The 72,089-nt window shown below is 34.2% G+C and overlaps 6 protein-coding genes across 6 annotated transcripts; 1 reads left to right on the plus strand and 5 right to left on the minus strand.

Annotated features, from left to right (window-relative positions):
• The first annotated feature begins 27,185 nt into the window (after window positions 1-27,185).
• Window positions 27,186-31,523, plus strand: LOC107791000 (uncharacterized). Its single transcript, XM_016612978.2, has 8 exons — window positions 27,186-27,455; window positions 28,506-29,003; window positions 29,311-29,485; window positions 30,006-30,291; window positions 30,443-30,515; window positions 30,586-30,676; window positions 30,785-30,864; window positions 31,005-31,523. The coding sequence occupies exons 1-8, from the start codon at window positions 27,357-27,359 to the stop codon at window positions 31,242-31,244; spliced, it is 1,542 nt and encodes a 513-aa protein (XP_016468464.1). The 5' UTR covers window positions 27,186-27,356; the 3' UTR covers window positions 31,245-31,523.
• A 419-nt stretch (window positions 31,524-31,942) lies between these two features.
• Window positions 31,943-41,806, minus strand: LOC107790999 (uncharacterized). The gene is made up of 11 exons (XM_075222608.1): window positions 41,262-41,806; window positions 40,073-40,384; window positions 39,883-39,991; window positions 39,299-39,392; window positions 37,718-37,805; window positions 37,534-37,617; window positions 34,351-34,444; window positions 34,179-34,266; window positions 33,896-34,001; window positions 33,718-33,810; window positions 31,943-32,820 (listed from the first exon to the last, which is right to left on the minus strand). The coding sequence occupies exons 1-11, from the start codon at window positions 41,451-41,453 to the stop codon at window positions 32,428-32,430; spliced, it is 1,653 nt and encodes a 550-aa protein (XP_075078709.1). The 5' UTR covers window positions 41,454-41,806; the 3' UTR covers window positions 31,943-32,427.
• A 10,069-nt stretch (window positions 41,807-51,875) lies between these two features.
• On the minus strand, window positions 51,876-52,758 carry LOC107770483 (fasciclin-like arabinogalactan protein 11). The gene has a single exon (XM_016589798.2). It carries the CDS (start codon window positions 52,680-52,682, stop codon window positions 51,963-51,965), a length of 720 nt encoding a protein of 239 aa, XP_016445284.1. The 5' UTR covers window positions 52,683-52,758; the 3' UTR covers window positions 51,876-51,962.
• A 2,269-nt stretch (window positions 52,759-55,027) lies between these two features.
• LOC107770485 (fasciclin-like arabinogalactan protein 12) lies at window positions 55,028-56,039 on the minus strand. Its single transcript, XM_016589801.2, has one exon. The coding sequence runs from the start codon at window positions 55,975-55,977 to the stop codon at window positions 55,204-55,206; it is 774 nt and encodes a 257-aa protein (XP_016445287.1). The 5' UTR covers window positions 55,978-56,039; the 3' UTR covers window positions 55,028-55,203.
• A 1,082-nt stretch (window positions 56,040-57,121) lies between these two features.
• On the minus strand, window positions 57,122-60,733 carry LOC107770482 (serine carboxypeptidase-like 50). The gene is made up of 2 exons (XM_016589797.2): window positions 59,179-60,733; window positions 57,122-57,623 (listed from the first exon to the last, which is right to left on the minus strand). Exons 1-2 carry the CDS (start codon window positions 60,527-60,529, stop codon window positions 57,610-57,612), a joined length of 1,365 nt encoding a protein of 454 aa, XP_016445283.1. The 5' UTR covers window positions 60,530-60,733; the 3' UTR covers window positions 57,122-57,609.
• A 989-nt stretch (window positions 60,734-61,722) lies between these two features.
• On the minus strand, window positions 61,723-67,148 carry LOC107770481 (dnaJ protein P58IPK homolog). The gene is made up of 9 exons (XM_016589796.2): window positions 66,887-67,148; window positions 65,820-65,985; window positions 64,663-64,864; window positions 64,368-64,528; window positions 64,098-64,191; window positions 63,770-63,982; window positions 63,114-63,194; window positions 62,442-62,660; window positions 61,723-62,180 (listed from the first exon to the last, which is right to left on the minus strand). The coding sequence occupies exons 1-9, from the start codon at window positions 67,020-67,022 to the stop codon at window positions 62,007-62,009; spliced, it is 1,446 nt and encodes a 481-aa protein (XP_016445282.1). The 5' UTR covers window positions 67,023-67,148; the 3' UTR covers window positions 61,723-62,006.
• Between the last annotated feature and the right edge of the window lie 4,941 nt (window positions 67,149-72,089).

Consider the following 72,089-nt stretch of genomic DNA (forward strand, 5'->3'; position numbering starts at 1 on the left):
AGATGATTCGATCGAACCCTATGTAGATTGCCTAGGTATCATGCCCCTCATGAATCAGATCACACGTAGTTCTGGAAAAATGATGGACAAAATAAACTAAGAAACAAAAAATCTTTTTGGAATTTTTCATTTAATAATCTTTTTTGGTTTTTCAAATACAAAACAGGAAGCACTATAACAAAAGACTCAAAAATCTTAACTAGACCGACAGACTCGATACTACTGTACAAGATTAATAATTAAAAAACAACATAAAATAGACTAAAAAATAAAAAGTTTCCTCAAGCAACTCGTGCATGCAATGCCCTTGACTAGAATGGTCCTGGGGTATTTGTCACGGTCAAACTCTAGAAAATTAATCCATACCTGAATGAGAAAAATAAGATCAAATAGAGTTAGCGGCTCAAGACACTATGCGACGCCACAACACCTCCTATGGGACACATGCAAGACACGATTGAGCTATTTATGAAAATTAACTTATGTGGCCAAGAGTGGATAGAAGTGTAGACTCAACAAGATTGACCTCATAAACATGGAAAATGCCTTACTACGTCTTATATGGATTCAAATTCCCAATAATCACAGTCAAAAAAATTAATTTGCATAAATGACCCATTTTGCAAAAATGGCCTATGTGGCCGAAAGTGGCTAAAGATGCAAACTCAAAAAGGAAGGACCTTAAAGTAATATTACACCGAGTTGTGGACTCAAGATCCTAAGACATGAGTAATTGAACCACTTTTGCGAAAATAACCCAATTTTGCAAGAATGGCCGATGTGGCCAAAAGTGGCTAGACATGCAAGATTTGGCTAATACACCGCGAAGCAAATAACCTAAAACTTACTAGGAAAACCGGACCCTATGTGGGCTGCCTGCGTATCCCGCCCCGAAAGACGAGAATCAGGTATGCGTAGTTCGGGAAGATTGGATATGAGAGAAAGCTTAAAAAATGACACTAATTTGGAAAAAATATTTTTTTTTGTCTTTTTGACAAATGATGGAAAATGTAAAATCTTTTTGGATTTTGATTTTTTTATTTTTTGGAAAATGAGGGGAAAGTGCAAAATCTTTTTGGATTTTTCATTTTCGTTTTTTTAAAGGTTGTGAAAAAAATATAACTGGGCCCTACTTTCTTCATTTTTCACCCTTCTTTCCCAAGCATCGGTCCGCCAAATGATCTTTCTACCCTCGTAGATGCAACATTTATCACATAGGGATGATTGAATGTCTTTTTAGGCCACGGGCCCATTTTTGACAAAATTTGGAGAGGCTTCCTACAAAGGGACGCAGTTCCTAGGACCGAACCCTGCTAGGTCTAAATAACATTATGCAAATAAAAATGACCTAAAGGCTGACCTAAGTTTGGGGTCCACTAACAAGGCAATTCGGGGGAGCGTATGGTCGATGGTGGCTGCTTAAGCTTTCCACCCACTCCATACGTCCGACGCCCCCCTCCCTCTAAATTAAGGGTGACTCAACAAAGAGTTCGTGTACGCGACGCGTACTCCGAGACTTGTTGCAGAAAGAAGACCCATGGTTATGCAAATGATGACAGTTTATAAAGCAGTAACACATTAAGAAAAGCGATAAACAAATTACCAACAAAATAAGGAAATAAGACAAACAAAGCAAATAAAGAAAACAAACACCTCAACCGAATATCGTAAAAGCCAACAAGATCAACTACCAGCTCGAACCTGCAAGTCCCCAGCAGAGTCGCCAGAGATGTCACACCCTTTTTTCCACCAAACTTCACTAACTTTCTTAAAATAAATAAAAGAATTTTTGAAGCTCAAAAGGGTTTTTAATTAAAAAGTGACAAGTTGTGTTCAAAAGGAAATAACTCAGAGTCACCACCTAACTTTGATTTCGGTGTGTCAGGTCACCGTTTTTTTTAAAAAAAATAATTTTTCCTGTCAAACACTTTGGACTCCAAAACTAAGTCTACACCAGAGATTCGGGTAAGGGGGTTCATTTGACTCGAGGAGAAGGTGTTAGGCACTCCCTAAGTCCCGTAACTAGTACGGTTGCAAACTTGATCTAGTCGGCTTTTAAGAATATTCTAATTGAGGCAAAAACACATAAAACGAGATAAGCACACAAAGGCTCGAGGTTGTCCCCACCTAATAAAAGAAAATAAAAAAAAATAAAGTCCAAAATACTAATATATACTATATTTTTCCTCAAGGTTCGTCATGGCCTCCAAATACATGATACTACGGGGCATACCCCGGATAAAAATAAATACAAATTCTTCAGGGCATTCCCCCGATAAATTTAACTAAAGAAACGACCTCTCGCCTCGAAACTAACAAAAATCCTAAGGCTTGCCTACCCAAGCGTTGATGGCCTAATCCTTTGCTAGCGGCCAAAGGGAAAATTAAACAACAGAACTAAAAATATAACGCTAGTCCATTCCTTTAATATTATCCAGACCAACCATTTAATTCATTCATTAGCCTAACTTTCCTGACACATCTCACAGAGCTTTATTTTTTCCACGCAGCCTACCATCGTTCTAATTTTATATGCCAAACTTAATAAGTAACGACAGAAAAGTAGGTGGCAATCATCCGCTAACTTGCAATCAAATGAAATACTCAAATCCCGGCAATAACATACAATCAAAATAGACAATGCATGAAAATAAGCAGTAATGAATCAAAGTTATCCAAATACCGAACGACACAGGAAAAGCATAGAAAGAAAAATAAAAGTAAACCCAAATGGACTAACATCACATTACATATCACATAGTATCAAGACAATGAAGATTAAGGGAAGAAATGGACCTCCAGCAGAGAAATTTTCCTTCGAGCTTGAGGAATTTAAGAAATAGAAACTTGAATTACACAGTAAAATCCAACCATCAAAATCACGAATCGGAACCGCGAACTCGGCAACCACGAAAGGAAATTCCAAATCCGAACACCCACTTCAGCTCGATTCCATTTTTTGAAGATCAAATCAAAAAGGAGGAAATTCCGAAATATAATTTTCTTTTATAATTTTTAATAAAACATGAAGTCGAACAAAAATTGTAAAATGGAAAGAAGAAAACTCCTTGCTCTGCCATTCTCCCAAATTTCTGCTAAGGTTTTTGCTTATCGAAATTAGCTATTATGGATAAGGGAAGGAAGATGAAATTGAAGAAAAGAAGGCACCCATACTTTTCGTTCCTTCCCCTTCCCCTTTTCGTTCCTGTTTCGTCTTCGGTCGACCTCCCCGTTCTATGTCCGTGTGTGCGTGTGTATGGATCTCTTTGCATTTTTGTGTGTGTCTATTTTTCGATGGCTTTTGGTGGAAAAGATTTGGGGGTGCCGCTGGTCAGAGGGGTAAGGCAGACGACTATTGGGGAAGGTTGTGCGGCGGCGGCAGCTGGGATGATTCTCTAGGGTTCAGCCTAGGGTTTTTGTTGTTGTCTCCATGAAGAAGAGGCTAGGGCAACAACTGGTCTCTTTTCTAGGTCTAGGTTTTTTTTTTGTATATTATGCTAAATGGGGTATGGCTAACAAGATTTGGGCTTCAAAATTGGGCTCTAGTTTCCTACAAAAATTGGGCTAAGAAAGCTAAAAATTCAATTTGTTTTTAAGAAAATATGAATATTTATAAAAGATATAAAATTACTCTTACTAATTGATTTTAATAAACTATAATTAAAGTTGAAACTATTTTTGGTATTTTCAAGGATTATATTAGAATAAAAATAGGTTCAAAGTAACATATCCTTCTAAAAATATCTAATGCGTGAATTAAGTAGAGAAATATGGAACTATTTTAGTAATTTTCAATTTTTGTTCTTAAAATAAAGTATATTGTTAAAACTAGGTAAAATAGCAATATTAGGCCTAAACTAAATATCTAAAAGCTAAAAAGAGTAAAATCTCGGGGAGGGTCAAAAATTACATGTCTACAGCTGGTGATTGGGAGTGATCAGACTCTAAGACAGATAATCCTCTATTTGTGGCACAACTCTGTAGGTGGAGGGCATTCAGGGATAGATTACACATACAGACGAGTAGCTTCACTTTTCTACTGGAAGGGATTGAAATCAGATGTTGAGGAGTATGTTAAGAAGTGTGATGTTTGTCAGAAGAGTAAGTATGATCATTCTACTTACCCTGGGTTGTTGCAACCACTTCAAATTCCATATGTGGCTTAGAGTAGCATCAGTATGGACTTCATTGAAGGTTTGCTCAAATCCAAAGGCAAAGAGGTTATTTGGGTGGTTGTTGATAAGTTAACTAAGTATGCTCACTTCATAGCCATATCCCACCCATACTCTGCTTTGATATTGCTCACTTATTCATGTAATACATTTTTAAATTGCATGGCATGCCTGCAGATATTGTGAGTGATAGGGACCTTGTGTTCACTAGTAAACTATGGCAAGAGCTCTTTGTCATACATGGGGTTACCTTGAACATCTCTACTGCTTACCACCCTCAATCTGACGGCCAAATTGAGGTTATCAACAGGTATTTAGAGACCTATCTTAGGTGTTATTACACTGATTCTCCCAAGGAATGGGTACAATACTTAATCTTTGCTGAATGGTGGTACAACACCACCTTTCACACATCCATTCAGACCACTCCCTATGAAGCTTTGTATGGCCAACCTCCACCATTGTATCTACCTTATATGTCGGGGGATTCAGTTATGGAAGAAGTGGATAGGAGCTTAGTTACTAGAGAGCTGAAGCTTCAGCTGCTGAAATTTCATTTGGCTAGATCTCAACAAAGAATGGTGGAATAGGGCCAACAAACACAGGTTGGACAGGCAATTTCAAGTGGGAGATTGGGTCTACTTAAAGGTGCAACCCTATAGACAGTTAACTCTATCCACAAGGCACTTCACCAAACTCTCTTCCAAATACTATGGCCCATATCAGATTTTGGAAAGGGTTGGAACCGTGGCTTATAAACTTGCTTTACCCTCCCAGTTACTCCTACACCCAACATTTCATGTTTCACTCCTCAAGCCCTTCTATGAAGTACCAGCAATAGTGAATTATCCTCCCATTTTGGATTTGTCCAGCCCCTACTACCCTTACCCAACTAAGGTGTTAGGCAGAAGGATGATACATAAAGGGAATAAAGTAGTGGTCCAATTCTTAATTCAATGGGAGCAGCTGCCTGAAGACCAAGCAACCTGGGAAGATTCTAATGCCATCAAAGTCAGATTCCTTACCTTCATTCCTTGAGGTCAAGGAATTTTTTGAGGGGGGAGTACTGATATGACCTGAATGAGAGCTTGCACAGACGAGAGGAGTACCTTAGGCTTTAAGAGTAGTAATGGAATAAAAGTAGTTATGTTAGGTACTTAGTTTGAGAAGTTACAATTTGGTCCTTGCCTTATATTTCAATTAGGCCCATTAGTTATTTACTTTACAAATCAGCCCAACTATGAGAGTATATGTACGAAACAATGGCTGTATACTGGTTCTTATGATATGAAATACTATTAGCTCATCTTCTTAGATTTCAATTCTGCAATTTTCTTCTGTGTTTTCTTTCAAATCCACATCAGTTTTGGTATAATTGAATCTTTGAATTTTTCTATTTGCTCAACTACGTGTTTATTTTAGTAAACTGAAGAGCTCTCAATTAACAGTGCCTATTTATTATGTATTGCTTGAAAAAGAGTACATATTTAGGTGGTTGTGGAACGACGTCACTCCTAACATATATGAGAGATCAATACAGCGAGTTTAAAAGCGGGATTAGAGATAATGAAGCTTTGACGTGATAATAATGAGCAGTGAAAAAGTGTGAGTTAGCGTAGTACGAGAGAATATTACTAGTACATTATTGTAGTTGCTCGAGAGAGAATTACGATAAGTCGAGTGCTCATGATCAGTAGAGAATACTTAAGCGATATTAAAGAAACGTAGCGGGAAGGATTCCGACAAGGCCTCCTTAATCTTGTCTCCAATCTTAGCATCTTTAGTTATTAATTCACTCCTTTAATTTATTAGTTAATTAGTTAGACATAAGAATCTTTATATTTATAACTTAGGAATTATTCGAGCTTGTATTCTCAGTAATAGTGAACAGTTGTAGCTAAGTCGTGGTTCTCTGCGGGATTCGACTCCGGACTCTTAAACCGGATTATATTTACAGCGATCACTTATCAGTGGCAGAGCTTCTACTCGAGCATAATTTTAAACTATGGTCAAAATTTGAGGGGTAAATTTAAACCTTTTATCTTATTTATCCTTATTAATTTTCGCTAAAAACGTAATAATTTGATAAGTTGACTTTCATAACCGAAGCTAGTTAAGTTGGCAAGAATCATGCTTGACTTAAAATAGAGAATATGCAAACTGGCAAAAGTAATATAATACGTACGTTAAACGTTGTCCTGGCATAATGTAATATAAAAAAGTGAAGTGATATATACACAAATATATACAATTTCAGAGTCCACACTGTTAATGAAACGGATAATAACTGACTTTTTGATTCCCCAAGGGGTGATTTATAAGATGAAACTTTTAATTATAGATTTCAAATTCGAAATTTAAACGAAATATTTTTTGTAAGGAGCATTTTACTTTTTAATGAGCTTATTGGACATGAATTTGAATTAGTCAGATAAGTAAATTTTAGGTATCAATTGATTAAGTAAAAAAATAATAAAACAAAAAAAGGTGGCAACAGTGCCTCACTACTGCTTTCTGCTTTTTTGTTTTTTTCCCCTTGTTCTTTGTCGTTACGTCTGAGGATAATTGTTTTGCTCTAGCCAACTTGAAAGTCTTTTGTCCCCGAAAAATATTTATTAGGTGACAATTTTTGGAACGATTATATATGGACAACATTTCTTCTTAGACACATTCAAGAGAACTCACAAATGGTATTGTATACGGTTAAAACGGGCCCTACCCGATCCTATTATGTGATCGAGGTTAGGAAATTGCGTCGAGGGTCGGCCTCGCAACATACCAGACCCAGGTACGAGGTCAAGGCACCGAGTTCGAAGACTGAGGCACTTATCGAAGATCGAGGCCAATAGCGATCAAGACCAAAAGAGATAGACATCGAGCAAAGCATAATAACGGGAAGGCGAGATATCCGTGACTGGCCGAAAATCATGACATAAATCTCGGAACAAATCAAATCAAGGGTGGTTATTTAGTTAATCATGGGATTTACTTCCGTAATTAGAATTGTACCATAAATAGGATTTCTCTAATATATAAAAAGGGTCCTAATCATCTTGTAACCATCTTACATTCATGCATATCAAAGCAATACAATACTTTCTAGCTTATATTTGATCACACCCAACTCTAATCCTAAAAAGGATAAGCGGTCGCTGCAAATATAATCTGGTCTAAAAGTTTGGAGTCGAATCCCACAGAGAACTAAGGTTTCACTATAACTGTTCAATATCGCTAAGAAACACAAGTCCAAACAATTTTCTAATTATAAAGATTACAATGTTTATTTTTATCTAATTAACTAACAAATACTAGAAAGCAGTACAACTATCAATTAACAAGGATGAGGATTGAAGACAAGACTAAAGAGGTCTAGAGTTATGATTTTCCCAATTGTCAGAATCTTTCCCGTTGTGTCTTCTATAAATTCGCCTAAGTATTCTCTACCGATCATGAGTACTTTAGTTGTCGTAATTCTCTCTCGAGCAACTACCACAATTTACTAGATGTATTCTCTCGAACTACACTAGCTGCACTTAATTCACCGTTCACTACGATCGCACTAAAGTTCCGTTATCTCTAATCCCGCCTTTAAACCCCCCGTTATTGATCTCTCACATACGTTAGGAGTGATGTTGTTCAACAACTACCTACATATATACTCTCTCGAGTAGTAGTAGTACACACTAAATAGGAACAATCAATTGATGGCCATTCAATCAACAGCAACAAACACGCAGTTGAACAAGTAGAAAAATCCAATGGCTCAATTACATAAAAACATAACAAGAATTCATCCTCCAAAAGGTTCCATCAAAACCCTAGATAACAAATTATCTATTCATAATAGTATGCAAAAATACAATACTAGAATTCATAACCAATAATAGAAATAGGAAGAAGGAAGTGAGAAATTTGTAGAAGAATTCTCCGCCTTGCTCCTGGTGTGTTCTTGCCTCCTTAGATCGAATCCCCGGTCTTCTTAGTCTCCTTAGGTCTAAATTATGTCAAAATTATGTCAAAGGTCCCCAAGATACCATGTTTCCACGTATATATACCAAGTAGGGTCAGGCCCAAACAATTATACCTTTTCCTACGCGAAAAAGGACACTTTTCCAGGTCAGGACGTCCGCGGCCGCGGATTCAACCGCGGATGTAGCCTCGGATTTTACCCTTTTCACGCATTTTTCACCCTTTTGTGTTTGGAATTTGGAAAAATGTAAAATATGAAAGTTCTAGCCCTTTGAATTAGCTTTCCAACCACATATTGTGGAGATCAAATGGAGTTCTAATAGAAAAGTTATGTATATTTTACTAGGCAGTGCGCAATATGCCTACTCGATTCTTCGTTCATTCTTAACTATCATCCGTTGATCCCCGAACACGATACCGGCTTAATTCCTTGGGCTTTTAGTCAGACTTCAAAGCTCCAAATCACTTGAATTCATTCCATAACATCTACATAGCTCGAAATCACTCCTACAAGGCACAAAACACACAATTAATGCAAAACATTAGCAATTAAAGCTCAAACTCAATTAAAGTGCAGTAAATTAGAGTGTAATAAGTGATTAAAATACGTAATTATAGCCTATCATCAATATTCTTGTTCATCAGTTTGCTTCTTAACTATTTTGGGCACCGATCAGTTCGAGCCCACTTAAGCTCGAGAGTTTAATCACGTTTCAAGACTGATTTGCTTTATTTTATTATTAATCTTTATTGCTAATTTTTACGTTTATCAATTGGTATTAGGTAAAATCACGTGTCCCTAAAACCACATTATAAATTTAATTATTATCCAATTTTTAGGATAAATAGGCATTACTTGTAAGGATGTTTTTCTTTAGAAATATGTTAATGTGTGTGCATATATATATATAAAAGTTTCTGAAAATAAGTTTTTGTTTAATACACTTGAAAAAAATGTGATAATATACTCCTCTTTCATTGGAGAGTTCAAAGAGTTTTCTTAACCATAATTTTTCAAACACTTTTTAAATATTTTAACTTTTTAATTGTTATAACTTATAGTATTTTTATTTAACTTTTAAGTATTTAGATTTTGTTTAAAAATCTTAAAAATTCTTTCTAAATACACACTGAAAATTAAACAATTTGATACACGTGCACCAGTGTCACATAAGAGTTAGAGCCCGTTTGGATTATTATCTGCAAATAAAGTAGAACCTATAGAGTCAGATATTGCAAATATCTGATAAATTTGAAGTGTTGAACCTGGTTTTTTAAATAAGTATTTACGTATTTGGATAGACGTGCTGAACTGATAATAAGTAGTTTATGTGTTTGATAGAAAAATGCTGATAAGTTATTCTTTTAAAAAAATGACTAAAATATCCTTTAAAATTTTACAAAAAATTATAAATTAAAAAGTTTCTTAGTAAAGAAAAAGATAACAACGAATATGGAATGAAAACATAAGTCGTTAATTTTCAAAAACCTTTCGGAATTCCAAAGTCCATTTAAAGTTATGTGGAACTATTTCTATAATGGCTAGTTGGTTTAAGTAACTTTCATTACTGAGTCACCTCATTGACTTGATAGAAAAGGATTTTCAAAGGCAATAATTGGCACAAAAGAGTTGATACAGTATTAGTAAGTGAACAAAAAAAAAAGTAAGATTAAATAATAGGGAAAACACAATAAAACAAAATGTGGTTGAAATCTAGGTGCTATTATGACATCAGAAATTAAAAGATAAAGTTTCTTATAATCAAAGTAAGCGAAAAATTATGGGATGAATATTTCTCCCTTTTTTCTTTATTTTAGTCATTTTTTAAAAAAAGTATGAAGAATAAATTTTGTTATATTTTAAAGAAAAAAATAAGGTATGATGTAGAATTATTATATAAAAAGATAAAATATAATTATTTAATAATAAAAAAAGGCAAGATGATAGGAAAGAAATAATATAAGTTACACAACCACTCCAAATCGATCGTTACATAAAGTGACACTTCTTATTGTTACGTAATGATAAATTTAACAATACAATAAAATAAAATTTAAGTAACAATTAAAATAAATATTACTCCATATTTAATTACTTTGGGTTTTCGCTAACATTGCACCAACGAAAGAAATAAGGACTTTAAATTCGTCTTCAATTTAATTGCAAAATATCTAAAATATTTGCATGAATAAACACTTCATATCACACCTAATCAGAACCAACACTAATTTTTAACAAGAACTTGATATAGACCTATAACCTATTAGATATAATTAAGGCAGACGTTCCCATTAAGAAATTTTATTTATGTGATAAGACTTCCATATACATAAAAATTGTTATTAAGAGATGACTTATCGATTGAGACATAACATAACAACAAAATACTAGTATATTTTAGGTTCAAATTCAACTACTACAATTTTCAATGTTAGTCTATTCTGTTTTTTTAATGCTAGTCTATTCTATCTATAAATTTGCCCTGACATTTTTGTCTGACTTTTTAAAGGGTATTATCACTTTTAGGTCGCGCGAGAAACTATTTATATTTGGTAGCAGAAAAAGTATATAAAATTTGTATAATTTTGTATATAATATACAAAATGTATATATACACAAAAAATATATAAATTTTATATATTTTTACGATTATTATTTTCACAATAACTATATAAAATCATTTTTCATTATATATATATATATATATATATATATATATATATATATATATATATATAATTCAACACCATTATTTCAAAAAAAAAAAACATACTCCTACTGTTTCATTTTGTTCGGCACATATATTATTTGCAGAGTCAAAAATAGTTTCTTAAATATTTTTTTTAATATTTTAAATTGTTAACTACTTTAGCTTATAATACTTTTTATATAATTTTCAAACAAATTTATTTCTAAAAACTGACTTATACTATTTTTTATATGATTTTTAAATATGCAAATTTTATTTCTAAAAACTTAAAAAATTTATGTTCAAAATAACAACAACAACAAAAAAAAAATCCAGTTTGATTCCATGAACTGAGTCTAGGGAGGGTAGTGTGCACGCAGACCTTACACATACCTCATAGAGATAGAAAGGTTGTTCCCGATATATCCTCGGCTCAAGGAGCAGTGAAGATAAAACAACCAAGCAGCAAAGAATATTAGCAACAATGTAAAATGTTAACGGGCGGGAATGCCACAACATGCATAATAAAGAACCATAAATAAGAAATTACAAAAATAGTCCTAGTACTACTGAATGGCCTAGGAGGAACACACTACTATCTGTCAATTTACAACCCTAATCATCGACCTCCACACCTTTTATCGTGGGTCATATCTCGATAAGCTAAAGCAATAACATGTCATGTCTAACTATACTCAAATTTATAGTTAAAATTAAATATTTTGACCCTCGTATTTAAAACTACTAATTTCTGAACACGTGCGTTGCACGTGTAACCCTTATCAATTGTTACAAACTTTTGAAAATTGAAAATATCCAAAAATATCTAAATGATTTGTTAAAAGTTCTATAAAATGGATGTATATCAAATGTATTCACACACTTAATTTTTCTTTTTCCCACCGAAATTAATTTCGATATGTAATAATTATAGTGCCCTAAATCCTACCGAATGATAGCTGGTTTATAAGGGATTTGAATTATGTTCTTCTACGTGTCTTATATTCTTCTACTTATATATCGTTGAAACTTAGATTCAAATGATAACAATTGACTTATGAAATAATTTAACACTAACCGTGCATTGTAGGTACTATCGTTCACCCTCTTTACTTAGATTATTTGTTTCTATAATCTAAGATTTCTCTTTATGAAATAAGTTAATAACAATATATTTGATTTACGTAGTAGCCCTTTCACATAACCCATGACTTCTTAATGGTAAAAGTAAATAGAAGAGGGAGTAAAGAAGTTAAGTCTACTAATGGGCTTGGTAATTAGTCTAACACTTGAATAATACAGCAAAAGGAAAATAATAAACTTAACGTTATTTTTCACTGATAATCAATAAGGATAGTATAGTAGCCAAACTTTTCGTAACAAAAGATAGTCATTTTCATGATAAAGACTATGGAAATATTGTATAAAAAACATGAACAATCGTAAAATTTGTGTGAGACTCATAGAACTAATAGGAAAAGAAAATATTACCTCATTTGAAAACTATAGATTGGTATTATGTGTTATAGACAGTTAGCAGGTATGCCAAATGAAAAGAACAAATGGTTAATGACCATTTTTCCAATTGACAAATGGTGTCACATTAAGAAGAATTGCTTAATTGATTTCATTGTCCAATTTTGTAAAGTGAATGAAAGAAGGAGAGAAGGCTGAAATACATGAATCTATAATAATTGTTGGAAGCTCAAAGGAGTAAACATTAAATGAGCATTCTAAAGGTTGAAATAGTATGTACATTTGCAATAAAGTATGGAAGATGAAAGGAATACTTAGGAATTGGATAGGCTGCATTAAGTACAAATTTATTATTTATTGGAAGGTGACTGTCTTTACCTTTTTGTACAAGAATATTATTGAAGTAGTATTTATATAGTTAATGGGTAAAATAGTCCTTCAATTTTATGAACTTTTTGGTAATTCAACTTTGATATTTAGAGCTTCCTACTTTTAGTATAACTACTCTTTGAGTACGTAACCTGTCTCAATGAATTATATGCTTGTTATTGAGTTACAAAAATAAAATTTTACAAAAAAATAATTCTTGAGAATAATAATAGTTGATCTAATTTAGCCAATTACTCAAGAAAAAAAATATTCTACCTCATAGAGATTCTCAATCATGCATCTCAATTATTATATTCAACTTAATATTTCTCCCAGTTTTATAATTTTATTAAAATAATATACCATAGTTTACCTAATACTGAAAATAATAATCTTATACCTCTTTATTGTTTGATTTTGAGCTGTTTTCCTTTCGACTTTGGATTTTTAGCACCCAAAAAGTGTGTCTGTACAAACAATCTAGGCATGTATTCGGAGTTTCCATGGGGTTGGTAAGGCGAAATGAGGCTACCCTTTCGTCCATAGCTGTGCATTGGTCCTTTATGCCAGCTAGCATAATATAAAAAAAAAATTCTATGTATGCTAATAATCGCTTATAGCTTCTTACACATTAAACAAAATAAGTATAAAAATATACAAAATCGGCTTATGGAAGTAGAAGATAATAAAACTTATTGTATATATTCATATATGTATAAGGAATAACATAAATAAAAGAATACAATAGAATAATACTATATTCTTTATTTTATTTTTAACTGAATAGTAAATAGAATAGAAATTATAGACCTTTTTTCTAGAATTTAAATATATTATGAAAATAATTTCATATTTAACGTTATACTTTTTGTCACACCTCCTTTTTTCGCACCCGTGAGGGTGCGTGGGAGTTTTTCCAATTAAAGGACAATCGAGACGGGATTGGTTTATTTATTTCAGAGTCGCCACTTGGGAGATTTAGGGTGTCCCAAGTCACCAATTTTAATCCCGAATCGAGGAAAAGAATGACTCCATATTACAGTCTGCGTACCAGAAATCCGGATAAGGAATTCTGTTAACCCGGGAGAAGGTGTTAGGCATTCCCGAGTTCCGTGGTTCTAGCACGGTCGCTCAACTATTATATTCGGCTTGATTATCTGATTTTATACAAATATGAACTTATGTGCAAATTTTATATTTTAACCGCTTTATTATTATTGTTTTTAAAAGAAATATGAACATCGCTTAAAACACGTCTTTGGACTGCGTTACATGAAATGCACCCACAATCCGGAACACGTTTTATTTGATGTTTTGGGATTTAGATTCGGGTCGCATGAAATGCACACCCAGGCTTAAGAAAGTAAAATATTAAACACGCGCCTAAAGAGACTATCGCGTTATTATTTTGGGGAAGACCGTGAAATTCGCTAAACGGTCCTTCCGAATTCTAATTAAACCATACATTTTGTGAGGGCCCCGCAATCTATACGTTTTATTTGGCGAGGCTCGTCTCATTTTTATTTTTAAAGGATAAACCTACAATGACTATATTTTCTATTAAGTTCGTCTCTAAAATAAAAGAAAATCTCTTAATTATTTACATGCTGAAAAACGTAACTTATTAGTTATTAGTTTACGGCTAATGCGAATGGAAAATTGCGATCGAGTTTGTACAAAGAAAAACTGCTTTCATTTTATATTCTGTTATTCAATAATACTAGAACATGAGATTGACCATAATATCAAAACAGATTAATTATTCTCCGTAATTTAAACTAACATTATTAGATGAAGAAAGTATACATATGCAACCTCATTATTCATTAATCATTCAACTACATCTTTATACGAAGAAAGAAAAATTATATTCAACCACAAATCTAAACAGGAGGAATTCAACAGGAACAAAGCCTGATTAATATTTCATTTTTTGCTTCAAGCCGAGATTGTACAAATGTGTACCTGGAAACAGCAGTACAAGAACAAAAGAAGGAGAAGTCAGCAGCAGTAATAACACAGCAACAGCAGATTCAGCAACATCGCAAACCAGTACAGTAGGAATAGCAGAAAACCCAGGAGACTATAAACGACTCCAAGTATAGTGAAGAAGTAAAAGGTAGGAAGGTTCTGACTATTTCAGATCTTAAGCGAGGCAATGAAGCAGTAACTATTCTTTTTCAACTTCAAAACTCTCCAAAATGAATTCTGCCCCTGTATATTCAGTGTATCCAGAATGTATATCGGGTGTATACTTCTCACTCCGCCCCCTCTTTTTTTCTTCTCTCTATCTAGTTTTTCCTCTCTTTTTTCCCACCCTTCTTCCTAAATTTTCTCTTCTATTTATAGCAAAATTTTCGAAATTTTCAGATTTGTTTTTTATTATTTTATTATTTTTTAATTAAAAGAAATCCCACTTACAAATTGCTTTTATTTTTTTAGAAAAAGAAATCCCACCTTTATTTACTTTTATTTTTAAAATTCCAACTTTAATTACTTTATCTTATTTAAAATCCCACTTTTTATTTTTTTAAAAGAGAATCTCACTTTATTTAACTTTTCTTTAAAAAATAAACCACTATCTTTTCTTTTTCTTTTAAAAATGCTACTTTCAATTACTTTAAATTTTTTAAATTTTCAGATATCTTTATATTTATTTTTTAATTCCAACCTTCTTTTACTTTTAAATTTTTTAAAACTTTTTACTTTTTTTTTTAAATTTTCTACATTCTTTTACTTTTTTTATTTTTTTATTTTTTATTTTTTTAAAATCATTTCCGAAATTACTATATATATATACTATATATATATTTTTTTTTTAAATAAAAATAATAAATAAAATAAAATATTTTCGGATTTTTTTTATATATATAAAAAAACAAAAAATAAAACTATTAATAGTGATAATTCACTTTTTATTTTTATTTTTTTATTTTTTTGGTTTTGTTTTGTGTTGGACAAAAATGAAGAAGGGGTGTTGGGTTAATGGACTGGGTCGACCCAGTTCGAAATGGACTGGGTCGTAGGGAAGATTGGGCCATTTTTTGGGCCTATAGCTTGAAATTGAAGAAGAGGCCCAATTCCGACTTTCTTTATATTTTCGCTCTCTTTTCTTCTTTTATTTTTCTAAAACTAAATTATAAAAATACTTAAACTATTATTAAGAACTAAATTAAGTTATAAAGGCGCAAATTAACTCCCAATAACAATTAACGCACAATTAAGTATTAATTAAGCATAAAATTGTATATTTGGACATTAAATGCTAAAAATGCAAACGATGCCTATTTTTGTAATTTTTAATTTTTGTAAAACAATTTTAATTACTAACAATTGTAGAATTAAATCCTACATGCAAAATGCGACATATTTTTGTATTTTTTATTAATTTAGCGAATAAACACGCACAGACAAATACAAATAATTCTTCAAAATATCACAAAATATCACAAAATTGCACACCAAAGAAAAATCATTTTATTTTTGAATTTTTTGGGAGTAATTCTCATATAGGGCAAAAATCACGTGCTTACAGCTGCCCCTCTTTGCCCGGAGACACGAAGGGTTTTCGTGCAAAGATAAAGCGAGCGATTTTTGCCCATCCGAGTACTCCGTTGAAGCATTTTTTTGAAAAAGATTTGACCGAACCTTTGCTTCAAAGGTTTCCTACATATCCTGGGCTAAACAGGAATCAGGTCAATGTAGTTCGAGAAATTTTGGTAGCTGGGACTACCGTTGGACTGCAATGTTACTGTTGTTGCATGCTATTACTACTGCTTACCGATCTCCTTGTTACACCGTGCTTAAAAAAAACAAGAAGCTAGGCTAGAGTACAATTTGTTTTTGTTGCCTTGCTTCCTTGTCTGCTTGCTTCTCTTTCGGTGCTTTACTTCTTTTGACACATGTACTTGAGTTTGTACTGTGACCTCTTGTTGCAACCTTCTGTTTCCCGGTGCCGGGGAATTTTATTGTTTCCTGCTGGGGATTCCTATTGTAACCCTCTGTTTTATTGTCCTCTGACTTGATTTTGAAATGTATGCCTCTGTTATCTGGGCGGGCTCCCAATTTTAATACTTGAAAATTAAAGACTTGAAATGTATGCCTCTGTTATCTGGGCGGGCTCCCAAGTTCAATGCTTGAAAATTAAAGACTGAAATGTATGCCTCTGTTCTATGGGCGGGCTCCCAACTTCAACAACAACTTTAAAAATGAATGTCATTCCTCTCTTCAACCAATACATCGCCATTCTGTTCTTCAGGGGGGCTCCTGATTTCAACAACTTTAAAAAATAAAATCCTATTCGAGGGCGGATGAACCCGAAATATCCTATTCGAGGGCGGATGAACCCAAAATATCCTATTCGAGGGCGGATGAACCCAAATATCCTATTCGAGGGCGGATGAACCCAAAATATCCTATTCGAGGGTGGATGAACCCAAAATATCCTATTCGAGGGCGGATGAACCCAAATATCCTATTCGAGGGCGGATGAACCCAAATATCCTATTCGAGGGCGGATGAACCCAAATATCCTATTCGAGGGCGGATGAACCCAAAATATCCTATTCGAGGGTGGATGAACCCAAAATATCCTATTCGAGGGCGGATGAACCCAAATATCCTATTCGAGGGCGGATGAACCCAAATATCCTATTCGAGGGCGGATGAACCCAAAATAACCTATTCGAGGGCGGATGAACCCAAAATATCCTATTCGAGGGCGGATGAACCCAAAATATCCTATTCGAGGGCGGATGAACCCAAAATATCCTATTCGAGGGCGGATGAACCCAAAATATCCTATTCGAGGGCGGATGATCCCATTTTCAAAATCTTGGAATTGTCTTACCTCCGACTGTTTTTCTTCGAATCGTGTTGTCTTGCTATCTCTTAAAACTTGAATTGATTTCCTCGTTCTTCCGAGAAATTTTTCGACAATGGCAGAAAATCTTCTGCCCCAGTTTTGGTGCTTTTCCTTGTTCTCCAGGTGGACGCCTGACTTCTGATATTTCAACTGTTCTTCCTTGTTCTCTAGGTGGATGCCTGATTGCTGATACTTCAACTGTTCTTCCTTGTTCTCCAGGTGGACGCCTGACTGCTAATACTTCCATTTCTCTTCCTTGTTCTCCAGGTGGACGTCTGATTTCTTCTTCAATTTTTCATCCTCATTCTCCAGGTGGACGCCTGACTTCTTCTTCAATTTTTTATCCTCCGCTCTGCTTTGTTCTTGCTTGCTGGGGATAATACCACTGTGGGAGTCTCCTTTCTTCCCCTCCTTCAAATTCAATTTTTTTTTCAGAATTTATTTTCTCTCAACACTGCTGGGGATAAAAGTGTTATCTTCTTGGGATAACGTTGTTGAGGATAATGCTGCTGGGGAATTTTATCCCTTCAAATTGATGCATCATTCTTCTGGAAGCTGCTGGGGATGATAATGGTTTTTGCTCTTATGAGCACAAATGTCATCCCTTTGTTCTGTCTGCTGGGGAACAACTTCTTTTATTAAAACTTGTTATGCTGGGGATAAAACTGGTTCAAAGACCACTTCCCTTGAGACTGGTGCTATATTCATTTTACCCTGAATGGTTATCTGACTTCCAGAAAATTTTCCAAATGAAAGGAAAATTTTCTGCCCCAGTTTGACAGTCTCCCTTATGGCCTGCATTTCTGTCATCAATGCCACTTCCTTTACCTGTTTCAATTTAAACAAAATTTGTTAGTTTAAAACGCGGTGGTTGGTTGTGATACTCCCACTGGGATGGTTTTCCCTTTTCTCTTCCTTGCTCTGCGTTCCACAACTTGTTGGGGATGATATTATTTGCTGGGGATAATCCTTTTCTGCTGGGGATATCCCTCTTCTTTCGTGGCATGGCTCGGAAATTTGCATTTTCCCGACCTTTTAGTCTCGCATGAATTTCCCAAATCATGCTTATTGTTTTTCTTGTTTTGTCCATGGGCTCTGGTCTTGAGGTTTAATAACCTTTGATTTCGGCAAGGATATCCCTCTTGACACTCGTCAATTCTTTTGCTGGAGATATCTTTCTTGACACTGGCCTCGCGCTTGTTCCTTCCTGACTATATCACTTGGATGTATTAGTCAGATCTTATCTTGGAAAGCTGATGGCCTATTTTGAAATCATTTCCCACTGGTTCTGACCAAACAGACTCTACTGGGGAATTTTTCTATGAAAGGAAAAGATAAAAGGGAACAGAATAAAAGACAACGGAAAAAGATGACTCTTTAACAAAAGAAACTATAAATAAAACCCTATCAAACGCAGACACCGACTCTAATGGTCATGACATGCCTATGTGGCCTATCCTTCGTCAATCATCTTTCAAGATCTTCAATTGGCAATTCCCCATCTGATTCTTAATCTTATTCGACTTGTAGTGCCCGAAGGGTTTTCACTATCAAGCCTCTCTCATTTTGGGTTTTTCTCTCAACTTTCATCACCTTATGGTGCATGTGAAGGTTTTCACCGATAAGACTCTCTCATTTGTATCACTTTTCAGCTGGGGTTTTGGAGTGTTGCCGGTATGACTCTTTCTGTTGGAGATTAGAGTCCTTTCTGCTGTGGAACAAAATGTTATGCTCACCGGTGAGACTCTCATTTGTCTGACTTGAAATCTTTTGAAGACTGATCAGAAGGTCTTTCTTTGGACCGTAATGTGGGTTTTGGATAGGGCTAGAAAAAAAAGGTATTAAAGGCTCAAAAATGCATTAATTTTTGGGTTATTAGTTACAACCTTCGGAATTAGATTTATTTACAACAAATGCAACATTTGCCCCAGTTTCTTGCTTGGGGATATTTTAATTGATTGGTTTTTTTTTTCATTTTTTTCAAAACTATGACCGAGCCGTGAAGCGCCTACGTATCCTCTTTGAGGAATCAGGTCAAACGTAGTTCCCAATTCCTCTTTTTTCATTTGACTTTCTTTTGTTTTTGTTTTTTTTCATTTTTCTTTTTCTTTTTCGTTTTTTTTTTTGATTTTTCTTTACCTTCCAGGCTCGTATTTCCTAGTCGTTGCTATTGATTCCGAACGAGGGGTATGAAAGAAAATAAATAAGGCTCAAAAGGGGTAACGAAGGATAAAGTGTTTAGGTAGCAGAATAAAATGTCTTCGTCATTCCAGTCTTCAAAACATGCCAAGTGCAAACAACACAATTGAACAATAGATTTATAGTCTCTTCCGATGGTGCTGGACTTGACAATTATATTCAACATCTGTTTGTTCATTTGTCACTTCTAAAGCACCGTTGGGCGACACTCTCATTCTCATTATTATGAACGACCCTCATGCCAATTTAGGCGAATCTTTCTTTAACGGTTTTCTTTGTGTTTAACTTGCCCCAGTTCCACATGACTCGGGCTCCAAATAATCTCAAACCGTTCTTATTTCCTTTAAATGCTTTGATCACCTTCCCAGGGTTTTATGATTAACTTTTAAGACTAGGCCCAAACTGTGTGCGCATGTCATGTCACTGGAATCGGCGCTGAACAAAATGATAAAAGGACTAAACAAAAGATGACTGGAAACAATAAAAGACCGGCTTTTGTATTAGACTACCGGTGAAATGGTTTGAATAATAAAACAAACAAAACAACCAGAATAAAATCTTAACACAACCTTGACAAAACTTAAACAAATTGATATGACAAACTGGAAAGATAAGAAGGTTTGACACAAGACAATATTCGGATTACAATCCTAATAATCCGAACAACAGAAATGACAACAAAATAAGACACCACCCGCTTCTCTTTTGCTAACCAAGGAACGGAGCGACCTCCCACTTTATCAAAATTGGCATCTTTAGCCACTGAGCTTTGCATCAGTATTGTCTAGACCATTTCCAACTTCGATATCGTCAACCTTAGTCAACAAGTCCCAATAGGATTCGAGTGCTTCTGCTATCTGGCCTGATCCCCGCAAAGTGTGCTTCTGGGTCTTGTATTTCCGGCTTACCACAAACCAACCACCTTAACTTTCTTTGTGATTCAAAGCAGGTTAGAATGGACTCCGTCGGTCCCCATAATTAATAACATCTTTTTTTTCATTTTCTTTCTTTCTTTTTTTTTCGATTTTTTTTTTTCATTTCATTTTTTCTTTTTTTTTTCGATTTTTTTTCATTTTTTTTTGTTGTGGTCGAATCTTATGGAGATTGCCTACGTATCATGACCCCGCATGAATCAGACCTTGCGTAGTTCGGACCAATAAAAGATAAGCAATACTAATCATTTTTTTTTCAATTTTCATATTGGGTTTCAAAGGTTTAAAAATGACCTACAAACTAGAAAATCAAACGACCCACATATTATAATCAAAAGTTTTACAAACTCCAAAACAAACGGCCAGCTTCCTTTCTCCGTTTGACAAATGCAACCAAACGGTTATTTTTGCAAATGTGGCCCCGTCCAAATTTTGAGGCCGGAGAGGATTATTTTATGACACTTTACACACTTGTCCATTCTTTTACGAAAATAGCCTTTCGACAACTGAAAGATACTCTAAGGCTATTTCGGCAAGAACGGTTTAAGACACTGTCGAAGCTAGCTCGGCTTATTTTTGACTAAAAAAAAATTCACCTGACCGTTGACTCTTTGTGTGTTTTTTTTTAAATTACAATAAAAACCAGATATTGCAAACACGGCCTTTCAACGCCTCGGGGACGTAGATTTTTAAGGCTGCGTGGGTCAATCGGTCCAAATCTAAAACATGACCCAAAAGGTGGCTGTTTATGCAAAGTCAGCCTTCCGGCGTCCCTTTCGGGAACATTCGGCTATGTCTTGATAAAACAGCGTCACCCGACTTCTTTATGACAAAACTAAAATTTGACATATTTTTTTTGGCTATTTTGTTTTAGCAAAAAGTGGAGGCTGGACACTGCCCGACTTATTTATGAAAAAATTAAAATTTGGACATGTTTTTTATTTATTTATTTATTGGTTTTTGGCTTATTTTAGCAAAAAGGGGGTTGGACCCGATGAGGGTTGCCTACGTATCTCACATCCGGTGAGAATCAAACCCGCGTAGTTCGGGCCTCGTGAATAAGTAAATGAACTAATATTTTTTTTTATTGGAACTGTGAAAGAACTGCTCAAAGGAAGTATAAATATTTTTTTTTGATTGATTTCTTTTTGAAAGAAAAACTCGTAAAAATTCCTTTTCTTTTGATTTGAACTTTGAAAATTTCAAAAGTAAAAGGAAGTTTTTTTTTTCGAATTCCATTTGTCTTTTTTTTTATTCTAAAGAAAAAAATATTTTTGGAATTTTACTTTTGATAAAAGAAATGCTTCTAAAAAATATTTTTGAATTTTGAATTTTCTTTTCAATTTTGAAAGAGGAATCAAAATATTTTCGGATTTTTTTTTCCTAAAAGAAAACATTTTTATTATTTTTGTTTTATCAACAATGGAAAATAAAGATATTTATATTATTTTTTGCAAGACATATTTTTTTGGAATTTTATTTTGAATTTTCTTGGCAAGACAAATACTCTTTGCAACAAATAAAGATATATATATCTTTTGGAAATAAAAAAAACTTTTCGGATTTATATATATATATATATATATATTTGCGACAAATAATAAAGACCTTTTTTTTTTATTTTTTTATTTTTTTTTTGCATTTTCATAAGCAAATAAAATAAAAAAAACCATTTTTAAAAATAAGACTCTTTTTTTTTCATTTTCTATTTTTCTTTTGCTTTTAATAAAACAAACTAATAAAACATTTTTTTTTCATTTTCTCAAAATTTCGGCAGAGTTTTGACAGTTATTTGGGCATTGGTTTTTTTTTTTCCAAAAATAAACAGTCAATTCCCTAACCGCTATTTCTTTTTTCAATTTTAAAATATTATTCATGATATTCAAAAGTCAGTCAACACACAAATCCGGATCAAATAAATGCGCAAGTAGCAGCAAGTAAGATGCATCAGGATGGTCATTTTTTTTTGGTACACCTGTCCTAGACAGACCCAACCCCTGTGTTGAGTCTCCAAAGTCAAATGCACGTGATGCAAACAATCGCTCCTACTAGGGATCCGGCATGAAGCTGAGTTATTCTAAGTGAAAAAACCTGAGGCATATTGATCTAGCCCTGGCTTACCCAAACGGACAGTTTGAGCCGAAGCGGGGGCAACGTACCGGGAGCACGAAAGTCTACCCGGCCTAGTTACTTGTCCCAACTTCGTCTTATTTGGTATGACTTTAACAGAAAGGTGGGCCACGCGCACGTGTGCACCATAAATTTAGAAGACTCAGAAAGAAGGGGGTTTCGTAGCAGTTGTATATATTCATAATTCAAATAATATTAAAGCGGTAAAAGTGTCATTTAGCACATTGGGCATATATCATGTAAAAAAAAATCAGATAATAAATAAAGCCAACTATAACAATTATTTTAAGCTCGAATTCTTGAACCCTGAACCAGTGGTTCTGGGTTTCATCCCCAGCAGAGTCGCCAGAGCTGTCACACCTCCTTTTTTCGCACCCGCGAGGGTGCGTGGGAGTTTTTCCAATTAAAGGACAATCGAGACGGGATTGGTTTATTTATTTCAGAGTCGCCACTTGGGAGATTTAGGGTGTCCCAAGTCACCAATTTTAATCCCGAATCGAGGAAAAGAATAACTCCATATTACAGTCTGCGTACCAGAAATCCGGATAAGGAATTCTGTTAACCCGGGAGAAGGTGTTAGGCATTCCCGAGTTCCGTGGTTCTAGCACGGTCGCTCAACTATTATATTCGGCTTGATTATCTGATTTTATACAAATATGAACTTATGTGCAAATTTTATATTTTAACCGCTTTATTATTATTGTTTTTAAAAGAAATATGAACATCGCTTAAAACACGTCTTTGGACTGCGTTACATGAAATGCACCCACAATCCGGAACACGTTTTATTTGATGTTTTGGGATTTGGATTCGGGTCGCATGAAATGCACACCCAGGCTTAAGAAAGTAAAATATTAAACACGCGCCTAAAGAGACTATCGCGTTATTATTTTGGGGAAGACCGTGAAATTCGCTAAACGGTCCTTCCGAATTCTAATTAAACCATACATTTTGTGAGGGCCCCGCAATCTATACGTTTTATTTGGCGAGGCTCGTCTCATTTTTATTTTTAAAGGATAAACCTACAATGACTATATTTTCTATTAAGTTCGTCTCTAAAATAAAAGAAAATCTCTTAATTATTTACATGCTGAAAAACGTAACTTATTAGTTATTAGTTTACGGCTAATGCGAATGGAAAATTGCGATCGAGTTTGTACAAAGAAAAACTGCTTTCATTTTATATTCTGTTATTCAATAATACTAGAACATGAGATTGACCATAATATCAAAACAGATTAATTATTCTCCGTAATTTAAACTAACATTATTAGATGAAGAAAGTATACATATGCAACCTCATTATTCATTAATCATTCAACTACATCTTTATACGAAGAAAGAAAAATTATATTCAACCACAAATCTAAACAGGAGGAATTCAACAGGAACAAAGCCTGATTAATATTTCATTTTTTGCTTCAAGCCGAGATTGTACAAATGTGTACCTGGAAACAGCAGTACAAGAACAAAAGAAGGAGAAGTCAGCAGCAGTAATAACACAGCAACAGCAGATTCAGCAACATCGCAAACCAGTACAGTAGGAATAGCAGAAAACCCAGGAGACTATAAACGACTCCAAGTATAGTGAAGAAGTAAAAGGTAGGAAGGTTCTGACTATTTCAGATCTTAAGCGAGGCAATGAAGCAGTAACTATTCTTTTTCAACTTCAAAACTCTCCAAAATGAATTCTGCCCCTGTATATTCAGTGTATCCAGAATGTATATCGGGTGTATACTTCTCACTCCGCCCCCTCTTTTTTTCTTCTCTCTATCTAGTTTTTCCTCTCTTTTTTTCCCACCCTTCTTCCTAAATTTTCTCTTCTATTTATAGCAAAATTTTCGAAATTTTCAGATTTGTTTTTTATTATTTTATTATTTTTTAATTAAAAGAAATCCCACTTACAAATTGCTTTTATTTTTTTAGAAAAAGAAATCCCACCTTTATTTACTTTTATTTTTAAAATTCCAACTTTAATTACTTTATCTTATTTAAAATCCCACTTTTTATTTTTTTAAAAGAGAATCTCACTTTATTTAACTTTTCTTTAAAAAATAAACCACTATCTTTTCTTTTTCTTTTAAAAATGCTACTTTCAATTACTTTAAATTTTTTAAATTTTCAGATATCTTTATATTTATTTTTTAATTCCAACCTTCTTTTACTTTTAAATTTTTTAAAACTTTTTACTTTTTTTTTAAATTTTCTACATTCTTTTACTTTTTTTTATTTTTTTATTTTTTATTTTTTTAAAATCATTTCCGAAATTACTATATATATATATATATATATATTTTTAAAATAAAAATAATAAATAAAATAAAATATTTTCGGATTTTTTTTATATATATAAAAAAACAAAAAATAAAACTATTAATAGTGATAATTCACTTTTTATTTTTATTTTTTTATTTTTTTGGTTTTGTTTTGTGTTGGACAAAAATGAAGAAGGGGTGTTGGGTTAATGGACTGGGTCGACCCAGTTCGAAATGGACTGGGTCGTAGGGAAGATTGGGCCATTTTTTGGGCCTATAGCTTGAAATTGAAGAAGAGGCCCAATTCCGACTTTCTTTATATTTTCGCTCTCTTTTCTTCTTTTATTTTTCTAAAACTAAATTATAAAAATACTTAAACTATTATTAAGAACTAAATTAAGTTATAAAGGCGCAAATTAACTCCCAATAACAATTAACGCACAATTAAGTATTAATTAAGCATAAAATTGTATATTTGGACATTAAATGCTAAAAATGCAAACGATGCCTATTTTTGTAATTTTTAATTTTTGTAAAACAATTTTAATTACTAACAATTGTAGAATTAAATCATACATGCAAAATGCGACTTATTTTTGTATTTTTTATTAATTTAGCGAATAAACACGCACAGACAAATACAAATAATTCTTCCAAATATCACAAAATATCACAAAATTGCACACCAAAGAAAAATCATTTTATTTTTGAATTTTTTGGGAGTAATTCTCATATAGGGAAAAAATCACGTGCTTACACCCGCCTGAAAAACGAAGAAAAGAAGATTATATGCAAGAATAATTTCCCCCAAAGTAAAAATAAAGCGTAACATATAAAAAATTTAAATTAAAAAAATTATATAAGGAAAAGATAGATTTAATGGTAGAATTTAAATGGGAATCAACCTTTATATAAACCAAACCTAAACTTTATATAGAACAAATATAGACGTAAGAAATCTAACGAAGATAAATTAATTATGAAGTAAATAAGGAAAGAATTTACTTAAGTAAAATCTTATTTGGTTTTAAATTCTTAAATGTTAGGTCCTAAATATTAGGACTTTTTACCTAGTTCAAAAAGAAAATATTTAATAGTCAAAATTCTAGTTGATTTTAAAGGGAAATCAATAGAAATATTGAGCCTATTTAGTAAAAAAAAACAAAAGTAGAAGCTAAGCATGAAACAACGTAACCAAGATGATTTTGAAAGTTTAGTGTTCTTTTATATTAGTTTCGTATCAAAATAATCATCTAGATACCATGTATTCTAGACAAGTCAACTACATAAAGAAATAAATTAGCGATAAAAAAATTATGTAGTTAAATAATAAAAAATTATCGCTAGTGACAGATCAATAAAAAAAAGTGATCAGCTACAAGAAGAATTTCGTAACTAAGTCCTATTTTTAAAGTTAAATTATGCAATAAAATTTCTTAATAATAATATTAGTTTCTTTTTTAACACGAATTTTTATTGAGGTACTTTAGGTATTTTCGTAAATTAGATTACGCTAATTAATATTTTATCACAAATTAGTTATTACTTTTTTCCAAAAATAATTACTCTTCCCTAAAACCTAATGTCGTAGAAAATTTGAGAAATAAACAAATTTAACAACCAAGTTTTTAAAAAAAATACTTTTCATTTAAATTTTTAAAATAATAAATAAATTATATGAAAGGGAAATAAAGAGGCAAAATTGGTCTTTATGATTAAACAAGGACAAAGAAAAGAAATTTTATACAAAATCGTGAAGTTTACTTGTTGGGAACTAACGAAAAAAATTTCCTCCTACTTTTTGGATTCTTTTATTGTCTTAATATTTTGTATCCTTATTAGGAGAAGATATCAAATAGTAAATTACTTAGAAAAAACTTAGTCTATTTAGAACTCCTAAATATTTGGAAAGTTTTTTAATTTTATAATTTTATCCGATGTAAAATATATTTTTAAAGGGTAAAAAAAACGAACAATATTTCGCTAAAAATTTCGTGTTTTTAATATAGTATAGATATGATATGACGTGAAACAAAGTGAAGCGGAGGGGTACAATTTTTGACAAAAGACCTCTTGCATTTTTTTGTTCTTTTGACATAAACTCTAGTAATAAAAACAAATTTTATAGTATAGTCAAGAAGAGTGCTTCCTCATTACTTTGTTGTCTCTCTTTTTCTCTCTCAAAGCTTGCAACTTTGTTCATTAGCTACTCTTCTTTACTTTCAGTAATTCAGTTCCCAAGATTTTCTTTAGGGTTTTACTTCCTTGTTTTTTTGTTTCTCTGATAATTGTTACATTTAATGGAAACTAGTAACAAGAGATCATTAGCTGAAGAGGATGATAAGAATTGTACTAATAACCTCAACAGTAGACTTGATCCTCCTCTTCCTCTTGTAAAGGTAACTTTTTTCTTGTTATATTTTGCTGTAAAACACTAACAAGGGATGCTGTATATGGGTTTTGTTTGTCTTTTGTATTTTTCTGCTTTTACCCATTTATTTCTTTGAGCTATGGCTTTTTTTTTTTCTTTTTCTGAGAAATTCTTTTGTTGGGTTTCTATATCTTTATTCATAACCTTTTTCTTATTTGCTTAACATTTTTTTGTTGGAATTTTGATGTCCCTTCAAAAATAGATTTTTTTTTTTTTTTTTTTGCTTGGATATCACTCAATTTCCTCGTTTTCCAGGCTGAATTATGGTATGGTTTTCTTGGATTGTTTTTCTTTTGCAAAACTCTGTTTGTATTCTTAAAAATATCTTCAAGGGCAAAAGGATTTATGTTATGTGCACTGATAATGTCACGCGCGATGCTTCATGCACTGGGCTGCCCGGTTTATTTTGCACCGATGATGCGAACAATTTTGTACACTATCGGTTTATTTTGACCTTTATAGAAGATTGATTCCCTTTTTTCAAGATATCAATTAATGTTTGTATAGAGAATTACTTGTCTTCCCCTCGAGCCGAGGGTCTTTTGGGAACAGACTCTCTACCACCCCAGAGTAGGGTAAGGCTTGCGTACACAGACCCCACTTGTGGGATTTTACTGGCTTTGTTGTTGTTGTTATTGTTGTATAGAGAATTTCTTGTAGTTGACTTTTAAGTGACATGATGTTGTAAATATTTTTTACACCATATGTTCATAGAACTTATACTCCAAAGATTTTGGATTTTTAGGATTGTACAAGGAATTTCTGAACTGGTTTGATTTGTGTCTTGATCACCTACTGCTTTGTATATTATTTTTGGCATGAATTGTTTATCTTTGCTTCAACATCATTCTTGGAGCTAATTCTTGTTACCAATGCTGCGTGCTGAATCTTTGTATCAGAGAAGTGTTTCATGATTATATCTTTGTTTCATTGCAAATTGGTACAGTTATAGTTTTGTGTGGTGAGAGACAAAAAGTGGATTAGTAACTCCGGTATTGTGGTTCTCAAATTCTTTTAGGTTGGTGAATCAAGTGAAATAGTAGAAGAACTACAACTCTGCGAACGGCAAAGACAGCTAAATCTACTTCTGGAAGTACCAGAAAGAATCGTTGATGGACCAATAGAGGATTTCGTGAGGATAAATATGTTGTCCCCGTCGCCAACTCAAACTCCCAAAAGAGTGAATTTTTCCCCATTACCAAGCCCGAGCCATGTTAAAGTAAACGGATCTCCAGGTCCCTCATTATCAAGAGCTAAATCGTCAATCAAATCTCTCCTCCCTAAATTAAGTTTCAAATTCCGGAATAGGACAACTGATATTGAAAAGGCTGCAATGTTAGCTCTTGGAGCCTCTCCGCAAACTCAGGACAGGCCTTCGATTTTCAGGACTCTATCTGTTAAAAGGATTTTTAATCCAAAGATGAAAAGAACTTCATCGTTGCCTGTAACTCCAATTGAACACTCTAATCCTGAATCAACACATGGTGGTTACGGAAATGCAGCATTCAATTCAGTTGTAAGTTCTTCTATTTGTTGCCCGTCTTCTTATATGTAAAATTCTCAGTGAGAGTATGTTACTTTGGGCAATGAAAGATGAGTGTAGTCAAAAGACAAAAATATTTATTGTTCTCAAATTACAGTACTCTAAAGTCTTAATTCATTTACCTAGATGTATATACTGATTATGGATCTTCTTACTGGTTTTGTTGGCATAAATATAAAGGTTTTTGTAATTTCATTTAACCTTCAAGATTCCTTTTGCTCTGTTCACTCTGGACATTTCATTTTCTCTACTAAAATCTTATGAATTCACCATCTTCTAGAAAGCAGGAGCTAGACATCCCATACCTCGCTCACATTCAGTGCCAACGCTAATCAAAGATGGGAGCATAAAACAGATGGATTACATAGGGAGCATCTATCGTGTAGTCCCCTCTACTCCTCGCGTGCCAAGACATGATGCTCCATCATTTAATGCGACTCCAACTCTTAGCGCAGGTAATTAATGTCTATAATCATGTTTGATGCATTGTCGTATAATAAAAGGCTTGGTTCTGCAAACCTGTGATTCTCTTTTAGTTACATCTTTCGTGCTTTATTGTGTCTGAAGTTATAATTCTAGTAAGAAGCAGCTGTATACGAATATAGTGGAGTGCTGTCTCAACTTATTTTTAGGAGGCCATACTAACTAGGATTTCATACTACAGATTGCGATTTATAAAATTTTGGCTGCTCGGTGATCATCTGAGTATAGGAATATGTAATCGCCAATTTCTGATAGACTGCAATTTTTGTGGATAAGAGTTCTTAGAAGTTGAGTTATAGCATTTATAATCCATATAATCGATGTTTAAAATCTGGTAACTGTAAGAACTTGTACTTAACCTGTATTTGGACGAAGAATATTCTTTAAATCTAGATGGCATTACTCTTATGTAGCATTGCATTTAGAGCTTGAACCTTCTATTCACTCACCTAGGATAACTAACCTACACCTTTCTTAGTGTTATGGTTTCAGATGGAAATGCTAATTTTGGTGAAGACATCACTCAAGAAGATGCTGTCTGCAGAATCTGCTTCGTTGAACTTGGGGAGGGTTCGGAAACTCTGAAGATGGAATGTAGCTGTAAAGGTGAACTAGCCTTAGCTCATCAAGAATGTGCTATAAAATGGTTCAGCATAAAAGGCAACAAGATCTGCGATGTCTGCAATGAAGAGGTTCGGAACTTACCTGTCACTCTTTTGCGGATTCAAAGTACTAATCATAGAGGAAATGGAGTTCAAGCTGAAGCTGGACGATACAGGTATACGCATGAACTTGCCTTTCCCTTTCTTTTGTTGCTCTGTATCATTTCTTATGATAAAATAGTTTAAGTTGAATTACATCGTACCTATAGAAAAAGTTTTAAGCTGAAGTACATGGTATTTAACTTGAGCTGTGAAAACTGGTTACAGGGTTTGGCAGGATGTTCCTGTTCTTGTCATTGTCAGCATGCTTGCCTACTTTTGTTTTCTGGAGCAGCTTTTGGTGAGTAAAGATTATACAGTAATATATTATCCTACTCCAGAAAGGGTCCTAAATAGTGCTTTGTTTACAGGTTACCAGAATGGGATCGGGCGCCATTGCTATATCTCTGCCCTTTTCATGCATATTAGGTCTCCTTGCTTCCATGACATCGACAACTATGGGTACATGAACAAAACTCCCTTTGTTCACTAGCTTCTTTCAAATTTGATAGTGTTGGATTACATCAATATGGTTATTTAACATACAAACTACATGCTTTACGTGTTCAGTAATAAGACGATATGCTTGGATTTATGCTGTCAGTCAGTTTGCCTTGGTGGTTCTGTTTGCTCATGTTTTCTACTCAGTGGTAAGTAGTGCTTCAGCTCAAATAAACAAAAAACTTAAACACATGGCCAACTAGAAAGAAAAAAGATTATGTGATTCTCTTGAATTGCCTTGGGCTCCACCTAATACTAAAAGCTTTTTATCTTTTGCTCGGAATTGTAGCTTCGAGTGCAAGCAGTTTTATCGATTCTTCTTGCCACCTTTGCGGGTTTTGGGGGTACAATGTGTGGGACTTCTATCCTTCTTGAGCTTTTGAAATTGAGGAGGAGATGGAATTCACAACGCGAATCTCAGGAAGGGGCGCGTCCAAATCAATCATCTGAAGTTAGTCCGACGCCCCAGGTGGAAAGCCAAATGCATGGAGCTGAAGCTGGTACTTCTGGAGCTGTGCATGGAAGCTGAATGCAAGGAACACATAATCTACTTATATTCAAGATTAAAACATTTCCGTCTCCTGTAAGAAAATCATTGGAGTGTATAGCTAGTCGTTGCAAGTCACAACTGTACAGTTTTGAGTTACGCGGCTGGTTCATTGTTCCAGCAGATAGGTAGTGCTTGAAAGGGAAACTGAAATAATGTAAATATCAGAATGTAACTAAGATTGATTTTCTCCTTTCCTTTTTCTGTTGAAAAATGTAATCTTGTATCTTTCCTGTTACTTTTTCTATTCAATTGCTTGGCACATCTTTGATCGCATGTTACAGTTTACTGGTATTTGTGGGAGTCTCCCACACAATATAGGTGGACTAGCCCTCTTATCCTTTCTCCCCATGTAATAGTGTATTTAAAAAAAAATATTATATAAATCTTTATTTTTATAATCGAGAAATCCCAGTAGTTCAGTGGTGCACAATTCAAAACTCAGTGGATAATGAGTTTGTCTCGTTACCCTTCTCCACCTTAAATACTAGGTTTTTGTCTGCTACAAGGTTTTGACTCGTAATGTTGCGCCTAATCCACACATCACATCACAAGCTGACATTTAATTGTCTTAGTTTGTTTTTCTACCAAGTCACAATATGTTATTGCCTTTAATGGAAAGGTGTCACAATATAGTAAAAAGAAAAGGGCTCAATGACTATACTTGCACAAAAAAAATCACATGAAAAAGCGTTATCAACCCCATAAAACCACGGCCAAAATGTTGGACACAGCAAAACATGAGGTTAATCCAATGTAAATCAAATGTCAACCAGTAGTTTCTATGCAAAATTGGCTAAAAGAAGGAAAGAAAGAAAGGAACAAAAGGGAAAATGGGAGGGGTTAAGGAGTTCTGAGAGGGTGGAAACTAGTAACACATCTCAAAAGATGTCGATAATTATTTCAGCCTATCAGTTTAAATATTCTCTTAACATTTCATACTTACACGCGGGGTGTGCACCCTTCTTCCAACCTCATCTTGCTCCCATCAGCAAATTCATTGTTCGCTATACAATTGGTCAGTTAATCTCACCGCACAACCTCATATCATATGCTTATCAGCATCGAGCAAACTAAACTGAAGACCAGTGAATGTCAGTATGTAAAAGACCTCCATTTACTGCATTCTCCATTTTTGCACTCCACCGTAATAATGTATATGTCATTACTTGTAATTTGAAGTAACAACCTTCCCCGATATCGATTGCTTCTCCTTAATACTAGTACTCAATAAAGAATCCGAGTTGCTTGATGGGCTTTCACCAAAGCCTGGTCTCATCCAAATCTTAATGTGCCCCTCCCGACAGACAGTAAGGACTGATTCATGAGTAAATATTAAACTAGAAAGTGGTTCAGTATGAACACGATGAGTAACCAGGGGTGATATTTTTGGAATATCTCGCATGCTTGGAGCAGGTTGTAAAGTACCACCGGGGCAAGCATTATCCCAATGTGACGATTGACTCCCGGTGCTGAAAGTTGGGGATCCACCTGGAGGACGGCGCATTGGTACTACAATTTCATCCATTTCAAGATCCCATAGAAGTAATTGTGTGTCCTGCAAAAGACACGCAAAAATATATCATGTATGCTCAATTCATACTCAACTATTGGATAAGCATATTAAAGAAGAGAAAATCCTCCGCTTAGCAGGTTCCTTGTGGAGATTAGCTCCAACCCGCTACCAGCAAGGAAGTACCAACTTCACGGCACAAAAAAGATTTAAAAAATATACAATTTTTACAAATATCCTCAAAATAACAAATTACGATTACAAAAGTTTATTTGCAACACTTTTTGGAGATACATACAAAGATTAAGAAATAAATAAATTTGTTAGGACTAATGTAAAGATTTGAGGAAGCAAGTAGTACAAAAACTACATATCACAAATGAAATGCAGTGGTAAAGAACTAATCCCCCCCCCCCCTCCAAAAAAAAAAAAAAAGGGCCACACACACAAAACCACCTGCTAAGTGTTTATCAGGAACTTGTCACATCTTATCATAAGGGTACACTTTGAGATGAGATAATATGCAGTAATATGGTTAGAGGGTCCTTATAATAGACTCCAACTTGCTTGGAATTGAGGTGTAGTAGTTGCTGTTGTAATATAAGCTTGATAAGAGGGATAAACAGCTAGACTAAAGAGAGTAAGCGTCAATATATCACACTGCACGAAGATTTATAAAGGTATGTTTGTTAAGAGGGAAAAAAAGAAGATAAGTTCTGATCTCATTTCCTTTGTTGAGCAAGAGAAGAACATAAGCTTCAACTCGGGTAAAGTGTTCATCTTGAATAGGCACATAAGATTCTAGTTTCAACAGTGATTCAAACAGCTATAGCGCTTCATGCGACCTGGTTTTGACTCCCGGTGGGATCTCATCTTAAATTTCGTTTTCCTAGTAAAAAAAACAAAAACAAAAACAGTTATAGTACTTCATTTGAACAATACCTGACCAACAGAACCAAATCGGTAGACAACACTTTCATCCGTGCCATCTGAATTTGGTGCTGTCCAATATGAATCGAATGCCACTCCACTTACCTATCAGACACGAGTCAAGACAATAAGGAAGATTGAACATCACAGAGAAGATAAGGTAAGTTTTACTAATCTGCTACAAACTCACCCAAGAGCTGTGTCCCTCACCCCATGCAACTACTTTATGTTCCTCCACGCTCCAAACCTGAACTAGGTCATCTTCTCCACCAGTTAAAATGTACTTCCCGTCCGTACTGTCAGTTCATGCACTCTCAGTAAAATGTTTCTCTACTCAAAACATTGATAACAACATATTTGGAGGGAAAAAAGAAAATGTATACTAAGGGGAAGGATCCTAAGTTTAAATGAGAAGGCAAAAGCAACTTCAAGACACAGATATACCTTGTATCTAAAACACCACACGCACTCACCTCCAAGCACAACATAATAGAGCACCATAGTAGCTTTTCCCACCACATATAAGCTGTTCGTTTTTGTAGTCAAATACTCGCAGATAACCTGCATTTTATTAGCCATTATCAGCCGAGTTAACAATGAAAAGGACATAATAAAGATCCAAATGTTATCAGATGAAGGAAATACCATCCCTCCCTACAGTTGCGATATATGACCCATCATTTGAGATAGCAATGCTATTGATTGAACCTTGACAAATATGCCATCTAGCTATAGGATTCTGCATAAGGAAATTGAAGAAAGAACTATAAAGCCAAATGATAAAAGGTGAAAGGAATAACTTAAAATTGCTATTCAGTATTCACAGAGTTCATAACTTGAATTGGTTCGTGGTTTTGCTACTGCCTTTTCCTTTTGTCTGTAGCATGGTCCAATTTGAGACCACAGGTAAGACTATGAAATCATTGTGTACTTGTTTCATGATTTCTTTTTTTCTATTCTTTTTACTTTGTGTAATGATTACTTATGACAATTATTTGCCATGTCTTTTATTTGTCTTTTCTTATGAATCCATGTGATAACTTATATCTATCGGATTTGACATACCTGTATGATAAAACAAAGCAAATGATGGTCTTATTCTGGCATTTTATGTCATGGATTATTTGAATGCATGTTGTTAGGAAATATTATTTATGTTCCAAATGAAATGCGTGTACTTAATTGTCGTTTGCATTATTATCTTGTTTTTGTTTAATTTCATTAGGAGTCGAGTGGATTTAATAACTTAATATATGTATAAGGCATAATTGTTTGATTATATAGGGAAAAGAAGTTGTTCATAAATTCAATACATATAGCAGTTAAAGGCATTTTCGTAAGCTTATCGGTTGATACATCATGAAACAATAGACAAAACCATCCAAACAAGTGGTAAACCTCATCAATAAAAGAGTGTCTTTGCTTAGAATAGCCTCGAAAAAAGTAAATAAGCTATTAGTAGGAGTCAGAAAGTCTAGAAACTAGCAATGTGCCTATGCCTCGATGAAGAGGCTTTTAACAATTAGCTCATGCTAAAATATTAGAGGACCCGACATTTGCTGAACTGCAACTTAAGAAGCTTGTCTTACCCAGAATAATCTTCACAAGAGGGGTTTTGTACTAAGTAATATGTGCTATTTGTGTGAAGACGAGGCGGAGACTGTGAATCATCTTCTTCTGCAGTGCAGATTTAGAGGGTGTTTGGATTAGCTTATTTTAAGTGTTTATTGGCTTTTAAGCACTTTTTTAGTTTGTGTGGTGTTTGGCAATGATAAAAAGTGCTTAAAAGCACTTACTTTTAGGCATAAAAAGTACAAAAATAAGCCAAAAGTTGGGTATTACCAACTTATGGCTTTTGGCTTTTACCTTAAAAGCTACTTTTTATAAGCCAATCCAAACACCCTCTAATCAAGGCAATGCTGGGAACTCTTTTTCAATATCCGTGGGATCTCATGGACCATGCCTCATAGAACATTGAAGCAGATTTGGAGAACCATACCTCTGAGAATATTTTGGGCTATTTGACTAGAGAAAATAGAGCTTGTTTTGATGGGTTTAAAGATCATACTTTTAGAGTAAAAACAAGTGTTTGCATAAATTGTTTCTTTGGTGTAAGAGTAGTTTCATTGATAGTATCAATCAATATATGGACTTTCTGGAATTGTTAAGGAGATGTTGTACTGACTGTATAGATATTCACAACAGCGTTGTGTTATTTTTTGGTACCATATTGGTACTCAGTTAAAAAAGTTTTACCTTATCAAAAAGAAAAAAGAAAACACAGGACCAACGTCATTTAATTTGCCACATTTTCTGGCTTTATAAATTGTTTTGCAACATCATCTAGTCTGGCATGATCGATGACAGCATAGGTGCAAGGAACACAGAATAAAGAGTAAAATGAGAGATCACTTGGAAATGGTTTAGTCATGTCCTATATGTCTATATAGAAAACTCCGCTGGTAAAGTTAGAAGAAAGTACCAAGATCCAGACTAATATCGTTGTACTCATATAACATGCAACAACAACAACAACAGCCCAGTGTACTCATATAACATGACCCCCTCAAATTAACACAACTAACAGAGAAGGATAACTTAAAAAGGAGCAAACGCATCTTTAAATCATGTGGAAAAAAAAAGCTGCTTAAGGGCTAATCACATCTCAATCTTCTCGTTCACCCATCTGATCTTCGATGTAGACACTACCTCAAAATAGAGTATAAGACTACACTCATTAGAAGTATAACCCCACCATATCAAGAAGAAGAATAGCAGAAGGAATATAGGCCCTTTATCCATCATGTTATCAAACAGAAGGAACATGCAGGTGCTTTCATAAGTCTATTTAAAAGGATTCGAGAAGAACCTTAAAGAAAAGCAATAAAATATTAATAAAGTGTGGCATCCATTAGATAACAACAACAACAACAACAACAACAACAACAACAACAACAACAACAATAACAGCAACAACAACAACAACAACAACAACAACAACAACAACAACAAACCCAGTGTTGTAATCCCACAGGTGGGATGACATCCATTAGATATATGACATAAAAACAGATATTATCAGATCGCAGCAAGATTTTTTATAAGGATTAGAAATGATCATCTAAGACTGCGAGGGTGCAAGGAAAACACAATATAGGGTAAAATGATAGATCACCTGAGATTGTTTAATCATGTCCTATATAGACCATCATATGCACCAGCATAGGTGTGACAATATGATGATCTAAGGTGATAAAAGAGGAATAAGGTTCCTTCTCCAAAAAAAAAAAAAAAAAAAAAGAGAGAGGAGGAATAAGGTGATGTAAAATACATGAATGGAAGTTATCTTGGTATACCTACAACCTCTCCAAATCAATGCTTATTTAGCTAAAAACATGATGAAACGGAAATAAATGATCCATATAGGCTATAGCAACTAGTTGTAATTAAGGTTTCATTATTGTGTTATACTTGCAACAAGTCTACTGTGCGTCAAGAGTCTCTTTATTCTATTTATCCTGGTTAGAGACTTGTACGTCTGCATAGGGTTAAGTGTGAGATTTAGAGAACCCCTAATATGCTTTACAAGTCAATTAACTCAGTAATGAAATTAATGAACCTAAATACCACGGTATGGATACACAAATCCATACAACTGACCCCAAATAATTAAGGGATTGAGGTGTGGTTGATCTCTCGATCTCAAAAGATAAACAAATAAATTGGCAATTGTTGGAGACAAACAAGAGACAATTGTAGGCTTGTTTCTCGGTATTTATATCCGTGGCAAATTACTGCAGAAAAGTACTATGTCTATAAGCACTATACCTTACTATAGCGTGCATGGGAAACAGAAAATTGAGTTTGATCCTTGATGACCGGAAATGAAGGATCAGCAGAACCATCTTTGCTCTGCAAAACAACAAATTGCACATTGGTCTAACAGAAGTTGGAAATATGAGAATCATTAACATTGGAAATTAGTAAGACACCATTCAGATTCAATATTTACCTTATCGTAGACATAAAAGTTTCCATCCGCATGAGCAACGACAAAAGCGCCATCACTGTTAGGCACCCATGCGACACTAGTACAACGACTGGTGTTGAATACAAAGGAAATTGTTAAATTGGCAAATAAATCATTCTCATCTTGGTATATAAACATCTTTGTTGTTTGTGTAACTATCACACTTGCAGTACTAGCATGGCTAGACATTGCATGAAACTAATTGTAAAATATTCACCAAGTGATGAACGCGACAAACACTTAAATGAATTATGGATCTTCTGGAAAGGGAGGGGTAGCCTAATGGTAAAGAGCCCCCACCTCTAATAATAAGGTTGGGGGTTTGAGTCACCAAAGGGGTAAAGTGAGAAAGGGGCATGGTTGGGCTCGTGGGTAGGGGCTTTGAGTGGTGAAGTCTACGATGTCAAAGAAAATTAAATATCTTCCTAAAAATACATTAAAGAAGGCATGTGTGGAACATAAATATTTTTATATTATAACAGTATTTACCATGTCACCAAATTTCACTACAAGTTGTCCTCAATTAATCAGCATGAAAAAATAATTTGAACTACTCCTGCAGCTTCTGTTAAACATGTAAGAATTTGTCTCTTTATTTAATTTTCTCTTTTGATGGAAGGAGCTAAAGATTTTTTATTGTTCCAAGATTTCCTTTGTCTAAATGATGGTGCCTTCAAGATCTTACCCCTCTTCTTTTTCTTTGTTCCTTATCTTATTTAGTTGTTTCTATCTTCTCCTTTTTTGGGGGGGTATCTTCAATCTCCTTAATGCTCTTTCTTATATATAGTGCCTCTTATTTATTCAAAAAGAAAAGCTTTCTTGTCAACTTCAATAACTTCTTGATTACGTGACGGTTCTGAAAAACTGAAAAATAAATCTAATCATATTTTTGTTTTCATCCTTACACTTCATAGATTAATCTACTTATCTTCCCTCAACTCAGGGGAAGGGCGAGTTTGTACATGGGAGGTGTCAAAGTATCTCTAATGGTCCATAGGAGACGACGTATAGTTAATGATAGCAGTACATTTATAAGCTAATGCCTAATGGAATATTCTTTTTAGGTTACTGATTGTTTTCTTACAATGTTACTTTGAAATATGAGATGGAGTGCCTCAAAGAATATTCAGTAATCATAAATGCCATTTAATAAATGCATTGCAAAAGCAGTATATTTTCTGGATGACTCAACTATGATTACCAATTTAAATCTAACTTCTGACCCCCATAAATGGGAAATAACCAGCTCAATGGCACTTAATTCAAATTATGCTATTATGCCAATCAGCAAATGAGGCTTCCATTTATAGAGGGTCAGTAAGATTAGTTAAAAAGTACACATCCACATTTATTAAAAGGGAAAACTATCTACTATAAACAAATTTTAGGGAACTCAAAAGCCGTACTAGCCACCGATAAGTACATATGACGTCTGTCCGACTAAATATTCATCTACTTTCAAACTCAATTTAAAAGGATGTCAAGGAAGCTTAGGTGTACAAACACTATTCCCCAAAAACAAGATAAAGACAAGAATCACAGGGTTTGATTTGACAGCCTTGCCTGTTGTTAACAGCACCATCCTTGTTGTAATGTTGTGCCCCAATAAGCTTCTTCCCAACATCTTGTAATTGTTGCCGTAAAGATACTGAATAAACTGCAAGTGTGAAAACAGACATTATGGTTCAAAACAGAATCCTACTAGATGGGTAATGCCAGGGAGAACCTCTGAACTTTTATTATGCTGGAACACAGAGATAGACTTTACCACATACAAAAACAAATGGAAAATTGTCAGCAACTATTTGGTGGACAATTTGGAAAGAAAAGAACCTGAGATGCTTTATTGATAGAACCAACTCTCTACAAAAGATTAAGATGAAGTGTATTCTTCTTTTTTGTTTTTGGTGTAAATCAGAATATGTAGAGGATCCTGATTCAATCCTAGATGTTTTGAGTTCCTTGTAAGAAGAACAAGGACTATATTTTTGCTTTTCCATATTATAATTGCCTATTTTGGCTTCCAGCACAAAGTTTGTGCTGATGATTTTTTGAATATACTGGACACTTTACCTTCTCAAAAAAAAAAAAAAAAATCCTACTAGAAGCTGTAAACTATATGTCATGACTGATAAATGGAAATTTACCATCTCCAGAATTTAAACCAATGAGCAAGTCATGTCCTTCCTTTGCATCCGGATCAAATGCATGGCAAACGGGGTTTGAATTGCTGAAATGTATAGACTTTACAGGATCCTGTACTGGACAGTAAATCTTTCATAATCTGTATCATCAAATCTACCATCTCAGAAAAGCAAAATCTGTTGATGAGCATACCTTATCTCGAGAATTCAAGTCACTGATAAAAATTGCATCACCAACATTGAACACCAAATAGGTTCCTTTGCCATCAAAGTTCGAATTGCCAAGAGAATTGCTTGAACTTGACACGCTAAATGATCCAACCCTACCACTCATGCCACTAATAGACTTACTTCCACCATTTCCTCCAACAAAACTATGTGTTTTACTACCATTTCCACCTAAGAACCTTGCTGCAGCTGACCTAACACCACTGCTCACTCCAAAACTTGATGATGATTGGGGCTGCGCCTGCATCGGTTTATCCTTGAGATGAGCAAGGGTTACCTGGAACAAAAAATTACTATTATCTCTTTGGTGGATCCTCGATTTCGGGTAAAAAGACAGATAATGGATTTTCGATTCGGAGTTAAAAGGCAGATAAGAACAAAACCAATTTACTGTAAAACTCAATTATTCAAACCCCCAGAACATACCTTGAACTTGAAATTAACCTCCTTTTTTTTTCTTTTTTTTGGAAAAGGACTATGTCGGCGTATCAGCTTCGAATAATCCACTGGGTAACCTGCTACATGCACAAATACATGTGCCATGTAGACCTAAAGTAAACTCTCTTTTTTCCTTTTCTGGAAAAGGATGGTGTAGAGATGTAGAACCTCCATATTTGAAATTAACCATATTAGCTAAACCCCTTCTATACTCAGCTTCAGACATGGATATTACCAAGTGGGTCAACCCCAAAATCCAATCTTTATCATCACACCAAAAAAGGGTAGCCGGTGCACAAAGCATCCGGCATTCAGGTAAGGTCTGGGTAAGGGCCACATCTCAAGGGTGTGATGTAGGCAGCCTAACCTGACGCACGGAGCCACGGCTCAAACCCGTAACTTATAGGCCATATGGAGACAACTTTACCGTTGCTCCAAGACTCCCCTTCTATATTCAGCTAAAAACATGGATATTACCAAGTGGGTCATGCCAAAATCCAATCTCGACCATCTTACAAACCACTAAAGTTGAAATTAACCATATTAGCCAAACCCCTTCTATATTCGGCTCAAAATATGGATATTACTAAATGGGTCATGCTCAAAATCCACTCTTGAGCATCTTACAGAACATAACATTCAAATTATCAATATTCACAATCAAGAATGTAAAAACAAGAACCCACAAAAGCATAAGAGCTAATAACTAATTATACCTGAGTAACAGTCTTTCCATGAGCATAGTGAAGAAGACCAGCAGGGTGAGTCTTCTCATAGTGAAGCTTGTACCTTCCTTCTGGGGTCTTAAAATAAGTCTTCAAACCTGGTGATTGTGCTGCGTTGTTATTGTTCGCAGACGACATCGTATTATTATTATTACTACTACTACTAACCCCAGAATTCATCATTCTTAACCAATCCAAAAAAGAAAAACCCTTTTTCTCTTTCTTATCTACAATTCAATATATGTGGTTTATACATGTAATAATGAGATCATTTAAGCAATTGGGTCTTTTTGTTCAAAAGTGCTCTTAATAAATTGTTGGATGTGAATTGCTTCTCTAGATCAAAGTGTGTAGAGTGATGAAGCTTTGAGAAAGGTGAGATTGACTATTTCTTCTTCTTCTTATTCTTCTTCTACTTGGCCCCGTTCTTCTTCTGCTGCTGCTACTTTTTTTTTCTTTCTTTTTCTTTTTCTATTTCGCTGTCAGTTTGAGAGTTTGAGGGGGTTGAGATTCACTAGGAATGTGTTTGTGTCTAATTTAGGCTTTTGGCCTTTGGAAGGTAAAGACTTATCCAATTAAAATTAATCTATCTCAATTTAATAAATACGTGATATATGTACATGTATTATTATAATAAAAATAGTTAACTAAGATATATCATCACTTTAATTTATTATTTTTAATTATAATAATTTAAATAATTTACTATAAATATTAAATGCAAATAAATTTTTAATTCTTTGAAAACTTGCAAAGAAAATAGTGATAAATCTGCCCCATTAAACCAGGATTATTTGCACCATATAATTTGAGCTGACTTTAAATTTTGTCACAATAATCTAAATTTTGCTTCAAAAGGTAGTTGAATGTATTTTCTTTTTGCAGATTAACTCTTTTGAGCAAACCCAAAAAAAATAAAAAATAATAATAAAATTAAAAAAATAATTGACTAACGGGGTCAGAATTTGAATAGTGGCTAAAAAGGCTATATGTTCAAATGCCCTGTCCCTTTCTTTCTTCTTCTTCTTCTCCTCGTTCTTCTTCTTCTTTTCTTCTACCTTTTATTAGTTAAGAGAATACGAAAGGGATTTTTTCATTCTTATACCCTATTAAAAATTTTATTACTCTAAATATTTATGTTTAATTAATTACCTAGTATAAACAAGTTTTGTTTACAAAATATATACAATATATCCATTATTAATATATCCATTATTTGTGTTTCATTTAATTACACCTTTTTCTTTTGTTCTCTCTTCTCTCCCCTCTTCTCTCCAAATGCAATTGAATGTGCACCACGCTGTTTAATACTGACCAATTTCATCCCATTTGGGACTTAATTTATGCATTAAGTTTCTTGAAAATTCCCATGAGCCATGGAAAAATATAGATCTTTTCTTGAAAATTCCCATGAGCCATGACTTGGGTTTTTAGCAAGAAATAGTTGAGTTTCGCATTTTTATGTGTTATTCTTCTTCTGGGGCTTTTGCATTTCAAAGTTCCATATTGTTGTGGTGCAGAAAATGAAAATAATGGCAAGTTTTACAGCTTCAAAGGTAATTTTTCTTCTTCTACAAAGAGAGGTGTTAAATCTCATAAACGTGGCTTCTTCTCGAGAGGAAATAATATTCCAAATATGGATGAGATTTATACAACTTATCTACATTATTTATATCCAATTATATACATCTACAATATCATACCACTCTAATATAATTTTTGTACAAATTTTATACAATATGTCTTTTGTATATTTTGTATCTGATTTATACATAGTAAAAACAAATTTCATACAACTAATTATATATTATACAACTTATCTATAACTTATCTACAATTTTTATACAACTAATTATATATTATACAATTTATCTACAATTTTCTTACATTATTTCTACTAAGTTATATACAACTACAATATCATACAACTTAAATATAATTTCTATATAATATTGTTCAACTTTCATACAATAGTTATATAACATGATACAATTTTACTACAATTTCATAAATATAATATATATCATGTCTTCTTCTTCTTCGAGTTTCAATCTGAAATTTAGCCAAAATCAAGTCTAATCTTCACCAAAACACCCTCAAAATTGAGATATAAACTCCAAATCATATTCCCAATTGTTTGTAACAACACTCAATCCAAACAAATAATGATTTTTGAAAACCCAAATTCGAATTCAAAGCTTCAAAACATTTTAATGGCTGTCAATGGTGGAATTGCTGCTCTCTTTTCCTTTGCTTTGCATTACTGAAATTAGGGATTGAAAGATAGAGAGAGACATAAAGAGAATTCTCAATTCTTTGCAACAACACTCAATTCGAACAAATAATTTTTTTTTTTGAAAACTCAAATTCGAATTTAAAGCTTCAAAACTTTTTAATGGTTGTCAATGATGGAATTGCTGCTCTCTTACTGGAATATACGTGGGGAGGGGGTGGGATGTGGAGAGAGAAACGTGGGGGGGGGGGGGGGGAGGGGGAGTGGAAGATATAGAGTGATTTTAGGACACTAATTATTATCATTAATTCCTTAAAATGTACATAAATGGTAATTGAGTATATAAAATGTAATTATAGTAAAACTTGAGTAGGGAGTAATATAGTTTCATAGTGTATAAGAATGTAAAAATTCCAATACGTACTATATGCATGTCGACTTGACCCGACAGATCACAGGATCAGGCTGGTTAGGATCTAAATGTTAAAGCGTTGGCCAAATCTACACATGACAGAAGCAGATGCAGATCCAGGATTTAAATTCTATGGGTTCGATTTTTTAAGATTTTAATATTGAACCCATTATATTTTTAAAGTTATGGGTTCAAATCTATTATTTTTATACATAAATTTTTACTTCGCGTCAAAAGTTATAGGTTCAATTGAACCCGTAACTACCGTGATGCATCCGCCTCTGGACAGAAGTTTATTTGGACAAAAAAAGTCTTGTATAAAATCTCATCCATCTTACTTAAACGCTAATTTCTTATGCATATATTGTATTCTTGTTGTTCCTTACGAGTGTGAAGGAACAAAGAATCGGCAATATATATATATCTCCTCTTCAATCAATCCAAAAGTTGCATACTCATTAAATTTGCATTTACTATATATGGCTGACATAGGAATGGCAAGCGGTGCGGGTTTTCTCTTAACCCGTAAAATTTCAATCCGCCCCACATAGCAGCTGTATTGTGGTCCGGGCACGGACCTAAATGGGCCAAATGGGCCTAGGCTTAGGCGGGCCCAGGCCTAACGGGCCAAATGAGTGGAACCGGCCCACTGCGGTCCTAAGCCCACATGGTCTCGGGCTAAATGGGCCGGGCCTGCGGGCCTAAACAGACTTTTTTGTTCCGGGCTATTTATTTTTTATTTTTTTTATCTAAGGCAATTTCTTGTAAACTATATATGTATATATTAATATAAATTGCTTATATATAACTATATAAATATATATAGTATATATAGTATGTATATATAATTATATATTGCCTTATATAATATATAGCTTATATATATTATATATACAATATATATATTTATATGTATTAGATATATAATATATATATACTATATCAAATTTAAACACAAAATAAATTGCAAAGAAATATTCAAGGGAATGTCTTATACTTTTTATTATTACAACATTAAAAAAAATGGCAATATCTTTCTTAGTCTTCCTCCTCTCAATGGAATGAGCACAACAATGTAGTAATACCACCATTAAAAGGAAAAAAAAAACTAAGAAAGATGTGCCAAAATACAAGTTACATATTAGTCTATGTATTATCTCTAATAAATCTCATAAATCCTTCAAGGTCCGGATGAATTTTCATTGGTAGTGGTGGAAAAGAAGCTTGTTCATCACCATTTCCGAGCGAAGCAGCATCCTGCGCAAGTTCCGCTAGCATTTCTTCATAAGCTTCGTCTATCTCCAGTTGTGATTGTCCAAAATTTCTTCTTTCCGAACGGATCCAATCTCTGAAGAGTACTGATTTTTCCAAGCTCTCCCGCATAGACGCTCTGTGATCACCGATTTGAAATCTCGCTTAACTGAAAGCGCTCTCCGATGCCACTATTGAAGCTTGAACACTTAAAATATCTCGAGCCATCCTTGAAAGAACCGGATAGTGTTTTTGTTTGTCCTTCCACCATTCCAAAACATTGAAAGAGCCGTCGGGATTCTCTAATTCAAGTTCCTACGATAAATAAACTTGAAGCTCATTTAGGTGTGAACTATCACCAATATTATCACCTTGACCCGGAACTCCGTCCAAGAACTAAGGGCTTTTAGGCCCGCAGTTCTTTTAGATGATTGCGAACTAGACGAAGTAGGAGTTGAAACATTTGGTCTAGCATGATCTAAGGCAAGTTGATAAGCATTATAAATTGTTTGAGCATTTATTTTAATTGAGGCTTTTGCATCTCCAAGTGTAGCAAATTCCTCAGCTGAAAGTGATAAAGCGCTATAAATTTTTGAGTACCAAAAGTGAGGACCTCCTAATTTCATTGTAGGATTTAACACTACAGCAACACCAAAAATAGGGGGGATATGGAATTTTTTTTTTTAAACTTAGCTTTCATAGAATTAATAGCTTGTTCATAAATTACCCCACCCTCTGAAAATTGAGTAAATAAATCTGCAAGTGCTGCAATATAAACTAAATAGTTAGAAATAGTAGGATAATATTGCCCAGATAATTCATTTGTAGCAACATGAAATTGTTCTAAAAAGTCTACAAGCATTTTAACATTAGTCCAATCTTGATTTGTAAGGTGCTCATCATCATCATCATCATCATCATCATCATCATCATCATCACCTACACGAGCATTATATGTTGCGCTTATTGGATTTCTATATTCATATGCAACAACTAAACTTTCATACATGTAATTCCATCTAGTCGGACAAGGTTTAGGAACCTTTCTTTCTCTAAGGCCAAATTCATCACATTTTTTAAAATAATCTGTAAGTCTACTTCTATGGTTTGAATAAAAAAGCCAATTAAGAGACATTTTAACCTTTTCAATTTCTACATTTAAAACTTTCATACCATCATCGACGATTAAATGGTAAATATGACAAATACATCTAACATGAAAAAAATTACTAAATGCAGGATTTAGTGTAGTTGTAAGCAAGCCTATAGCATTAGTGCTACTAGAAGCATTATCCATTGAAACCGACATTATTTTATCTCTAATGCAAAAATATCTACAAATATCTGCATCTGTGTTAGCAATAAACTTACCTATGTGGCGTGAATTAATTATTCTATAAGCAATAATGCGCTTTTGCATTATCCACTCCTCATCTATCCAATGACTTGTAATAGTTAGATAATCACAGTCATTACCACTTCTACCAATATCAGTAGTAATAGTAATGCGACAATCTATATGAGTAAATAAATAGCGCAAATATTGTTCATATTCATGTTTATATTTATAAATATCACTCTTTATGGTTGCGCGAGGCCATCCTTTATAAGTAGGATTAAAAATTCTTCTAATATAATGCACAAAATGAGGGTTAGAAGGAAAACTATAGGGTAAGCACATAACAGTAACCATTTTTGCCAATTCTTCACGATCTTTATTTGGATCTTAATATAAAATGCCACCGGTAACAGTGTTAATTCCCGGTTGAACTAGATTTGAACTTGTACTAGGGTTAACCGTAGTATCTACACTTGTCCCCTCTTGCGCAACTTTCATTTGTAAAAATCTAGCTTTATCTCTAGGGTGTTTCAATATGTGTCTAGTTAAACTGCCCGTACCGCTACGGTCTCCAGTAAATTTATGAACTAGTTGAGACCCACAAGTGTTACACTTAGCCTTATTTTTTTCTCTTAGTTGAGTAAAAAAATGCCAAACAAGAGATGTTTCGGGCCGTTTAGAAGGTTGTCTATTAAAAGTAGGGGTTACTACAGGAGGGTCAGGCGGGGCATCAGTTGGGTTATTAACAGGACTAGTAGGTGTATCATCTAAATCCGGTTGCGTTTCATCTAAATCATCATTTTCCTCATCATTTTTAAAGATAGTTTCATTAGGATAAATAGCATTCATAACTTCTTCATTTAATTGTTGACCTGGTGCAACATCATGGCAAAATTGACTATCGAAAAATTGAAAATAAGGGTTGTCACTATCAAGAATAATAGGTGAAGGAGGATGGGTAACAGGTCTGGGTCGGGGAGCCGGGGGAAGAGTAGTAGCTTGACGACTAGATTCACCAATTTTAGATTTTCTCTTACCCTTACCACCAAATATTTTTTTCAAAGAAAAGTCCATATTAATTATAATTATACTAAATAAAACAAACAAAACTATAATATTAAAAATTAAGAGTTGGAACGAGTTTACCGAATTGACGAACAACTTCTTGAAAATTGAATATCGTTGAAGACTTGCATACTTCAATTCACCAACTTCACAATTTTTCACGAAATTGCAATAATAAAGTAAGCAATTATAGAAGAAAATTAGAGAGAGATTGATGAATTTGTGAGTAAAAATGAAAGAATGAGGGGGTATTTATAGTTGAGAATAGGGAAAAAGTGTAATTATAAAAAGTTTGGGGTTAAAATAAAGTTTGGGGGCCAAATGACTATTTTTTAAAGTTCCAAACGATTGAAAATTGAAGGCCAACGGCTAGATTTTAAAAATCTGACCGTTGGCCATTTTTCTGTTGGGGCCCGTTTGGACCGTTTGGCCCGGTTGAACCGGCTCAGGCCCGCCTGCCGGTCCCGGGCTCACGGGCTATTTGGCCAGGACCGTCCCGCTATGGGCTTTTGCACCACTAGAGACCGGCCCATTTGGCCCGTTTGGCACACGGGCCCGGGCCGGCCCACAATACACCCTTAACTCGTATTCACCCGCCCCGCATAATTTTTTTTATTTTTTATTTTGTTAGTTTTAATTTTTTTTAATCCTTTGGTTGGAATTTTTTTTACACTTTTAATATATATACTTGTGCTTTTTATTAATTCTACTGATTATGGAAGACTTCAGTTACGAAAAGGAGGTAAGATACTTACGAAAATTAAATCTTGTCTGTATACAATAAAAGCAAGGCAGAATAGCCTAAATGACACTTATACTTGTGCCACTTTGTCATGCCAGTCCCCAAACTTATTATTTTGCCAATTGAATACTTACACTAGTTCAAATCGTATATAATAAACGCTTATGATAGGAGGTTACCAGTGCGTGTAATATAATCTCCTACACGTAAGACGCCCATAATTCAATGTGAAATTCTGAAACACGGGTGAGGCATGAGTAAATGAAAATCCACAGTCCACAACTAAGCTGCATTGGGCTTTCGACACAATCCCATAAAGGCGACGAGATGCTCCGTAGAGATGGACCAAAGAGGGGGAATCCGAAACACAGAGCCTTAAAATTGAAATCTTCGAACCACACATACCCAGAAGCTTCAAGCGAGCTTTAATGGCGTGTCTGCTTGTCCCTTCGGTTTTGATCCTCAAACACAAATGTTTATCGCATTTTTAAGTCTAAATTTCAATACCCAGCTGAGTTTTAGTACTAGGTTTCAAACCACTAGATTCGTTCTTCGCAAGACCATCAATGGAATTTCGAAAATTCTCAACAAACAAGCCTTTGAATCTCCTCACCAAAATCCGAATAAAGATTCAAATAGTGAAACACAACAACAATAACCAAAACAAGCCTTTGAAGGCTGGCCCGATTTTGTGCCTAATTTTAGCTTAATTTATTTTTTTAATCAAAATCATTAGTATCACTCTCTTTACTCGCGTGTTACACATAGTCCACCTCAGCTATGTCAAATGCCACACAAGCTCGGTTAATGGTTAAAGGGATTTAGAATATACGATTTGAATTAGTGTAAGTGTTCAATTGACAAAATAATAAGTTTGGGGACCGACATAACAAAGTGGCACAAGTATAAGTGGTATTTAGACTAATCTGCCTAAAAGCAACTTAAAAAAAATCTTTGATATCATGATATCTCTTTGTTTTTTAACTTTTTATATTTGATAAAAGTATATATATATATGTTAATTTTACCCTATTCAAGCATACATTAGAAATACAAAAAATCTCTATCAAGACCAATTAATAGATATTTTTCTTTTTTTAATCAGTAGTCTATTTGAGCAAAATAAGGAATAACACTTTGATCAATAAAATAATTTTATAATTAATTAATAATTATGTGTTAGATATTACATTATCAGAACTTGTCATAAAAGAATAAGAATTTGACGTGCAAGCATTGGGTTCAAAGTTAAAACAATATGAAACTTAATTTTACTTCAATATATTATATGGAACCAATTTTATCATCAGAAAGTCAGAAAATTGAGTTTCCATCTTTGATGAAGTTTTTAAACCCGCACCCGTATAGATTTTTTTTTATTTTGACCCGTCTGTACCGCACCCACATATATTTAAACCCGTACCATTTCGCATGTATCTAAACTCGCATCGCTCAATTGCCATCCCTCGGCGTTTATGTATTCTTATATTATCCAAGAGGTATAATTGATATGATACGAAGAGTATAGCCAATATGGTTGTTATAGAATTAAACCATGTGCTACTTTTTATTCTATGTACAAAAAAAACTACTACTGCATGTAAACTTCAAGCAAGTTGGGATTGGGCTATAAGAATTCTTGACGTCTACGTCGTTCCATTTAAATCCATCCATTTTTTGTTCTATCTACTTGAGAAAAGTATCTCACTTTGAAAAGAAGAAAAAGTAGAATGAGAAAAAGGTAGAAGTAGACATAATAATATGAAGTGGAAAAGCAAAGGAAATTTTTGGAAGCCTATATATCATATAGTATGTGGTTACTTTAATATTTTGTGGTGGAGGTTGCAAAATAAACAATAGTAATAGATTCTATAAATATGATAAAACATACGTGAGGGTGACTCTCTCTATTTTTCACAAAAATGGAGTGGACAACTATAAGTGGAAGCTGAAATTATCTTTTCCCTAAATATCAATGGAGGTTGATTTTCTTTGTCTCATCATTAGTGTAAATAGTGTTTCACCTTCTAGGAGCCTAATTCACAATCCCCCTTACCTTTGTGGTTGTGTTTCCGCACCCGAGTAAAGACTAATTAAATATCAGGCTTTATTTCTGCAATATTTGCATAAATCATTTTTTTTCACGCCCCGTAAGGCTCGTTAAAGGAGCAAGCTCTTTCTACGAGGATATTTTTCATTTTTAAGGCTCGAGAACCTAAAACTTCTGGTTATCCGTGAAGAAATTTTATTCATTTATCTTACTGCAACCCTCGATGGTCGCATAAATATTATCAAAACTGAACAAAGTGAATGATATAGATGATTATAGTTAAATCTACCAATTTGGATTTGAGGCATAATTAATTATTGATATTATTGAATTAATGGGAAAACTATGTATTATATTTGCTCCAATAAATAATAACTGGCAAAATAATTTTTTTATATAAATGTAATATATATATATATATATATATATATATATATATTATACATATTTTGGATCCTTATCAATGTATTTTTTTTGTATATTTGGTTAGAAAATATAATTATTTTTGTCAACCGGTTAAAAGTGTAGCTTGTCCTTAATGAATTGTATCATAGAAGTTACATCCGATCCAATCACACAAACAAGAAAATTCCTAACTTCCAACAAAGAAAACCAAATGGGAGTCGCCCCACTTATAAGTTTATCTTCTTAAATATAAATTTAGGCTGCAACCTAATGAATTGCTAGTCAATCCAAATGTTCTCAAATTTTATTGATGCTACTTTACAGCTTGTTTGGAGGGTTGTTACCTATTGTATCGTATCGTATTGTTAATTTAAATACGATATTTGTTTTGATTGTTATTTAAATTTTATTGTATCGTATCATTAAATTCGTCGCTACGTAACGATGAAAATGTGTCACTTTATGTAACAACCGATTTAGTGTGATCGCGTCGTTACCTTGTCTTTTTCTCTCAATCTCACCCTTCATTATAATTAAATAATTTTATTTTATTATTTATCCTATATTTTCATATAATAATTTTACCCCGTATTATAATTTTTGTTTATAATATTACAAGTTTATTCTTCATATTACTGGTGCGTGATATCATCAAGCAACGTCAAACGGTATAATCTATCCAAACATTATATTCATCAAATAATACAATATAATACAATACAATAAAATACGATACATTATGAAACTATATGTAACAACCCTCCAAACAAGTTGTTAGAATTTATTACAAATGTACACCTTTATATTTTGTAATTTACTGCTAAAATTTGTTCACTACTCTAAATACTTCACCTCTCTTTGCCTCTTGAAATAAAATACAATTAAATCTCTTTATAACAACCTCGTTTGTTCCAAAAAAATTTGATTGTTATAGCGGAGTGCTATTATATAGAATATATATTATAACATACCATGGAAATTAGTTCCAAAAGAAACTTAGTTTTTATAGTGAATGATTGTTATATACCGATAATGTTATAGAGGGGTCTGAGGGTAAGTACAACTAATACTAACCAAGATCAATTCTTGTAAAAAATGACAAGACCACTTAACACTCAAAATTCAATATGAATGAAATGTACGTAAAGAATCACAAGCATACACGCACACAGATACTAACAACAGACTTATAACCTCATAAACTCCAACAAAACACAACAGAAAAGAAGAAGAAAAAACCGGTTTTGTAGATCATGTTTGGAACCAGAGAAGTAGCAAAGGAAACAGCCGGTTCAGTAGAAGAATCTGCGGACCCGGCTTTCTTTTTCGGCTTAATAGGCGTAGGAGCAGGAGCTGGTGCAGGAGGTACAAAGAATTTCAATGGAAGAAGAACTTGATCCACTTGATATATAGCTAATTGGTTATCAGTATATATAGTATTTGACACACTTGCATTAACAATACCAGTTGTTATATTAACTGAACTTCCTGTTGTAGTAATATTTATTGGAAATTCGCGGTTGCTGGTTCCACCAGCTTGTGTTCTTAAAGGATTGCTTGCAGTTTGGAATTGAGTTAAAGAATAATATGTAGGAAGAATATGGAATTGGATAAGTTCAGCTTTTTGTTGATCAGTGAAAGAATTTAAAGTTCCTGCTTTCATACTCAAGAATGCATTGTCTGTGGGCACAAACATTGTGATTCCATTGTTGGAATTGTTGAGTTGTGAGGTGATTTCGTTGAGTTGCTGTGTGTTCTGTAGTAGACGGATAAACGTTGAACATTGGCCTGCTTTATCGAGGATCTTTGTCACGTTTAATGGAGGTGGTGGGCCTGGTGCTGGAGCCGGAGCCTGAGCCAAAATGCCCATGCATTGCAAGAACAAAAAGAACAAGAACAAGAACATGTTTTTCATTTTTCTTTTCTTTGGTTTTTTTTGTTGTTGTTGCAGTAAATGGTGTTTATATTTCTAGGTGTGGTGGAGGGAGGAGGGAAAATGTGGGAATTTATATATTTGAGAGGGTGGATTTCTTGATTTGAAAACAATGAAAGAAAGGATTTGTGGGGTATTGAGGTAGAAACAAATTGAGTGTAAAGTTAGGTGAAAGAGTGTAATTTAAGGTGGGAAGGAACATCATAGGTATTTGATAAACTCAGAGCAGCTGTTAGTTTGCTTATGATGGGAGGAAAAACAGCTGAGAATAGCAGAGATAAGTTTATTTTATGTCTACAGTAAGTTTGTGTTTTTGTGTGGATACTATTCAATTTTTTGTTTTGAGCTAGATGTTGAGAAAAATCTATATCACAAACTGCCTCTCTGCCTTCTTCAAACCAGGTGTAAGGTCTGTGTACACACTACCCTCCCCAGTTTTATTTGTGAGATTACACTGGGTTTATTATTGTTGTTGAAAACCGCCTCTCTACCTACATAAGGTAGGAGTAAGACTGCATAGTCACTATCCTTCGCAGACCTCACCTATGAGATTACACTGAGATTGTTGTTGTTGTTTGTTGTCAAAAATCTACGAGGGAAAATCCTTAGTCCATGTATGTAATGTAAATATATTTAGAGGAGGACAATCATAAATCATTATTTATGGTTATAATGGGACAGGGGGGCTAATTAAGATGTAATTTCAACAGTCACAATCGACAAAACTCTAGGTACAACTGATGAGATCAATGTAAGATAGCAACTTGTAATCCAGCAAACAACTTTATTGGTTATTAGGTATGTTTTTGCAATGTAAATTAGTGACAAACAGTATAAGCAAAATTTAGCAGTTGTAATTTTGGAAAGATTTCAGATGCCTCTTATGGTGTAATTAGCTACTATACTTTTTAAATGAGGATAAATTTTTTTTTTGTCACGATCGAGAAATCCATCTGGGACCAATCCTTAGGATCAAGCGCAGCCTTAAACATGGGGATAAAGGACCCGCCCCTCTACCTTTCTCCACTTAAATACCACATAAATAAGGATAAATTTTTCTTGCCTCATTCCTGTCCAGAATCCCCAGTGAGATGATGTATTTAGAGTCTCAGAGTCCATTGGCTTGAAACTTTATTTCATTGAACATTTGACATAATGGTCATAAGCTTCTTAATCATAAACCTTATTTCATTTAACATATACATATCTATAGTCCAAGTTTGAGCCAATGGTCACATGTGTATGGACTGCTTATAATCAGGGTTAACCAAGTATGTTGGTTCACAATATTTTATACCTAAATGGAGCTGTTTCATTAACTCCACAAAACTTGGAGCACTGTTAAATGATTGAAATTGCCTTTAGGAAGAGAAGCTTTGGATGGATCAAATAAAAAGACTCCCAAGTTGCTGTTTAGTTCAAGCAATAGACCCTTGTGGAAACAGCCTCTTGCAGAAATGCAGGGTAAGGCTGCGTACAATTGGTCCTGCCCTTTCCCGGACTCCGCGCATAGCGGGAGCTTAGTATACCGGGATGCTATTTCCCAAGTTATTGTTTAGTTCATCAAGCAGGTAGACTCCTATTTCTTTGGAAAGCTCCTACTAAGATGAGAAATTCCCCCGTTAAAGCTACTAGTACAAGGTAAACTCATATTGGCCAAAGTGGAAGAGAAAAAATAGTAGAGAGATGCGGCATGGTGCTCACTGAACGTCCGTAATATCTAACAACCGAGTCTTATGTCGGTCATATAGAATACCAACACATAGAAAAAGGGCTGAAGAAACCAGTCCATGACTTGACATCGGTAGAATGCTACTCCAATTCCCTGTATGGTCGATAGAACACCAGGGCTGGTTGATACTTTTTCATTGATTTAAGTTATAATGTCATATTCACGAATGTGTAAATCATACTCGAGTTAGGTTATCAACTAAAATGAATTTAGAGAATTACCTTATAAGTGACCTGATTGTTTAAAGTTATATGTGGTCAGTGCATAGAACTTAACTCCTTTTCATAGCCTCAAGGAGGGAAACAGGTTTACAGAAATCTAACTTGGAAAACAAACATGCAGTTGAAGATTATAACATAAATTGGAAAGTATAGAAACAGAAAAAGAATAATCCCTTTTTATTACTCTTCTACATTTTAGTGAACGTTATAGTGCAAATGTTAGAGAAATAGAATAAACATAGTAAAGCAGTAGGCTTTCAGGCGTTAACAGTCAAGAAAACTAAGTCTCTTAATATACAAAGTCTTCAAAATCATATTTACCTTCTGATACGAGACAACCCCACTTCCTATTACAAACTATTTAACAGCGAGTAGGTAGAAAATCAGGTAATAAAACCAAATCAAATTTACACGGCGTATACCAAAATTACAATTAAATGAAATCACAACAATGCATGCATGCAATACAATTAAATGGCAGAAACCAAAATTACAATTAAATGAAATCACAGCAATGCAGGCATGCACAATAATATCAACTTCAACTTAATTATGAGCTCACATATACAAAAGAAAACACAGCCAAGAACAAGACAAATCCGCGGGGAGAGTTGATTGCACAAATTATGTCTGGAACCAGAGAGATTGCACCAGAAGATAGAGCAGAAGTAGAGTCAGAATCCGACGAATCAGCTTTCTTTTTCGGCTTAGGTGGTGCAGGAGCAGGTGCTGGTGCAGGAGGGACAAAGAATTGCAATGGGAGAAGAACTTTGTCCACTTGATAAATAGCTAACTGGCTATCTGTGTAAATTGTACTAGAAATACTTGCATTGACAATTCCAGTAGTTATATTCACTGAAGTGCCATTTGTTGTTATGTTGATTGGGAATTCGCGGTTACTGGTTCCACCGGCTTGTGTCTGTACAGGATTGCTAGCAGTTTGGAACTGAGAAATGGAGAAGTATTGTGGCAGAATGTGGAATTTGATCAGTTCTGCTTTCTGCTGATCATTAAACGAATTCAAAGTCCCGGCTTTCATACTCAAAAATGCATTATCTGGTGGCACAAAGATAGTGATACTGTTGGAATTGTTTAGTAATGAGGTTATTTGGCTGATTTCTTGAGTGGTTTGTAACAATCGAATAAACGTTGAACATTGGCCTGCTTTTTCTAGGATTTTTGTCACATTAGTCGGACCAGGTGGTCCGGGAGCAGGAGCCGAAGCTCGAGTTGGTGGAGTTGGAGCTGGAGTTGGACCTTGAGCCAAAATGCCAATGCATTGGAGAAACAAGAAGAGAAAGGTTGACACTAAGTTATGTTTCATTTTGTCTTTTTTGGTTAAGCTTAATTTGAAGTTGCTTTGGTGGTGGCAAAAGAAGATTATGCCACTTAAATAATGAGTGTGTAGACTCCTTGCTCTAAAACAATTAAGGAAACTAAAAAAGGGAAAATGATAGAAAAAAGTTAGTGGGGTATTGGGCAAAAGGGCAGCCCGGTGCACGAAGTATCTCGCGTTTATGCAGGGTTCGGAATAGGGCCGCACCCAAAGGGGTGTGATGTAGGCAGCATATCCTGATGCAAGCATCAGTGAGTGATTCCACGGCTCGAACCCATGACATGTATGTCATACAGAGACAAATTTACTGTTGCTCCAAGACTCCCCTTCAATAAAAAGGGTATTGGGATGAAATGAAAATGAGGGTGATGTTTGGTGAAGGGTTACATTTAAGGTGAAGAAGTGGATAATAATAAGTTTTTGATGATGTTATAGCAGCTGCTGGTTAGCTTATGATTGAAGGAAAACAGATGGGGAAAAGTGAGGTAAGTTTTTTGAAGTTGTGAATCCTATTCAGTTTCTCAATTGTGATTTCTGCTGGGGTACAATCCCCAACTAGAATCTTTTTAGTTGGAATATGTACTCAATGGCTAAAAAATTACAGGAGGATAATCATCAATTATAATTGATAGGAATGGTGGGACAAGAGGGCTAATTTAGTTGCAATTTGCAACTACATTGGTCACAATCCAGAAAATATTGGTACAGCTAATGATAATGTATAATGCAACATAGCAAGATTATATGTCAAATTGTTGGTTATTAGGTATGATTTTGCAATATCAATGCATGACAAGATAGTGCAACCAGAATTTAGTGGCTAAGAGTAGATTTTCAAAAGCTTGTCATTCCGACAGTGAGATATTACATCAAGGTCTCAATTCCAAACAAGTTAAGGTCAGTTACACGAATCTATGTTTTTCCATTTAAATTCATCTCAAGCTCTGACAATCAGACCTTCATTTTTCTGCATTAAAATTGCTGGACAAATACAGATTAAGTGATCTTATTACATAAATGAAGAACATTGATGATCATGCATTAGTCACAAAAGGTAAACGTACTCCAAAAATAGTTCAACCAGTGTATATCACTCAATTAAAACTACACCTTTATCTCAAATTAGCCAGTATAGAAATAAGAAAGTAACTAGATTCAGTATCAGAAGAACTGTTTCTAATGTAACTACATCATTATCTGCTCATAACATCCCGTTCGAGTAAGGAAGTTACAAATGGACCTGTTTATCGATCTGAACAGTTCTCCTTTAGATCTACTGCTACTCAATACATAAAAGAAAGGAAAAAGGTATCCCCAAAGCAAAACTTCTTGGAAATGAGTATAAGAGCCTACTGTAGTTTGTGCTGTGCACCCCTTGCAGCAATCATGTGAGGAGTTTCTTGCCAAAACCATTTAGGAAACATGAAAAACAAACACCATTGAGGTCAAAAATGGAATCCGCCAAATCCCCCACCTGGAAAACCATCAGCTGGAAATCCTCCTTCAAAAGTGGAAAGTAAACTGCTGCCCTCCTCCGCCGAAGGGGTTGAACCCCACACAAACCATTCCTGAACCAATGTCACAATGTCTTCTCTCCTATCATATTATGTACATTTTTCCTCATCGCCGAGAATCTGTTAAGAGAGACATAACAATGAAACAAATAGCAAAAAGTTCAAAGAGGTCATCCTTTTTGAAATCGGGATTATAGCAAAGTAACATTGGGCAAAATGCTAGAGAAGAAGCTAAGGGGGGAAAAAGTTGTAGAAAGACCATTTTACAGAACGTGATCTGTTAAAAGATTGGTGTACAAATTCAACCAGTAAATGTCACCATGCACTAACATAATATTTTCAAACAACTTTATCCAAAATGACTCACTTGTGTCATCAGTCTAACATTGTAAGGTAGCTACTTACAAATATTTTTCAGTATGTATGGAAGTGTACATATCCAGATTAAGGCTAAAGAAGATAAACCTGTATAGTATGGCTTACAGATATAGATAGATATTTGGATTCATCTACAGAAAAACAACAGACAAGCAACAGCAAACCGCTTGAGCAAAGACCATGCTAACTTGGTTTGAGCCAAAAGGAAGGACCTCACTTAGACTGGAGACAGTGATCATGAATTCTTGCTGACTCTTGGGTCACCGTTATCATAAAGCTTACGGAGAGGCATCAAGTCCATGTTTCTATTCTTGGATCCAGCCGGCGGTATCCTTGGTGAATAATTTCTTAAATGTATTACTGCAAATGACTCCTAGTTACTGCTTCTTTTCCATTACTGTATCTATTACTATATTTCTTTTTAATAATGTTGTGACTATGCTTTTACTGAGCCGAGGGTCTATCGGAAACAACTTCTCTACCTTCACAAGGTAGGGGTAAGGTATGCGGACACACTATCCTCCCCAGACCTCACTTGTGGGTCACACTGGGTTTGTTGTTATTGTATTACTGCAAATGGCTTTTGCCTTAGGGTACTAGAATGTTTCCAATCTAGTCATGATTCGAGATGTGTTGAAAACCTTAATTCTGACATTTGTTGCTTCACTCCGATTGCCACCTTTTGTCAATGAAATGGCTTTAGCTTGGAGAGATTCTAACTGGATCTTCCTCTTGTCATTTATCATCTCAACCAGTATGCATTTGTAGCATGAGACAGCAAGGAGAAAAGGGAACTTGAGGTGGTCGACTGCTGGTACTCACATGGACTCAACAATGAAATATCTGAGTGGAGTGAGCATGAAGGCCTCGACCATTGAGTAAATGACAGATCTTTATAAGAATGAAATTTCTATATTTGAAGGAGCAGGAGGAAGGAGATTGAAAAAAGTTCATTACCTTTAGCTACTTCTATTGAAATTATCAAAGAAAATATACACTGGTCTAATGGTTATTGGCCAATGTTGTTTTGTTTTGCTCTCCAAACCATAGGAAAATAGTGTGCTTCCTTCGATTAGGTATACTTTCATTATCTAAACACATACAATGACATTTGTGATGGTCAAATGAACTCCAAGCATTCGATTATCAGAAAGTTTTGCCTTTTATTTCTAGTTAGAACATTTCAAACTTCGTGAAACGAACTGATACAACAAGCATAAAACTCAAATTTCCAGGAAGTCATAGTACAACTACAACACAGAGTAGCACATGCCACAAAGAGCTCAAAGTGATTTACCAATATTGCTTGGCTTTTGCTTAATCTGACCTGTGGCAAACAATCCCTTTTCCAATACCCAATCTTCAATCATCACCTGAGAATTCACTGCCTGATCGGTAGGAACAAGATGCCCTGCGTTCATTACGACAACATGGCTCAAACTCTCCCACTTTTGCACATATCCAGCAAGCCCGTCATTCACTCTCCAAACCTTCCGCTCCGCCTCCAAAAACTTTTCAATTCCGTCCCACTTCATCGTCTTCATCCATGCCTCAGTCGACACCACTCCATCTCTCAAATCACACTGTCCCTGGTATAACAACACCTTAGTATGCTTAACCAAGTACTCCACCATGTACTTCACGCTTTTCATCACGTCCTCGTGCAATGCTTTGCCTACTGAATCACTGCATACTTCGAAAGCTATGGATTCATTTGCTTTTAGAGCCCTCTTGATATCTACATTGCTTAAAAATTTAGCCACCAATTCATCTTCATAAGGCTCTAGCCTCCTAAAATCATATAAAGTGGCAAGCCCCGTCATATTCGCCAACATCCCCAACACCCTCGATCTAGCACTCGTTGCCGCGCTCCAATTGCCATTTTTGGTAAGTCGAATTGCTTCCTTTTGAAGTGATTCCAGTTGTGTCTTTTGCTTCTCATTGATCAATCCGGAATAGTAAGCACTTAGAGCATGAGTGCCAACTTGAGTTTCAGGGTCAGTCAATCCATTCCCAATCGCAATCCCAGCTAAATTCAACCGTCTTGATTTAGGCAAACCCGCATTCTTTTTCACTGTATAGTACCCAAATGCTGGCACATACTTACCAGCATAACTTTCACCAGTTAAGTAAATCGGACGCGTCATAAACAAAGGATCTAATGCAATAAACTCCCTTGTAGCTTTAAAAAGGTGTTTAGCAACATCGTGTAAGTTTCTTGGTATCTCATCTGGACTTGAAGCAATACTAAATCCAGTTCCAATAGGATTATCAAGAAAAAGGAGCCCAAATATTCGATTCCAAGAACCAGAATTAGGTTCGAGCGAAAGGTGTTCGACGTTATGCCTGAAAGAAGATGAGACACGGTAAGGACCAAGTTCATAGAAGTTTCCAAGCATAGAAGAGCAACCAGGACCACCTTGGAGCCAAATAAGAATTGGGGTTTCAGAAAGATTGAGTTTTGTGCTGGATTTTTGAGCTTCATAGAAAGTGTAAAAAATGGCTGAACCAGTTGTTGAGTTAACTGTGAGGTAACCTGATTTTGTTGGCAGGGCTTCTTTGGGAAAGGAAGATTGCGCAGTTATTATTGCTGATGATAAGCAATAGAAGAGCATAAAAAGGTACAGTGATTTTGGTCTGGACTCCATTATTGATACAAGGAATTGACCTATGTCACTCACTGATCAAGTATATAGAGGTACTAAAGATAAGATATTGATTATTCTCTCATTATTGTTGTTGTAAAAATGAGTGCACGTGTCCAGAATTACGAGGCAATAGCAATAATTCTATAGGCAATATTCTACAGGCGAATATTCTGATTTCTGAGAATTCCGAATGTGGATGTGCTAAACAATATCCTTTCTTTCAGTTTCAGTTTCAGTTTCATTTATTATTTTTGTCTGTTTCTTTTGTACTTTTGTTGTTGGTATAGTAGCTCGGGATCCCCTTGTATTTGACATCATTTATTGTATTTACATGTGATTTATTTTTGTTTTGTACGAATAATTGATAAGTTTGCTCAAATGCTCTTAATTGCTATAAATATCTATGATATTTAGATTTTATCTGCTTAAAGACACTCTTCCTTAATTGTAAAATCAGCCTATCCTAGCATAGTTACATCTAGAGCCTAGAGGTGCAAAACGGCGCGTCGGGTAGGATATAGACAAGTCGAAAACGGGTAATACAAAAAATGAATAAATTACATGACCCGGCTCATATTTAATACAGATAAAAAATAGGTTAACCGACAGATAATATAGATCACTTTTGGAAAAATTCCTAGTCCCTCAAATTTGACAAAACCCAATTTCAGTCTTTGCAAATGTAATATTTAAATCTATTGGTTATTCATTTTTAAGCAGATGATATGGATCTTATCCATATTTAACCCATTTTTAAAAAGCTCATTTTTAGATAGATAATATGAATGGATAATTGTTTTTTCAATCCATTTTGCCATCACTAGTTACATCATTGCAATTGAACTAACATATGTTAATAAAGAAACCCTATATTTTACAATTATTTGGTACAAATACTAGTTGAGAGTTTAAATAGTGATTCAAACAAAAAGAGAGCATGAATCCCTTTTCATAGTTGAGTGTCAAGTTTCTTTCATAAACTCAGTATAATCAGAAAAGCATTTAAAAGTATCACTAAATGCAACTAAAAGAAAAGAAAAAAAAACATAACCAACTGCATCAACTACCTGTACTTCAACTTGTCACTCTCAAATCTGAGTTACTTGGCTTAACAAACCTCATACTACCTTGTTTCAGGAGGTAGACGATGCGTACAATTGCTCATGTGAACTCAGTACAGAAACGAGAAATTATTTCGAATCTTTTGTCACATCAGAAGAACTATTTGATATTGTAGCTACATCAGTTATCTCCTCCACAACATCCATATTTTGAGTTAGGAAGTTACACATGGACCTGTTATCGATCCGATCAATTCTCCTTAAATCTACTGCTACAATACATAAATGAAAGAAAAAATGGTATCCGCAAAGCAAAAACTTCTTGGGAATGAGTATGAGAGCCTACTGTACTTTTGAACTGTGCATCCCTTGCAGAAACAATGTGAGGAGTTTCTTGGCAAAGAACACTGTCGAGGTCAAAAATGGAATCCGCCAAATCCCCCACCTGGAAATCCTCCTTCAAAGTGGAATGTATACTGCTGCCCTCCTCCGCCGAAAGGGTTGAATCCCCCACCACCCATTCCTGAACCCATGTCGTCAATGTCTTCCCCTTGGTCATATCGTGTACGTTTTTCCTCGTCACCTAGAACCTGTTAAGAGAGGCATGACATTCAGACAAATAGCAGAACCCCCATAGCGTGACATGCTAATAGAGGAAAAATTAAGGGGAAAAAAAATCAAAGAAAAGCCATTTTATACTAAGAGATCTGTTAATAGATAGGCATAATTTCAAACTACTTTATCTGAAATGACTCACTTGTGTCGTCAATCTAACACTGCAATGTGGCTACTAACACATAAGACTGAAACAGATCAAATGAAAACTGATGGAAAAGAAAAGAAAAACAAACCTCATATGCAGCTGCTATTTCACGAAATTTGTTTTCTGCTTCTTCTCTGTTTTCAACGTTCTTGTCTGGATGCCATTGCAGAGCAAGCTTTTTGTATGCCTTTTTGATCTCTGAAACAGATGCTGTCTTTGAGACTCCCAAGATCTTGTACCAATCCTTCCGTTGGCTCAATTTCAAAGATCTCTCAGCCCTCATCAGCGCTTCACGAATATTCCTATCCTATAGAAGTATACTTCAGATTATTTGATATTCAGATTAAGGCTAAAAAGATAAACTTCTATAGAGAGGACCACAGATATAGATGTAGATATATGGATTCATATGTAGGAAAACATCGGACAAGAGAACTGGTTTTGAGTAAAAAGGAAAGATCTTATTTTGACTTGGAGACAGTGAATCATGAATTTTTTTGCTTTTCAATATGCTGACTTTTGGTTCACGGTTATCACAAAGCTTGCCAAGTCTAAGCCTTGTTGCGATCAAAACTCAATACCCCCCCCCTCTTCAAAATAAAAAACGCAAATCATATCATATATCCACCATATGTGTTGGCCAGATTGAGTTATCATGCCAATGTCTTCTCTCATCCTAGATGCAGTATTACCATGTCAAGAAACAACACGCTGAGAAGAAAAGGTTGTAGTTAAAAAAAGCAAATAGTTGCCAACAAACCTGAGGAGATTTTTCGGCTGCTTCTTTCAAATCTGCAACAGCTCCCTCCCAATCTTCTGTTAGAAGCTTGGCTTCACCCCTCTGTAAAAATATGTCCAACTCCAAGATTCAGGATTTATGGTGTAAACTTGATATTTCTAAGCAAACAACTTGATCTAGTAAAATTGGGCTAAGTTGCTCCGACTCGGGTGCGGGTATCCGATATGGGTGCCGATATAGAGGTCGGATTCTTCATGATCTAAATTTTAAGATTCGGGGATACATCCAGGTATGGATACAGGTGCAGGGATTCGACTAAAAATAATTCAAATATCTAAAAAAAAGTTATAAAAATATGTCTAAATTATGAGTCAATACGCAGAAAACTTACAAAGTATTCCGAGAAGGAGAAATATTGATCAAGAGGAGAATCCGAGAAAGAGAAAACGAAAATGACTAACATAGAATTTTCTATATACAAGATATTCCATTTTCTTCAATTTTATCCTAGCTTTAGTTTTGATTTCAGAAATTACCGTATCTGCTCCGAATTTCACCGTCGATGTGCGGCATCGAAAGTGAAGACTCCGAGCAACTTAGCAAGTAGGACATCCTAATGCCCATTGACTATATTTATTTACAGGTTGAAACAAAGCATAAGCAGATGAAGATAGAACCTGCACTAGAGCATCAATAAGCTCTCCATCAAGCTCAAGAGCTTCTGAGCAACTCGATATGGCATCCTTCCCTCTTCCAAGCTTCACCAAGACTTTACACAAACCAAGATGAAGATTTACATTATGTGCAGAATGGTTGGGGTCCATTGTCAGTGCTGCTTTATACTCCTCCACAGCAAGGCGAAGCTTACCCTTACTTGCATTATCTTCGGCCTGCGCGAAAGGTCAAGGTTGGAGAAGCTCATATTGTATCATATCTTAAAGATATAGCAACAGAAAAAAAGTCTGCATTTATGGGAAGATTGTCAGGAAAGATAGTGAGGCTTACACTTTTAGTCTTTTTCAGTAAGTTTTTCAAGCCAAAATATGCTTTCTTCAATTCCCCATGCTCTGGGTCTGAACGAAGACCTTTTTGGTAGTGCCTGAAGAAGGGCGTAAAAAGCTTCTTTAAAAAATCTTCATAACATGACATTTGGCTTTTTTAACATTGGCCCTTCATTTTCTTTTGGGTTCTCTCATTTCAGCATTAATGCTGAATGATTTTATCTTGGATTGGTGTAGCGGGAGGTAGGGAAATAGTGACAAGGTCGATAGTTACCTTAAGGCGACATCATGATCAGCCAGATAGTAGTAGGCACGGCCTCGTAGCAGTAAAGCCTCCAGATTATCCTCATCTTCTTTAAGTATGTATCCCGTTTCAGATATGACACTGGAATAATCTTTATCTGAGAGCAATAGTTTCGCCTTAAGGAGTTTGGCCTAGAAATTCACATTAAGAAACCATCATGCTCGGTGTAACACCAAGTGGCTTTTCCACAGGAAGTTAGGACAATAATACAATATGACTTCATCTGTAACAATGACAAAAGCCTCAAATTGTTAGAAATGAATACCTTGGAGCATGCTGGAGAGAAAACAAGTACGACTTTATCAATATACTCCAATGCTTTTTTAATGTCACCTGTGTCCAACAGGTTGGTAGCTGAATCAAAAGCACTCTTAGATTGGTGCAACTGAGAAAGCTCCTTTTCCGCAGCTGAGTCTCCTGGTTTCATCTCCAGAAACTTTTTGTAGCTTCTTTCTGATTCATCATATCTACATAAGCCAAAGATCGCCTAAATCATATGATTATTTGATGAAAGGTAAAAGCCTTAATCATATAATTTTCAGATAAGATGCTACCTATAGATATAAGATCTTAAATGCTTGAACACTAACTACTGGGGAACAAGGTTTGCGGGATCACAGATACATTTACTGCACCATTCCAAAGTAAATAGCCCACAATTTGAGGCAATAGGCTACTTGAGCAAGATGGCAACAAAATTAGGAGGTACATGAGTTGATCTAGAAAACAACAATTTTGATGATATGCTAGTGTATTCAAGCCCTGGACATGATGCAAATGGTTGTTACCATATTTACACACCTAAATATCTCAAACCTATGTCAGAATAACGAATTCAAAAAAAAGGGCAGCCCGGTGCATGAAGCATCCTACGTTCACGCAAAGTCCAGAGGGCCGCACCCCAGTGGGGTCAGAATATAGAAATTCTAAATGGTCGCAGTTATAGCAATTCCTAGGAGGAGGGGGGTGTTAGGTAGATGCAAGGAGGTTCAGTTGAATTAGCTTTACAGGAAAATTACAAGTACAACTACGGCAAAAGTAAACTTCTTGCATATATATATATATATGTTTTGACTCCCCATGACATACGAGAATATTCCAGTCCAGTGGCAAAGGTGGTTCAAAAATGTTTTGGGCAATAGGTTTAAATCCCAGGAGTAGCATTCTTGCAATTTTTTGAATACTCTTGTTATAATTCTTGGTTACGCCACTGCCTAGGAGTCTAATCATTGAAGGCGTACCCCACTAGCCATTGTAATTCTTTGCTTTCTAGGAGTTGCAAGCACCATCAACAACAACATGCAGCACACACCATTAAATGGTAGATAATAGGAAGCATCTAACAAAGATGTTCACGTACATCAAACAATCTTATATCAAGATGACCAACTTTTAATATGCAGTAAAAGAGTTGGACTTAACCTGCACAACTGACAAAGAAGAGATGCACGACGCCAATACGCCTCTGAAAGCGCTGGGTCTGCCTCTATGGCTGAATTTAGATCATTAAGTGCCTCACTGTATTTCTTAACTTTTACATTTTGTGAAACTCTCTCAAACAGTGCAGCAGCATCTCCAGGTTTGGTGTCTATGTATCAAGAATAACAAGAAAATATCAGAGAACAATAAATGCCACTTCAATGACATGACAAAAGAACAGTGTAAATCATGTTCCTTGGCATTTAAATTGGATCAAGCTAGAGGTGTTAATAGGCACATAATCTCTTTGCTCCTTCCTTACGACAACACAACTACCGGAATCACTCAAGATAACATCAAATAATAATTTAATTCCCCCTCCCAATTTAAAGTATCAAAGATCCACGTTTACAACATTGCATTACTTTAAAGTTCAACCACTCACGTTTCATCATTTTACCAGATCTAGTTCTTTCTCATTAGACTAATTCTCTAATTTCCTTTTCACAAAAGAACTTTAATTACGACAAGCCTATGAATACACAAACTTCACCTGCCTAGTTTCTTTTTGGGATAATGTTGGTGCTCGTGCCAACCTGTGCGCACAATCATATCTACTACGTCCTACCAGCACAGGTATTGAGTAACTATGTCCACCAAGGCTTAGGCAGATGGGATCAAAAGCATATTTTTCATTACTTTGAAGACAATTCATTAGCAGAAAGACTAAAAGAGAGGAAAAAGAATGCAATATCTTAGAAGTTAATAACGACCAACCAAAAGAAGAACAGCAAATTCTTTTTCACTTCTACACTTTTTTAGAATTAAATTTGTAATCTTCATACTCTCTAAGTTAAAAATTAAATGAGTTGATTCTGGTACAACAGCAATATGCATTCCAAGCCAAGAAAACCATAACATTTTTGCTCAAAGCTCAAATCCCCAAATCAACTGTCACTATTAATCACAATGCACGAATCTCGGTATCCAAATTCACAGCTAAAAATTTAAAAACCCCAAATAAAAAAATTAAACAATATAATCATAAAAATCAAATCTTGAAAGTTTACCTAAGGCAGATACAAGGGGTTGAAGAAAAAGAAATTGGCAGGCAAATACAAAGTTGAGTATCAATGCTGAAAATAAGAAGCCCCTCCACGCCACGAAATAATCAAAGCTCCATAGCTTCTTAATCAATGGCTCCATTATTCAATTGGCTGTAAATACATACAAAATACAATACATATATGTGTGTAATTTTTGAACCAAACTATATAGATTTGCGTTTTTCGCACAATGTAAAGCTTTGTTTGTGTTACAAGTGACAAAGAGGGGTTTCAAAGGTTAAAGGTTTCTCGTGTCATTCCACGTTAGATTAGCCTATCGGCTTATGCCACGTGTCTTTGGAAAATTTGGTTTTGTGGATCTTCCACTGGGATCTTGACACGTAGGATTTTGCTATGTGCTTTTTCGTACGCGACTAAATTTAATTTATTTGTTTGGATTTTCTTCTAATAAAGGTGATTAGTTGATTAGACATATTTGAAGAGATTACTTACACTTTTTTTTTTTTTTTTTGTGGGAAAATTCCCGTGGAACCCGTTGGATGCGCACGGTAACTTGTTCACTGTGCAATAGCTCGCAAATCACATATGAGATATAAATCACACTAGGCAAGCCCGATACGACGAGCTCTGCCTGAAAAGACTGCTGGTGAGGGAAATCAATCACAGGTCTCCGATGTGGAAAACCACTCACCCAACCAACTTAGCCAATTCTTACAGGCACATTTTTATTTTTACGACAAGTCTAACTCATTTTTTTAACCATCTATTCTCGAAATATATTGGTTCGGTTAATGTAAATTTGTACTCGAAATTTCTGATTAATAATGGAGAATCCCATTCATCTTATCATATTCTTGATAGTATTGAAGGCTTAACTCCTTAACCTTTTTTTGTCTAATCCTTAGATATCTCGAATTTACGGTTCGACTACTTTAAGTTCGCGTCACTCAAGACCCATACAGGGAGAAGCACTCTTAATTTGGAACCCGAGAGATCTCATCCATGCCACTACATTGTTTTGGTGGTACTGAAAGCTTAACTCATATCTTTAGATTATATCTTAGTGTGCATACCTTTAATTGGATTTTCAAATCACAAAATTATCCAACTGGTACTAAATGATGGAGTACTAGCTGTGTTGATCTTTCTTTTAATTTGTTTTAGAACTATGTTTCGATTTATATGAGAATTTTTTTTGGTTTTAGAGACATTCAAACATATTTGAAGCTATTCCATTAATTGGACTTTCACAACTTTCAAAAATATGATTCATTTTATTATTCAAATTAATGTATAAGATTATTTCAGTAAGATATCGTTTCAAGAATGTAAATCGCTATAATTACTTTGCAAATAATATTATGTCCAATGATTTTCTCAGTTTTTAAGAACGTAAATTTATTTGATTATTCAAATTTTATAATTGGATTTTCTTCATCCATTAGCCTTTCAACAATTATAATATTTTGAACTAAGTTTACTTTTAATATATGACAGCCACTTATATAATAAACTAGTTTTAGTGTACGCGCATTGCGCGTGTATCCTGTCACAATGATTAACTATTTAAAATAAAATTTTATTAATATTATATTAAAATGTGTGCTTGAGTTATAATAAAAATGCAAGATATGTTAATGTAAATAAATAGATTATGAATTTTTAGCTGCAGTTTTTTTACTTTGATATAATCTAAGTGTAAGATATAAAAGTGTAAGAGATATAGCTCGTCACAAATCTAAAATATTAATTGTAATTACACTTTTATCAAATACATTACAAAATTTAATTTTAAATAAAAATTTATTCTAAAATAGTAAAGAATCAATGAGTACTTTAGTTTTGGATCTTTATGTTATTGAACCGCCAGTGTTATTTAACGTTCGTGGACTAATTTTCGCTCACTTTCTTTCTCATTTATATTCTAAGTATTTTCTTTGTTATTCTAATTGATGAGCTAAGTATTAAAATATTTTACAGATTACCGATGAAATGACTTCAATATAATGTAAATATATCACACATATATATATATATATATATATATATATATATATATATGTGTGTGTGTGTGTGTGTGTGTGTGTGTGTGTGTGTGTAAATTTCACATATTTAATACAAAGGTAACAAAAAATTAAAAGAAGAGAATTAAAAATTAACCAAATATATAAACAATTTTTTCTCGGCCCCAACTAAAAGTATTCTAATAACATAATATAGTGAAGGAATTGTATTCTACATTACGGACTTCCAACTATTCAAGGTTTTGTAATTTTATAAATGCAGCTTTTCTAATAAGTAAAAGTTTTAAAATAAGGAAGAATTTTTACAAAGAATAATATAATCGATTTTAAACTCCTAAATATTAGGAATTGCTACACAATTCAAATAGGAAAATATTTAATGACCAAAATTTTAGTTGATTTTAAACTCCTAATTATAGGAAAAATAATTGAATGACAATTTTGTCCAGTGTAAAATCTGTTTATCAAGGGTAAAAAAGACAAACGACATTTCGTTAAGGGCCTTCGTGCTTTTAATATAGTACTAGTCTCTATTTCACGTGCCTCGAATGTGGGGCCTTATAACTAAAAACAAAACGATAAAATAATTAACCAACAAAACTTGAATCTTAATAGATAGTGTGAGAATGTTTGTTACTTGGATTTTAATTCTTTATATATATCCAAATATCTTCTTACGACATGACTTAAAAAAAGAGATTAACAAAAAAAAACATCATAGGACGTGATTTTTTTTGTACTATTGTAAATTTATGGTAAAATGCAGACCATTCCTTTTCTAATTCCTGTCTTTCCCTTTCATTTAAGGATTCTTTAGCCAAAAGTTTCTATAGCAGATAAAATATATTTATGTATTACTTTTAACGCAGTCTTTATTACAAGGAAAGACTTTTAAATCCAATAAAGTTTCACTTTTGCTTTTTAATCCATGCGACAATTTACCCATAGTTAAAAGTTACTCAAAAGTTTTCAGATATAAAATATGAATTGAATTCAAAGTTTTCAAATTAGGAAAAGTTATAAATATGACAATTTTATCAACAAATAATTATCTTTTTTTTAAAAATACCTTTTAAAATCTATCATTTTATTCTCAAATCCACCATATACATATAGCGGTTAATTCTTCTTCTGTAAACTAAATTAAACTGGTAATCTTAAATATATGAACCTGCTATACTTACAAGAAAATACTGTTATATTTGAGTCTAACAGTAATACACAAACAGTGAGACTTTTTTTGACAATATTAGGCTGTTCAAAAGCCAAGCACAAGTAATAAGCTTTTAACCCATAAAATATACAATATCCCGCTACGCAATATTAAACTAAAGTGTAAAAAGGATTTACACTATTAAATTAAAATACAATTTGAATAACATTCGGAATAAAAAACTCAAACCACACACACACATATATACCGATAATAGGGGGCTTCGAGTCGTTTTAATGGTAAGCAAAAGTAGTCACCGGATACTCCGGTAATTTATCAACATGAAATTTGTGGAATACATAATCTAAAAAAAGACTAACAAAATATAACAAAAGTTAACGACTGCAATTTGAAACTCTAAGAAAAATATAAAATTAATTTCACCTTCCCACGTTTTCCTTTTTTGCTTGGCGTATGTATAATTTAAACCGGAATAGACTTCTAGCCGTAGGTGATTTACAATTATATCCTTAAATTATACAAATATTTAAGGGCATAAAAGTGGATTAATATTTTAATGATATTTTAGTTGTTCAACATTTAGCATGACTGACAAAATATAACAAAAGTTAGTGACTGCAATTTGAGACACTAAGAAAAATATAAAATTAATTTCACCTCCCACGTTTTCCTTTTTGCTCGGCGTATGTATAATTTAAATCGGAATAGAATTCTAGCTGTAGGTGATTTACAATTATATCTTTAAATTATACAAATATTTAAGGGCATAAAAGTCGATCAATATTTTAAGGATATTTTAGTCGTTTAATATTTAGCATAAATAATTCATGCTTTATAATAATATAGATAGATACATATAGATAAATTAAATTAATGGTTTAATTTATATTTTAAATTACATAATACTACCATATAAAGTTGAATAAAATGAGTATTAAATATTGTTTGGGAGATCATGGTGGTGCCGACTGCCGAGTGGAGCCAACCGCTAACATGGCGGTTGGGATATTAACACTTTTAGCCCGCGCCAAAAATTATTTATATTTGATAGCCAAAAAAATGTATAAAATTTATATAATTTTTGTATATAACATACAGTATATATATATATATATATATATATATATATATATATATATACACACACACACACAAAAAATTATTTTTTTCGGCTATTTATTTTGAAAGCGGCTATACAATGTTATTTTCCCTAGGTTGTTTGGGTGCTCCGGCCAACCAATAAATGGGGGCTTTTGCATAGATAATTTAAGTTATACTCACATTGCACAAAAACTTGTAGAATTTAGCATTCACGATTAGAAGTAGTTCAATTTCTTCAATGCAACTTCATATATCAAATCTTAAGTTCTTCTATCTTTCAAATATAACTTCAAAAAATTCATATCTTAAGTAGTTCAATCTTCAATGCAAATTCAGAAATCGAATCTTAAGTTTTAAAACATAAATCTATTCTTCGAATTTCAACAATCGAACACACAATTCAACACTGAAAGCTACTTCAAATGAGCTCAAATTAAAACATAACTTTCAAAATATAATAAAAACAAACCCCAAGCATCAAATTGTCAAAACAACAATAAATCTAACAAACCCATTCTGCAACTAAGAAGAAGAAGAAACCCTAAGCACACCCCGCAAATGGTGTATTGCAAGTGAGAAGAAGAAGAAGAAGAAGTCAAACGACTCATGGATACATGAAACATGAATATAGAGAAGAAGAAAGCAGCGGCAAAGCTCCTGGATACATGTGACATGAATACAAAGAAGAAGAATGCAACAGCGAAGAAGAATAGAAAAGTGATATATCTGAAGTTATAAAAAAAATAGGTATTAGTTAAACATTGTGTAAAGTTCGTACAAGTTAAATGGAAGTGACCAAATACGACGCCTCATGAAATTTTTACAGAATAATGGGAGAACTACGAGAACAACTCGAAATACAAAATATTTACAGTCTCTTAGTCATTTTAATCATTTACTCATTTTT

The sequence above is a fragment of the Nicotiana tabacum genome, chromosome 10 (assembly GCF_000715075.1).
Source record: "Nicotiana tabacum cultivar K326 chromosome 10, ASM71507v2, whole genome shotgun sequence".
NCBI lineage: Eukaryota > Viridiplantae > Streptophyta > Magnoliopsida > Solanales > Solanaceae > Nicotiana > Nicotiana tabacum.

Coding starts and splice junctions, on each gene's coding strand:
- LOC107791000 (XM_016612978.2), top strand. CDS start 27,357: ATGGAAACTAGTAACAAGAGATCATTAGCTGAAGAGGATGATAAGAAT. Junction 30,292..30,442: donor GCTGAAGCTGGACGATACAG/GTATACGCATGA, acceptor AACTGGTTACAG/GGTTTGGCAGGATGTTCCTG. Junction 30,677..30,784: donor CATGACATCGACAACTATGG/GTACATGAACAA, acceptor TTACGTGTTCAG/TAATAAGACGATATGCTTGG.
- LOC107790999 (XM_075222608.1), bottom strand. CDS start 41,453: ATGATGAATTCTGGGGTTAGTAGTAGTAGTAATAATAATAATACGATG. Junction 39,992..40,072: donor ACTTGAATTCTCGAGATAAG/GTATGCTCATCA, acceptor TGTCCAGTACAG/GATCCTGTAAAGTCTATACA. Junction 34,002..34,178: donor CTATTATGTTGTGCTTGGAG/GTGAGTGCGTGT, acceptor ATGAACTGACAG/TACGGACGGGAAGTACATTT.
- LOC107770483 (XM_016589798.2), bottom strand. CDS start 52,682: ATGAAAAACATGTTCTTGTTCTTGTTCTTTTTGTTCTTGCAATGCATG.
- LOC107770485 (XM_016589801.2), bottom strand. CDS start 55,977: ATGAAACATAACTTAGTGTCAACCTTTCTCTTCTTGTTTCTCCAATGC.
- LOC107770482 (XM_016589797.2), bottom strand. CDS start 60,529: ATGGAGTCCAGACCAAAATCACTGTACCTTTTTATGCTCTTCTATTGC.
- LOC107770481 (XM_016589796.2), bottom strand. CDS start 67,022: ATGGAGCCATTGATTAAGAAGCTATGGAGCTTTGATTATTTCGTGGCG. Junction 63,983..64,097: donor TACTGAAAAAGACTAAAAGT/GTAAGCCTCACT, acceptor CCTTTCGCGCAG/GCCGAAGATAATGCAAGTAA. Junction 63,195..63,769: donor TTATTGATGCTCTAGTGCAG/GTTCTATCTTCA, acceptor ATATTTTTACAG/AGGGGTGAAGCCAAGCTTCT.